The sequence below is a fragment of the Prosopis cineraria genome, unplaced genomic scaffold, assembly GCF_029017545.1.
Source record: "Prosopis cineraria cultivar Desert tree isolate PC_DT_omini unplaced genomic scaffold, ASM2901754v1 PC6, whole genome shotgun sequence".
Classification (NCBI taxonomy): domain Eukaryota; kingdom Viridiplantae; phylum Streptophyta; class Magnoliopsida; order Fabales; family Fabaceae; genus Prosopis; species Prosopis cineraria.
This window is the reverse complement of record NW_026555337.1, coordinates 28963798-29035886: the sequence shown is the minus strand read 5'-3', so window position 1 is coordinate 29035886 and position 72089 is coordinate 28963798. Positions and strand designations below refer to the sequence as shown.

Sequence of the window (72089 nt, the reverse complement as noted above, 5' to 3'; positions counted from 1 at the left end):
AACACAATTTAGATAAAAAGAGTTTTCTATATATTTATTACTAACACAAGATAAAAAATCAAAATAATTTGTGTGATCATATATGAAACAAGTTTTTATTTATATTCTTCAAATGCATAAGGTATAAAAATATATTATTCTATTATTTATATGTAAAAGTTGATTATGGTTTAAACACCTATGAAAAATATTGATGTAGTTATGTGCAAACAACCGCGCACAAATAACCGTATAGGTAAACATATAATTGGGTTAATGAGCAAATAGGACCTTGAATTTTTACTCAAAAATCACCCTGAACTTTGAACTCTTAAAATATGTAAAATAAATTCTAAAATTTTTAATTTATAGCAAAATAAACTCTGACCATTAATTTTTTAACACCATTACAGCCCATGCAGATATTGTTCAAGGTTTATTTTCTTACGAATTTAACCTTGATTGTTATAGTACCTGTGTGGACAATAAAAACATTAAAAAGTTAACAATCAGGGTTTATTTTACTATAAATTTAAAATTTAAGGTTTATTTTGAATATTTTAAGAGTTTAGGGTTCAAAGTAATTTTCGAGCAATAGTTCAGGATTCTATTTACTCATTAACCCCATATAATTTCATCATTATTATTCCACTATTAGCATAACAAGTTACGGGCCATCATTCATGACAGATATATGCAATATATGATAATATGTAAGACCTGTAACCCCCTTAATTACTCCTTCCAATCTTATACTGCTAATTAAAATCATAGGCTTATCCACCGTCTTATCCATATAACCAAAGTATTTTCAAAGCTTGAGATATACTTGGTCAAAGGATAAAGCTCAAGCCTCAGGCTATAGATCCTTTCCATAAATAACCCAATTAGGAGGTATCACTATCTCAAATTGCCCTTTATATGATTTATCAGTTTATAAACTTTGCACTTTCAATGTGCCACATTATATTTTTTATTATCTTTTCTCAAATATTACAATATTAAAATCATAATTCCTTATATTATTTTTGCAATTGTCAGACCCCACTCCTTCCAATATTTTATTTTTCACTATAATGCTATTTTTAAAATGATTTATTGATTTGTCATAATTTATATGTTTCCTCATTCCTCTCCCATTATTTCACCTACCCTTCCATTATTGTAACTTTCCATCATACTATTTTTATTTTTAATTCTAAAAATTGAGGGATCATGGCATAATATAAATAATCTATGATAAATATAAAAATAATAAATAATCTATTATTTATTATGAAAAATAGTTTAATAATATTTTAAATCCAAATCATGCTTTCGTGAAGAAAATTGTGACAAAAAGACATAATCTTCGCCCCCAATCTAATTTATAAAATTAATTTTAATTCTTAATTCTAATTGAATTGTGCAATGTGTGTATATTATTTATAATTTAAATATGTTTTATAAAAATTGATTTAATTTTTAAGTTCATTCAATGGGAAAATAGTTGTTGTATTTAACCCATTATTACTTATGAAAAACATCAATTACTTTCATTTAAATGTGATTTTTTTTACAATAATGTAATTTTATAATTTAAGTTATATCTACTTATTTATTTAAATTATTACATATCATTTTACACCTCGTGCATCACACAGGACACATATTAATTATTTACAAGAAAATTCTATTTATTCTGAAGAGTTCGTGTAGGTTTACACACATACATTAACAGAAAAAAGTTTACAAGTTAACTTAAAAAAATTCACAACATAAGATTCAAAAATAACAAAAATAGATCAATTATTTATAAGAAATAGTCCATTTGTTTACATGTATGAGTTCATATGAGTTTACATTTTAAGGTTTTTTTTTTTACTCATTAAGGGTACTGAAGTCATCCTAGGAGTTTGCAAAAAAATTAGGAGAAATCACACTGCAGGCCTTAAAAAAGACAAAAATTACACTGCAGGCCTAAGGGCCCTTGTTGCAATTTTTTTGAGAGCAAAAGTACAATTTTACCCTTATGTAATTTGAAAACTCAGATCACGTACAACACAATATCCATCAATGCACAACACAATATCCATACATTTCTAATTAATAAGTTTAGTAAGGTATACAAGTGACACACACAATATACAATATAATGTCCATAAATGTACAACATAATATTCATGCATTCTCAACTAAACTAAATATTTATGCGTGGACACACATGGATATTTTCTTAAAAATTCATGAACATTGTGTTGTGCATCTATCTACATCGTGTTGTACATATAAATAAATATAGTTAATATTGTGTTGTGCATTTATGGATATCGTGTTATACATAATTTGAATTTTCAGACCACATAAGGGCAAAATTATATTTTTAGTCTCAAGAAAATTTGAAATAAGGGCCCTTGGGCTTACAATACAATATCAGAATGTATAAGGTCTAAAGTGATATTTTATGATATTTTAGGGCTGCAATGCAATTGTCCCAAAAATTATGTTCCTTGAATAAGCTTTTTAAGAAATTATCGCTTTATTTATTGCTGTTGTGACTTGTATAGTTGCACTTAACTTTCGCACTTACTAAATTTAGGTAAAACGAACGAGAAACATGTTTTTTTTTTTTTGAAAACAAGATATACAATAATTTTTAGATGCATTAAAAGAGTTTAAATCTTAAAAACTCAATTCTATTTAAAATAATTCAAAACTAAAATTGATCTACTCATGCAAGATTTTAAAAATCAAATCAGATCAGTTGGTTTAATTAATCAAAAACTGGGTCCTATTCAAGTCTAGTACAACCCCCAACACTTGCTAGTCAGTGAGTAAAACTAATCAATGATCGACAAAATTAGCTAGCACCAGACCAATTTCAACTTAAAAAATGAGACCAAATTCTAATAAAACATAAATCTATAAACATAAAGTTATCATTTAGTTCTTATATTCTTGATTTAGTTATAATATAGTTTATGAACTTTAATTCTTATAACTCAATCCCTATAGTTTTAGTTATTTAAAATATGAGTTCTTGTATTTTTAAAAATTAAATTATAAAGATTAAAACTAATTTCAAATTTTAATTTTCATAATATTTATAAATATTAAATGTTTTAGTAATTTAAAATATTAATCCTACATTCTGAAATAATTTTAATTTTAAAATATAAGGACTACAATTTTAAATATTTAAAATTATAGAGATCAAATTGAATCGAGTTAAAGTTCATAGAGCAAGTATAATCAAGTTAAAACCATAAAAAAAAAATTATAGCAAGTCTAAATTTAGATATTGAGTTATAACTCAATCAAAATTATAGAGATGGCCTATTTAGTTTCTGTTCTCATTTTTTATTTTTAAAATATTTTTGTAATACAGTTTTTAAAATTGTTTTTAAAACAAAATAAAATTGTTTTTAAGCTACTTGTTTAGTTTGGTCCCATAACATGTTATATATATGCAAAAGCCCATTTTCTTATATTATAAGTAAGAGTTAATATCCTATGCATTATACATGTGCAAAATATAGTTAATACATGTAATTAGAGATGAGAAAAATATAACAAAAAATTTAATTATAATGAATCTTAGGGCTCACTAGTGCCATAATTTATTACCCAATTAAAAAAAAAACTTATTAGTTATCAAAATGGAACTAGTTTCAGTACTCATCATACATGCGAGTACTAAATGCTCATCGTCTCTAAACTTTTCAGATCTAATATGAATGAACCAGATTTATAGCTTTTCACTTTTTTAAAAATTATTTTAACAGATACAAAATATGAAATAAAAACAATCTCTTAACTATTAGTTTTTCAAAAAAAAAAGAACCTATTGAAAAATGTAAATTTGGACCATGAAAATGAGATATAAACAGTCCAGAGATGATAAGTTTTCAATGCTCATATATATGATGATCACTGAAAATTAAATCTCTCGTGTTTGCCTTCTCTAGACCTTCATCAAACTCCAGTGATATTATTCAGATCTCTTCTCTATTTAATTTAAGGTTTTATTTGCCAAAATTTTTATAAGCCCAATTCACCAAGAACATTTTCAAACGTCACTGGTTTTCATATTAAAAATCTGAATATTATATTGTTAATGTAAGATATGTGTTTGTAAAATTTTAAAACATTTATAATTTAATTTTAAAAAGTTGAATGGATTTGTAGTGGACACTAAAGATGATAAGTAGGTTATGGACATATACTTGTCAAGGTTAGAATTTAAAGTTGATAATGCCCTGGAGAACTTATATAAGATATTTTAAAGATATAAGAAACGAATATTTACTTGTTAATAAGTGAACACTTGCTTGTTAATATTTGAACGTTTGCTTAATTAATAATTTTCTGGGCAACTCAATATGGAGTATGAAATATATGGACTTGTTAAAATTCAAATATGTACTTGTTAATTACATGCATTTTGTTGTCAAACTTTAAAAATATAGTTTTCATTGAAAGAAAATTATCAAGTAAATATTCAGATATTGACAAATAAGTTTTCATATTTTAACAAGTAAATATCTGATTATTATATCATTTAAAATACCATAAACAATATATGATATTATCAACTGCAAATTTTGATATTGGCAAGTATATATCCAAAATTGCATATAATCTCTAGTGTTGACTCGTAATTCATTTAATTTTTTTTAAAACCAAATTATGAACATTTTATAAATTTACAACTTCACATCATACATAACAAAACAATATTCATTTTTTACAACACAAAATCCAACTATTTTCAATAGGGACTTTCAACATTCTCAAAAGGGTATCTCTAAAAAATCAGGGAGATTTTTGATTTTTTACCTCAACATAATTGCATTTGGATCTTATGAACTTGAAGAGAAATTTCAGGTTTTTCCCCCCTTCTCTGTAATTTTCTTCCTTTCAGCTTTCAAGGGCCCTAGATGAGATCTCCCTCATTTTTACTTCTCATTTATTTATATTATAATATAATTATTTATTCTATACCCAAAATGCTAAAACAAGTGATACTTTTTGGTGATATCACTTTTAAAATGCAGTCCAAACTTTTTGACACAACCATATCCATATACTGCCCAGCTGCCACTGCCAATCGGTTGAGTACCTCACTTTAAAATTTAAAAGTGATGATCTGACGTGGAAATTGGCTTACCCATGGATTCTTTTCTTTTTTGAAAGAATCATCCATCAACTTTTAAATTAAAAATAAAAAAATTTAAAATTTTCTCTCAATATTTTAATTTTAATTTTAATTGTTAAAATTTTAATACAATTCAATCTTTATAATTTTACCTACATAAAATATTAGTCTTTAACTTTCAAGAAATAATTTATAAAAATTAATCTACATATTCTTATAATTCCTTCTTGTCCCACCCCAATACTGACGATGTAACCAGCACAAAATATGAGATAAACTCATATTCTATAAATCTTATAGAATATAGAGAGAGAGAGAGGATTATACAATCACAAGTCTCTTAATCCTCTATAGCACCTTCCTTTTCTTTGCCCTATTGAGGCCTTCAAATGTAAAATGTAACCATAAGGTAAGTTGAGGACTTAGTAATTAAATAATCTAAATAAATTACTCATGTGGAAGAATAGTATGTGAGTATGTGAAGTGGCATTAAAATATGTGATTTAATTATCAATTTTACATATATACATGGTTATACAATGATGATATGCATGATTAGCACATCGCCTTATATTCTCTTTATTTCCTTTGACTAAATTCATGGGCTGACAATTTAATAGAACTAAGTTCATGTGACTGGACTGTTTCAAGCTCACCATTCATGGGAGGTAGCCCTGACTAAAAGCACCTTCTTGATTATGGACTATAGATTCCCCCTTTACTCGAATACCTGGGGTGTCGTATGCCCAATCTATCTCAAATAATATTGAGACTTTTAAACAAGAATATGACTATGCATCGAAGCCTCCACAGTACCAGTATATTATATGAATTTCATATAATGTTTCCTAACAACTTCAGGGTAAACTTCTACTTTCTCACAATGATCATGCTCAAACATTATGCTCAAACATTTCCACACATAGCCATACACATGTAATTTATTCTTGAACAATCATTTTCATAATGAATCATACATTTTTGAAAGTATATATACATATACATAGGATTTAGCATAAATCTTTCAAAACCCCATATACACAAACATATAAGTTCATTCCACTTTATATAAGGTTTCTAAATTTCAATCATTTTATACTAATAGTATACTAGTTCAAAATAATAATGGAGAAATTTTTACAATTTCACACAACCATCCAAACACACAAATAATAAATTTAGATAATTCTATTACCTCAATCTTTTTGTCACTAAAAAGATTATCGTGGTCAAATACTAGCTGCATAATTGTCCACTAGCATAATAATGCTTGGTCAATATTTAATCTACAAGATAACATTTAATCATCAATTCTCACTTTAATTAACCCCTCTTTAGTCAAATTTTGGATACCCACTATACCTAAAATCCCTTTTTAACACCATTAATACTTCTATCAAACTCCATTAATTCCATTTAATACCTAACCACATAAACAACACTAATTCTTTATCCACATTGATCTAAATATCTCAAATCTCACTTAGGGTTCATCCAAACCCTAATTAAAAACTTTAAATCGCTACAAAATTCATAAACCTAGGTTTAGAAGTTTGATTTAACTTTCCAAGGCCTTAACAAATCCAATGGGTTCGGTTACAATTCAAAAAAAACAAAATCAAAATCAAACCAAACAATACCCAAAACTGTAGAAATTTTACATATAGGGAGAGGGAGAGGTATAGAAAGTTTATCTAAAGATGAATCTTATTCAAAATGCTACCAAATCGCTCCCAAGATGATGTCCTATTAGACCTTAAGCCTTCATCATTGCCTCTCTCACGTTTTCTCTTCTCCTTTTGTTTTTCTCGCGTGCGAACAATTTGATATATTCAGATTTTTTTCCATCCACGTGGCGCATGGTGCGTCCACCACGGTGGATGGCACAGAAAAGCTTATCACATTTTAGGCCTCTTTTTGTGTCTTAGTTTGCTAGAACTCTAATTTAGCCCTCTTCCAATGTTGTTCAAGGACCTAAAAACCTCATTAGTCATTTATAAACATCATTAATTTATAAATCACTTATTTTGACCAATTTACCCTTCTTAAACACTTAAAATTTTAAAGTTCAATAACTCAGGATGTTATAAATCCATTAGCTTAAAGTGAGAAAAAAGACAAAAATACTCGTAATGTTGTTAGAGTTAGTGCAAAAGTGACAAAACCATTAACTTTATCCTAATATAATTAGTTTCCATTGTTAAATGCTAATTGTGCTTGTCACATGTCAGTCTTTGTTGATATGGACTAAAAAAGTGGCAAAAGTATCCACAAAGTTGTCAACCAAGAGCATCTAATAGCCTAAAGTGAAAAAAATGGTAAAAATACCTATAATGTTATCAAAGTAATCCATCAAATTCTTTAAATATTAATCATTTAGCTAATATATAAGTAGAAGTTGATCATTTTTCACTGATGTAGAGAAAAAATATTCCTAAGTTAATCTCTATGAAGGTTGATCGATGACGTATCCCATCAAATCTTATTTTTTCGCTAGCGTATCTTGGCCCCTCCTTCCCTCCTTCTCCACTCATTTTTTTATCTACAAAATTTAAGATTCAACACTGTAAAATAGGTTGTACACAATTAAAGATTGAGACTAAGCACACCTTTTATGTCACCTACCTTAAGAACATTATTATAACCTTAAGCGATTTTATTCATGATAGGTTTAAAGAAATTCTCAAATGATTTTCACTATCACTATAAAGAAGCGAGCAATTTAACTTGATGTTTGGTCAAAACAAAATTTTCTCACATAATATTCATATGATGACAGATTAACCTCCATAGAGTTTCACTTAAGAATTTTTTTTGTCCACATTAGTGAAAAAAGGGGTCAATTTTTGCTTAGGTGTTAATTAAATGATCAATATTTAAGAGATTTGATGAATTGGTGAATTTTACACCAACTTTGGCAACATTATGAATATTTTGCCATTTTTTTGATTTTAGACTATTAGAAACTCTTAGTTGATAATTTCGTGGATATTTTTGCCCCTTTTTTGATCCACAGTAGTAAAGATTGACACATGACAAGCATAATCAACATTTAACATCAAAAACTAATGGTGTTAGGGCAAAATTAATGGTTTGGTCACTTTTACACTAATTTTGATAATGTTATGAGTATTTTTATACTTTTTTTTCATTTTAAGCTACTAGATGTTCCTAGCCGACCACTTGATAGATATTTTTACACCTTAACCCTATTTTTAGTTATATCAAATATAATTTTTTTTGAAAATTTTACCTTTATCCTAGCCTTTTCCTAGAAACACGCACACATTCACACCCCAATATGTCAACGTTGGATTTGAACCCAAGACCTCTATCTAATGAGAGATGTGGCATGCTGCTAGAACAATTAACTATTTTTTTTTTTTTGGTGAAATAGAACAATTAACTATTGATATTATCAATTTTATTGCACATGAGATTTAATTATGAAGAAAAAAGTAAACGTATACGGTATACATGTGCGATACAATATACATATGTCATGTACTTCATAACAAGTATCACAAATTCTAATATTTATATTATGATTATTTTCAACAAAAAAGTTACTTAAAAATTTTTAAAAATGTAATATTTTGATTGAATATTTTAAATATCTTTATATATTTCAAAATAACTTATTTAAAACTTAAGATGCTCATACTTAGCAAAAAATTTGAAATATGAATTATATATTCTCGCACTCATATTTTAAATTTTTAAAAATTGTTATATTCACCGTCTTGTGCTGTATAATATTCCATATACATAATTTTCTTATATGATCTTTTAAAATAAATGACTTATATATGAATTTAATTATATATAGGTAAATGGGCAAATTGATTTCCAAACTATAGGTCCAGAAATATATGAGATCCTAAACTTATCTTTTGTGCTATATTCCCTTTTAACTTTTGAAAATAATATAATTTGACTATTGTTGTTAGCAAAAGTTAACTTTAACCATTAGTTGAATAAAAAAGGCTAAAATATGTAAAACTTTTTTAAATTTTGAAATAGTTGCATATAACTCTCCTAACCTTTAAAAATTTAAAATTAACCCCCTAGCCTTTAATTTTGCTTTTCAAAACTCCTTATTGTTAATTATGTTTTTTTTATGAAGATTAAAATGTCATTCAACTAAAAAATATTATTAAACAAAAATTATTGTATACCTATTTATAATAAATTTCTTATATTTTTTGGATAGTTGAGGCATCGATAATAAAAAAATGTTATTATCACTGTATAATATTTTAAATATTTATAATTATATTAGTTTTATCCATGTTTTTTGTCATTAATGGTGCATGATTTTATTTTTTTAAAAAAATAAATTTTTATTTATATTTTAATGTTAGATTAATATAATGTACATCGCTAAAATATTTAAAATTTTAAATATTATCATGTTATATTAATTTATTTTTTAATACTAGAAAAGTATGCACAATTGATAACAAAAAAAATATGAAAAACTAACACAAAAATAAATATTTAAAATTTTTTATGGTGATAATAACATTTATTTTGGTTATTATCAAAGTCTTAACTATCCAAAAATATAAAAAATTTATTATAAATAGTTATACAATATAATATTTTTTTTCATAACATTTTTTAGTTGAATGACATTTTGTAAAATAATAAGGAGTTTTGAAAAACAAAATTAAAGGTTAGAGGGGTTAATTTTAAACTTTTAAGTGTGAGGAAAGTTATATGCAATTGTTTCAAAGTTTAAGAAATTTTTATACATTTTAGCCAATAAAAAATGACGAAAAATGATTTAAAAAATTATAAAAAGAAATAAAAATTACAATAAAGGACCCATAAATTACAGATAATGACCTAAAAAATTATGAAAAAAACCAAAAAAAATTGTAAATTTTTTATATTTTTTTTGTCATTTGTAATCAAATAATAGTCAAAATTAATTTTTATTAATAGTAGGCATCAGATTACAATATTCTCAAAAATTAAAAAAAAATATTGTACAAAAGATAAATTTAAAGTGCTAAATACTTCTCAACCTATATATATATATATATATATATATGTAGCGTGAGTTTTATGTTTCGATAATTACCAGAGCCGTGTCGGCGGATATAAAATTAATTTGAAAGGCGGCCGAGAATTGTTTATTTGAGGAAGGAAGAAGTCTTTAAAGCGGCCAAGCCAACCACCGCAAAATGGGATTCATCTTAATTTTTGGGGAAGCAAAAAACAGCAAGTCAACCTTTTGGGGATTTCTCTGGAAATCTTGGCAAGAAACTAATGGCTTGTTTCGTTGTTGTTTTCATTTTTCATTCTCAAAAGTTTTTTTATAAAATGTTGAGAATAAATTTAAAAAAAAACTTGTTTGATAATAGTAATCCAAAAACAGTTTTATAAATTTATGAGATGGGTGATTTTTTTTTATCGAGACAAAAATATAACGTTTGCCATTAATGAAAACAATTCTCATTTCTTGTCTCCCACTTTTTCTCTATAAAACTAAAAAATAGGAATAGAAATAGCTAAAAATTGTTTTGGGGTTTCTTTGTATTTAAAAACAAAAAATTAAAAACTGTTTTTAAAACAAAAATTAAAAAATCATTAACCAAATAAGGCTTTTTGTTTTAAGAATATTAACTTGTAACCAAGTCGTTCGATGGTTTGCTTATATTGCAGTGATAGGGATGTATTCTTAGAATCGGGTTGATATGTCCCTATTTTTATTGGTTTCTCTCCTAGATCATTTACTTCATGTATTTAGAAATTTAGCTTTATTTTTCAAAATTTTTATAAGCCCAATTCACCCCTTTTTTAAACAAATTTTCAAAGATAACTAGATTTTATGTTGTAAAAATATGAATGGATATGTATTTGGAAATTTATAAAACATTTATAATTTAATTTTAAAAAGTTGACTGGACTACTAGTTGACACTAAAGATAAATTGTATGGACATATACTTGTGAATGTCATAATTGATAGTTGATAATTTTATGGATAACTTATACAAGATATTTCAAAGATATAATAGCCGAATAACTGAATACTTACTTGTTAATATTTGAACATTTGATTAATTAATAACTTTATGGGCAACTCAATATGGAGTATATATGAAATATATTGATTTGTTAAAATTTGAACATACACTTGTTAATTATAGGCATTTTGTTGTCAAACTTTAAAAATGTAGTTTTTCATTGAAAGAAAATTATCAAGTAAATATTTAGATATTGACAAATAAGTTTTCATGTTTAACAAGTAATATCTTGTTATTATATCATTTGAAATATCATATACAATCTATGATATTATCAACTGCAAATTCTAATATTGGCAAGTGCATATATATATATATATATATATCCAAAGTTACTTATCATTTCTAGTGTCAACTTGTAATCTATTTAATGTTTTTCAAAAAAACCAAATTATAAACATTTTATAAATTTACAACTAAACATCATACCTAACAAAACAATATTCATTTTTTACAGCACAAAATCCAACTATCTTTAAGAGGAACTTTCAGCTTTCAAAAGGGATTTTTGACTTTTTACTTCAAAACATAATTGCACTTGGATCCTATGAACTTGCAAAGAAATTTCAAGTTTTTTTTTTTTTACCTTCTCTGGAATTTCCTTCCTTTCAGCTTTCAAGGGTCCTATATGAGATTTTTCCTCATTTTTACTTCTTATTTATTTATATTATAATATAATTTTTTATCCAAAATGCTAAAAGTAAAAAAGTCTTATCACTTTTCTTTTTTTTTTTTCTTTTTTTGGGTAAAAGGATATCACTTTTTTCTTTGGCCAACAAAAGTGACATCACATTTAAAATGCAGTCCAAACTTTTGGACACAGCAATATATTTGCTGCCCAGTCCCAGTTGCCATGACCTACCGATTGAGCACCTTACATTAAAAGTGATTGATCCGACGTAGAAATTGCTGATCCATGGTTTGTTTCTTGATTGAATCATCCATCAACTTTTAAATTAAAAAATTAAAACAGTATAAAATAAATGATTCTTTCCCAGTAGTTTTTAATTCAATTGTTAGACTTTAATGTAGTTCTGTCTCTATAATTTTAATTCTATAAAATATTAGTCTTCAAGTTTCAAGAAATAATTTGGAAAAATTAATCTACATATTCTTATAATTTCTTTCAAATTTAAATTAAATCCATGCAATTTATTTTATTTTAATATCAAGCTCTTATAGTTTGATTCATTGAATATATTAATTCCTAAATATTCCCAAAACAAAAACATTTTGAAATATATAAAAATATTGATTTAATACTTTTGGTCAAAAAAGACAAAAATATTTAATACAATGTTTACATTTTATTAATTTTTTATAAAATTATATATATATATATATATATATTATTTCAAAAACAACATAGTTGTATAAATTTTGAGTTATAAAAATTATGTAATTAATTTTAAATTTATATAATATTTTAATAAAAATATACTTCATTTTTTAAAAGAAAAAATTTAATAATATCAACATTTAGGTATTAAAAAATCTAACAGATCAAACTATAAGGGCTGGATAAATAAAATAAACTACAAGAACTTAATTTAAAATTGGAAAAAAACTATAAGGACCTGCATTCATATTTTATCAAATAATTTTATAATTTTATTTTCTATAATGCAAAGATCAACATTTTAAATAGTTAAAATTATGTATATGGACAAATCTGCACCAAGTCAAAGTTCAAGTCCTAAATTTCAATTAAGTCAAAATTATAAAGATTAAGTTAATTTTACCAAATCATCAAAGTATTTGAAGAACAACTAATCAGTGTGGACTCCCGTTTATGGCCCGTCTGTGTGGAATACTGTTGACACTAGCTAACATGTATGTATTGCCTTTAAGTACTTCATCTACCTTGAACGGTCCTTCTCAATTAAGCAAAAACTTACTAACTATCCGTTCTTTAGAACCAGATGGTAACACAAGTTTCCATACAATCTCGCCCGCCCGAAAGTTTTTTTTGTCTTATCCTCTTATTGTATATTCTTGAAACTTCTTTCTTTTAGGTGATCATATGATCGACTGCTTGTAAGCGAATTTCATCTAACTGGATTAAGTCATTCATCATGGCTTCGTTACAATCATCAAAAGGTCTTCTTAGATTGCTTGCAATGCGTAACAAAGGGACTACTATTTCCATAGGCAAAACGGCCTCGTGCCCATATGTTAACACATACGGGCTCGTGCTCGTAGCTTCTTTTTTAGATGTCCGGTATGCCCATAGTGTCTCGGACAATCGTTCATGCCATTCTCAAGGATTCTTTTCAATTTTTTTCTTTAGAATTTCGAGGATGATCTTGTTAGAAGCTTCGACCTATCTATTTACCTGAGGTTAATATGGTGAGGATGCCAACAACTTAATCCTACTTTCCTCGGCGAAGGCCTTGAATTCACTTTTGGTGAACATTATCCCCTGGTTTATTGTAATCATTTAAGGAATCCCAAACCAAAACACTATTTTCACATACAAAGTTAATGATATCTCCCTATTCTACTTTTGTCATAAGGACAGCTTTGACCTACTTAGTGAAATAATCTATGGCCACAAAGATGAATAAGTGATCCTTGAATGAGGCCAGATAGATTTTCCCTATTATATCCATGGCCCATCCTCAAAAAGGCCATGGTTTAATGATCGAATGTATGTTTGATGCTGGCACTTGTTGTGTTGGTCCATGAGTCTGACATTTCTTACACCTTCTAGCGTATTCGATGCAATCTTTTATCATCAATGGCTAATAGTATCCATGCCTATGCACTAGCCATTGTATCTTTGGCCCCAACTGATGAGCCCTGTAGACTCCCTCATGTACTTGTCTTAAAACCTCCATATAATCAGCGAAGGCCAGACACCTAAGTAATAACCCATCAGGGCCTTTTATGTATAACTCATCTCCAATTAAAATGAAATGTTAAGTGTGTATCCTTATTCTGTAAGGGTAACGTTGATTAGGATCTTGCAAATAACTCTTAAAATTGTCTCTCCAATCTTAGGCTAACCCTTGTGAGACCGTACTGTATTGTACTGTCAAATCACCCTAAACAACTAAGGGATGTTCTTTTCATTCCACCACAATTACTTTTCTAGTAAGTTCAGGTGACAACCTTAGCCCTGATGCTATTTGAGCCAACTCATTGGCTTCCCAATTTTGAGCTCAAGGAACGTGAATTAACATCATTGTTTTGAACTCTTCTAGAATCTAAGAAGCCCCAACATAATTCATCACTAGCACCGGGCTTGTGCACTTATACTCACCAGTTAACTGTTTGATAAATAATTAAGAATCCCCCTCTATGACCACATCACGGGCCTTCATTTCTTGAAGAATCTCAAGCCCTGTGAGCAGTGCTTCGTATTCTGCCTGGTTGTTAGTACACTCAAAATTTAATTGAAGAGATAGTATCATTTTTATCCCCGAAGGAGAGGTTATCACTATACCAGCCCCAGATGCATGTTCAATGGTAGATCCATCGAACTTAAGCACCAAAGGCCTCAGATCTATTGAGAACACATGTAATTCCCGCTCATCTTCAAGGAGCCCGATTGAAGGATGATCAACCAGGAAGTCTGCTAACGCTTGGCCTTTTATTTATTTTTGAGACAAAAATATTAAAGAAAATTCTACCAAGGCCAAACTCCATTTCCCTATACGGCCCGTCATGATTAGCCGATTAAGCATGTATTTAATTAAATCAGAATGAGAAACTACATACACAAATGTGTTTATTATATAATGCCTTAACTTAATACAAGCATAATATAGCGCCAAACACGTTATTTCCACAGCTGAGTATCTAGTCTCTGTGGGAGTTAAACAACAACTTAAATAATAAATCGCTTACTCATATCCCCTATCAACATTTTGGGCTAACATACAATCTATGAACATGGCGGTAGAAGCCAAATACAATAAAAATGGGGTGTTCTCCCTCAGGGCTACTAAGACCAGAGATTTTGTCAAGTGTTCTTTAATCTTACTAAAGGCTGCCTAATGATGCCCGGTCCAGGTGAATTCCTTAATATTTTTAAGTTTCAAGAGTTCATAAAACTCTTTTGTCTTCCCTGCAAGGTTCGGGATGAAACGCCTAAGATGATTGACTTGCCCTAGGAACCTTTAAAGTTCTTTCTTGTTGCTCGACACCTTTGCCTCTAAGATAGCCTGTGCTTTGTTTCAATCTACTTTAATTCCCCTTCTGTGGATCAGGAATGCAAGGAAGTTACCTACAATTACACCAAAAGCACACTTTAGTGGATTTAACTTAAAGCCGATCTCCTTCATTCGGAGGAAACTTGTTCTTAAATGTTTGATATGATCACATGCCTTCTTAGATTTTATCATTATATCATCTATATATACTTCTAAATGCTTCCCTATCATATCATGAAAGATGGCATTCATAGCCCGCTGATAGGTAGCCCCAGTATTTTTTATCATAACTACCCATTTGAAAGTTCCAATAGAGACTAGACACTGAAAGCGGTCTTGTAAATGTCTTCTTTTATGATAAATATTTGATTGTATCCAAAGAAGCAATCCATAAATGACAATAAAGCGTTTCCGACCCTAACATCTATTAACCTGTCTGCAATAGGTATTACATACACGTCTTTAGGTGTGGCTGTGTTTATGTTTTGAAAATCTATGCAAACTCACAGTTTCCCATTCTTCTTGATTACTAGGACTATGTTTGAGAGCCATTGAGCATAATTGTAGGGCCGTATGAATTCAGCCTGTAGGAGGCATTTGATCTCCTCCTTTACTCGTAGCTCCACTTCTACTAATATTCTCCGAGTAAGTTGTTGGTGTGGTCTATAGTTTGGCTTTATAGGAAGCCTATGCTCGACCAGCTGCCTAGCCAATCCTGGCATTTCATCATAGTCCCATGTAAAGCAGTCCTTGAATTCCAGCAATGTTAGCTTGATGGCATCCTTCTGTTCTTTATCTAGTAGTAAGATAATGAATATGATCCTCGGCTCTTCTAAGGATCCAAGGTTTACTTCTTCTAGTGGATCCTAGACCTCTAGGGCTATGTCTTCAAATTTCAAAGGTATAGGGTCTAGCTCATGCAGTTGTGTTACCTTCTGGATCTCATCTTCATATATGACTTTGGTCCCATAGATCTCCGATCTGTAATCTTCTAGTTTCTCTTATATATTATGCAGCTATAGCTTTTGAATGGTTGTGGCTGCTACAGGCTTTTCTCTATTTGTTTTAGTCATCAACCAGTTCTATAATGGGCTCGCGCCTCTGTGAGGTTAAAGGCACTATAGCATCTGTTATTGTTCTGCATGAAAGGATTCCTTGAGCCTTTCAGAATGTAAATAGGCCTATGTTAGTGTCATAATACCTTGCATCCATGAAGTCAGTAGCTGCTATGAATGGCTTGTCTTCAATCCAGACCACTTCTACCTCCTCTCCTTTCCATATAAGGAGCATCTAGTGCGGTGAAGAGGGCACACATTCATTGGCATGGATCTAATCCCAACCTAAAAGGGCCTGGTATTGTGCTGTGGTGTTGATTATGAAAAAGGCTGTTAGTGACAACTTGGTCCCAACATCAACCTATAATTGTAGAACGCCGAGGACTTTAGATACGGTCCTAGTGAACCCTACAACTGATACCTTGATTGGCATCAGATCATGCTCCTCTTGTCCCATCTTGATCATCATGCAAGCTAGCAGAATGTTTACCACCAAGCCATTATCAATGAGGACCCTAGTCATTGGTCTCCCATTAAAATGTGCCTTGATGTATAAAGGCTTCAGGTGCTAAGTCATCTTCATACTAGGTTTCTCCAAGACGACCCGCTTTAGTTTTCGTTTTATTGTTTGTAAAGTGATTTGGCAGACAGGCTCTACAATCCCTTCTTTCTGTGCCTGTGTGCTTATAGGCTCATACTCTTCTTTTTCTCTTAGCTCTATTAGGCAATACTGATACGAGCTCGTCTGTGTCAGCCCCTAAGAGTTTTGTTTCTATTGGCCCTGGGTATTATCAATAGTGGACCAGAATTGAGAAGGTAGTGTTAATGAGACCATGTAGCAGAGGTTGAGTGGTATCTCTCCAACTTGAGTGATCCCATTTCTCTGATTTTTGGCCTTGCTTCCTTTGTCTTAATCTTCAATAGACTTCTTTCTAAACTTGCTAACCTCCTGTTGAATGTCGGGGCTATTCTGTACCTCAATTTTTTGCTGTTTGAGGTACCTCTATGTAGCTTACTTTCATTGAAGATGTCATTTCTAGGTTCTCGTTAAGGCAGCTGGGAACTTCTTATGCCTCACAACTCTCTACTTTAGAAGTGGCACATTGCCAGGTAACATTGTAAACTTGTTGAAGCCCTTAGTAGCTTTTGGTTTTGAAGGAAGCTCTATGTTATTTTCTGATGTCATTGATGGCAATAACGGTAGACCATTGGGGCCTACATCCCAACCCATTAGTGTCCCCGTGAATGGTTCACCTGATTCAGGGGGTGCTAAGTATTTTATAAAGAAGTTGAATCTGCCAAAGGGTTCCCCCAGGCGGTCCCAGACTACCTTAAATCCATTTAGTTCTGTCATTACTAATCCCCCCAAGCCAATATCTCGATCGTTTGCCATTTTTCTTCCTTTTCTATTGACTATCTCCAATCTAGGTTTCTCCTAAGCAGTCTCAAACTACTTTGGAGCCATCTGGGCTTTTCATGTCTTGCCCCTCCGGGCTTATGTCCTATTTAAAGGACTTATTCTTACTGGACTGGCTCATAGATTTTCCCAGGAAATCCCATATTAACTTAGAGTTTCCTTGAGTCGCTTCATCCCCTGTTCTAGAGGTTCTAAGGTCTCCCATCCTTCTACTTACTATTACTTTTCTCGGGCCGTCATTTGCTAGAGTTTATCTCCACCATGTTGACTGTAGCAAATGGGAGGAATGGGTCCTTGTCTACTACCATGGATTCTTCCTTAGGAAATTTCAAAACTCTCTTGTTGATCCAGTCCTGGATGACGTTCTTGAATCCCCAGCATGCCTTGGTGCTGTGGCTCCATGAGTGATGATACTTACAGTATTCCTTCCCTCTTTCTTCTTCATTCAAAGGAATTTTATGATTCATGGGCAGGGAGATGAAGTTCTCCTTCAGGAGGAAATCAAAAATTTCCTCTACTTTAGTAGAATCAAATGTATACTGAACTGTATTCGGTCTTTTGGGCAGTTCTCTGGCCTTCCTTACCAGAGCTGGGTATGTGTAGTTACCAGTATTCTTCAATTTTCCCACCGATACATCTAGGTCCCTAAAATAGGTCCCAACTATAGTCCGTCGGCAATAGTCCTTTTCCCTAAGTAGTTCCTCATAACCCTACACCTTGGCTGCAAGTTTATAGAAATATCAAAATTTCATCCCCTAGAATTTCTTCTAGAGCTTTATATCTAGTCTTACCTGTGTTAGTTTAATAAATTTAGTTTTTGGAAGCGACACGTGGCACCTGCTCCTCAAACGTTTGAACCTCACCAAGTATTGGTCTGCTGTCTCTCCAGCCCGTTGTGTGATCTTGCAGTGTTTTGCTATGCTGACCTCTGGCTTTGCTTTATAGAACTTGATGTGGAACTTCTACTCCATTTCCATCCAGCTGATGATTGAGTTACGAGGTAGCGACATATACCATGTGAATATCAAGCCCGTGAGAGTATTTGGGAACAATCTCAGCTTCAAGTTAGCGAAGTTCTCATAATTAGCAATCTCGCCACACTAGATTGTAAACCTCCCAATGTGTTATAGGGTTGATTGCGTCCCGTCTCTTGAGAACAATGTGAAGCCAGGGATCTTGTACCTTTGAGGGTATAGGTTATCCCTATCTATATATTTCGGATAAGGTTTTGATAAGGTGGGGCGACTAATTGGCCTCAACCCTAATCCATATATATATATATATATATTGAATGGCATCCCTCAGGGCCTTTATGTTCACCAGTTGGTTCTAAGGCTCGATCGGACGTTCTGGGATCACCATTGTGCCCTGGGGCTACTTGTGCCAGTTTCCTATAGATAATATAAATGATTAACTAAAGGATAAGTGTGTGCAAATATTTAGGAGTTAGGGATGTCTCTTACAAGTGTGCGGCCCCGATGGCTAACACCTATATCGATTCTAGCTTGCTACTCTCCAAGTGACCCTACACGTGAGCCTGCTTCCAGATGGGTACCTCTTAATGATGCAGCTATGTTCTTCATGCCTTCATGTAGAGCCTGCATCATGATCTGCTGTTGTTCTTTCTCCCTATGTTTTGACGTTTCTAAGGATATTGTAAAGAACCTTTGGTTTTCTTCCAACTACTTATCCATCCGGTCTTGAATTCCCCACAGCACTTCTACCACAGGTCTGTTGGATATGATTAGTAGGTTGGGTTGGCCACTTCCTGACTTTGAGCCAGAGCTTGTGCTATTGCTACCTGTTGTCACTGGCACTACATGCTCATGATGTTCAGCAGCTTTAGCGTTAGGCAATAAGTGTTCTAATCTTTCGTGCGCAGAGATCTCTTCCGGTTCATGAGATCCAGCACCTATTTTATCAATCCTTTTATCTTTTTGCGTCCTTGCCATCCTTGTTACATAGGTCCCACCAGGTGTACCAGAAATTATTCGTGGTTGAACAGTAAATATCAAGCATGCCAAAGACATTGAGTCTCAACAGATAATGAAAATGGTCCGGAGTTCCCTTACCACAGTTCACTCGAATGTAAAAAGATAGAAGGTTTTGGTAGAACAAGTGTATAATTTTATTAAAGTATAGAAGATTACAAACTAAAAACTAAGAACTAAAAAGGGCTAATAAGAGTCTTGATTAAGTATTGACTAGCTTTCTTTGTTTTTCTTCTTTCTATTTATAGTGTCAAATAGCGAAAGCCTTTCCCTTGGGACTTAGCACGTTCTGCCAAAGAATCATGAATTTCGTGAAACTTATGCCACGGTCTCTTCATTTTGATAACCAGCCCATTTTACCAAACTACTTGGGCATAGATTTCGACATTACTTAGAATCGTGTCTTCGTGCCAACGGTTTGATATTTGAAGCTGACGAGATTTCGGCATGTTTACTTGTTGTGGACTTTATTGAGCTTCAGGGCTGGCCCCTTTTGTTTATATTAGGCCTGACACTTTGATTACTCAGCCCAACTAGCCTTGTGACCTATTTGAGCAACGTTTCATATTTAGCCTAAACAACTTTACACTAATTATCTTCATTTGCGGTCCCTTTCTATTATTTGCCTAATTTGAGGGATTTTTGTTTCATTTTCCCTTGGATTAACCTGATATATATATATATATATATATTTATATATAGTGCTTGTTTGCAATCACATTTAGTTGGCTGAAATTGTAGTTTGTAGGCATAAAAGCTAGTTAGGGGTAAAATAATATGTTTGAGTAAGAGCAGTTGGCAAATTAGTTTTTCTAAGCCAACTATAATTTGGTTAAAAATCTAGATTTTGAAGCTTATATGTACATTAGTTATGTTGAGATTTAGTTGTTGGCAGCATTTAATGCATTTTAAAATTATTGAACAACGAATTTATCCTTTCATATTCTTTTGAAATTTTTATTATTCACCAATTTGACATTTTAATTATTTGTTATATAGATATTCTTTAAATATATAGATCTAATTAACTTTTTTAATATTTACAAATACTTTTTACAACATTATATTAACTTTTGTTTATCTTTAATTATAATTATAATTTTAATATTTTTCATGAAATTATCAAATTGCATGCTTGCATTGTGTATGAGAGAGGTAGATAATTTTAATATTTTTTGTAATTATAATCTTAATATTATATATCTAAATATATGTTTTAATTATATCATCCTAACAAGTTTTAATTTGATGAATTGACCTTTAAGAGTATCTAAACATAAATCATATTGCAATAACTGGCTTTTACCTCAATTTCAATTTGCAAATTGCAAATAGGAGTTTGTGCAAAGTTTAGTTTAACAAACATTAATCCAAACATTAAAAGATTCTTTGACCATCTACTTACACCTCATTCCAAATTCTCAATGTTTAATGCATCTTATCCAATGATGTTAATTATATTGTTTGATTCAGTCTTGGATTAATGTAATACACGCACACATTCTACATTAATTACCACATTTAATTTACTCTAAACTTTTGCTCCCACCTCGTTTCAAACCCTAAACTACAACTTATCTAATAGCATAAGAATCAATGGATTTTTTTTTTAAAAAAAAGGGGAGATTTGATAATCCAATGGACAACATTAATTATTTGAATTCTTCATTAGCTTATTTATATCTTTTATTTGCAAAATGCAACATTTAGATTTAAAATAAATCTCTACAAAATAAATCTCTTTTTATAAAATTTTTAAACTATCTAAAAATCACTTTCCCATAAATAAACACAATTTACTTTCTTAATAATTTGACTCAAATTACAATTTTATTATTTTATTTTTTTAAAAAAAAGATTGAAGCTATTTAATAGACAAGTAAATCTTATATAGATTTTTTTTTTGCTAAAGTATATATTTAATCCTTTATCTTTATACAAGATTTCATTTTAATTCCTTGACTTTATAAAATATTTTTTTAATTCTTTAACTCTAACACTATTAGTTTCATCCCAATAAATTTTTATATTAAACTTTCAAATATTGACAAAATATTCTCAAATGTTGACATATTAAGTTTAATTTTTTTAAAATAATAATAATTGATTAAAATTAATCATTTAAAATCAATGATGTTAGGGTTGAAGGACTATAAAAATACTTTATAAAATTAAGAGACTAAATAAAAATTTTATGAAAAGTTAAAGGATTAAAAGTATACTTTAATCTTTTTTTATCACCACTTTTTTTTTTCATTTTATAGAATAATAATTAGGACATCCTTTTTCTTTTTGTTTTTAATGTGAGGGAGCACAGTGCTCCTAAAAGGAAGAATCAAAGAATACATGAGAAAAACAACACACAAAGTGCCAAAATGAGGGTAGGAACTAGATAGGAAGCAAAATAAAGCCTCTTTTGAAGATTTGAACCACCACAATAATTTGAAAGGAGTAAGAAACAATAATACCCACCAAGTTTAAATCTGAAAGCTAATATATAGAGTTGAGATGGGATCTAGATCCTCTCAAGCGTCTCTTATAATATGTAGGCTCATAATGCATACACAACAATTGTAATTAATAATAAAAATTAATTAAAATAATTAATAAAAATGTGTGCACGTGCTCATGAAATTATTTTTTTAATACATCCTTAACTAAATTATTAAAAGTCATCGACGTTGATTGTTATGTTGTGAATCTAAACTTTAAAGATTTAGCTATAGATGCATAAAAAAAAAATAGCTTCATAAATACTCATGCAATTTTTTTTATTTTAGGATATTGGATGCTGGATAATTTCTTATATATTTTCTCCTTTTTATCCTCAATTATCTGTCAATCCTAGTTTTTAACTTTGTAAAATCTTTTCTCTTTTTCTTTTTGGTGTCATGTCCTCGTCATATCTTTTCTCCATGTAAAAATTCGGTTTGGTCCCCAATTGATTTCAATTTTCATTGATCGTGAGATCCATTTGGGTCAACAGTCAAGTAAACTTATTTCATATAGTAAATTATACCAATGAAGTTGAATTAAAATTATACCCGACTTTTTTTAAATTATTTGGAATTTTCTATTTAATTTATTGATAATTTTCAATTTATTTAAATTAATAAAATAAATTAATTTTTAATATTCTTTTAACGTAATATTAGTTGGAAATTGTCTTTTTTGGCCGAATATTGAAACTTGTTTTGGAAAATGTGTGTCTTTAAGAAGTATATTGTGCATATCAATTTTGAATGTTTAGATTTAATTTATATATATTATTAATTTTTTATTTTGAAGGAATAATAATAATAATATTGGATGATAATTCATTAACCTCATCACATGTTTGAAGGGAGAAGACTATATTCTATAATTTTTTCATTGAAATAAAAAAAATCTAAGCGATAATACAAATAAGATAAAATTTATTTCCCAAATCATTTGCCTGATAAAAATTTTGTGATGAGCCTAGAAGCTTCCTTCCACTGTAAGTACAAAGTACTTGAAAGCTAAGTCTGGTTTTTAAATGTATTCTGAACCGTTCAGATTTAATATTAAATTTTTATTTACAAGGCCTAGATTTAAAGTTTTTATTTTTATTTTATATTTATTAAAATAAAAACTTATTAAAAAATTTAATATTGAATCTGTCTTGTCTAGAATATATTTAAATAGTCAGTTTATAAAAATTATAATATTAAATTGAACCACTTAGAGTTTCAAATTAAATTAGTACTATTTAGATTGATGATGAATATATTTATCAAAAAAAATTATAAATTTTATTTTTATAAAATTAAAATTAAAATTAAAAAAATTTGGATCATATAGATTAAACAGATCCTTTTTAATGGTGAGCACAGCGGCACCGAAACCGGGCTCCTTGGAAGCTGGGGTGAATTTTCAATGAAACTACCTGCAACTTTCCTTGCTCAATTATCAATTTCAATTATTGAAATATTTATTCATGTCAACGTCAAAATCGCATTGAATTCCTCGTTTGGATTATGGAAATGACATAAAAATTCTTCAAAACAGGCAAATGATAGACAGTGAGATTCTTTTTTTAACATGGATAGTATGGTAAATTTTGGTTAAAAAAAAAACCGTATATGTCAAAAACAGGAATAAAGGCTTCATAATAATTATCCTAGTTCACAGTCTCTTTCTGTCATTTACCTATATTTTGAGGCAATTTTTGTTTATGCTCCCTTGGGTTAAACTCTTTTATTTATTTATTTATTTATATATGGAAAACAAATTTTTTTTCCTTAGTCCGAAAGATTCTTTTACCATCTTAAAGCTCATTCCAATTTCTCAATATTTAATTTATTTTGTAATGATATATTTGTTTGATGTAACCTTGATAAATTTTTTTCAATTATTTTAAACCTTTGAGAGATTAAAGATTTTATTGTCTAACATTTATGTTTAAATATTTATCTAAAAATTATTTAAATTACCAAAAAATTAATTTTTTATTATTTAAATCTATTTATTTTGTAAGTTGTTTAAAAAATTAAATATATAAAGTGGCCAAAAAATATTCAAAGGCACAATTTATGGACTCAATAAAGAAAAATAAAATAATTTTTAATAATTTGGGATAGTTAAACTAATCTAAACAAACACAAAAGCTAAAGGTGTTTAGAGTTGGGCTTGACTATAAATTTTTTATTTTTTAGATATTTTAAACTTGGTATGAATTAAAACTTTAAGAAAATGGAGAGAATGTAAAAATTTAATAAGCCTAATTTTTTTAAAAATAGAGTAGTGTGGTTTAAAAAAGTAGTGTGTGGAACCTAGGTATAAAATGTAACATCCTAAAATTTTAAACATGAGAATTTTAAATGTTTAGAAGGGTATATTAGTAAAAGTAAGTGATTTTTTTATTAATGGTGTTTTTGAGAGGCTAATGTAGTTAATGGATCATTGGGTAACCTTAAAAGAGTGCTAGATTGGAGTTCGAGTGGGCTGTGGCATGAAGAAAGGTTTAATTTGTGTATGGAGCTTTTTGTGCCATACGCCACGGTGGATGCGCCAATGCACCCCAGCGCATGTGCAAAATCTGCACTTATCAGACTCAAGAAACCAGACCAAAATTAGAAGTGGGAGAAAAGAAAATGTGAGAAGGCAATGAGCAATGATTGGTAGGTGCTAGGGCTTGGCCTTGTAATTAGTTTAGAAAGCATTCAGAGTAAGATTTATCTTTCGATAAGCTTCCTACAACTCTCCCTCTCCCTTTATGTGGATTTTCTAAGATTTGAATGTGAGACTTGATTTCGGTTGTTCTTGGATAATGGCTGAACCTATTGTCTTAGTTAAGGTTTTAAGGAGTTAAATTGAGCCTCTAAGCTTAGATTTATGGATTATATAGTGATTTGAAGTTTTGGGTAGGGTTTGGACAAATCGTAAGTGAAAATTGGGAGATTAAGAGTAATGTGAGTAGAGATTTGGAATTTTTTAGTGTCTTTGTATGTTAAATAGAATTAATGGAGTGTATTGGAAGAATTGATTAGATTAAATTAAGGCTTTAGGTGTAATGAGTACTCAAAATTATGTTAAAAATAGGGTAATTAGCATGTAGATTAATGATTAAAAGTTTAATCTTGTACATTAATTGTTGATCAAGTATTATGGTGTTAGTGGACACATGTGGAGGCATATTTGACCATGGTAACCCTTTTAGTGATAAAAGGATTGAGGTAATCAAATTGTCTAAACTCTCTATTTGTGTGTTTGGATGGTTGTATGATTCTTTTAAAGCTAATACTCTTGTTTTGTAATAGTATAGTATTAATATGAAATGATTATGATTTAGAAGCCTTATTTGAAATGGAATGGAAGTTGTTTTGAATATTATGGATTTGAAAGATTAAACCTTATATTCAGGCATAATTATTTACAAAATTTTATGGTTTTAGTGAAAACTTACTTGTTACGAATATGTGTGAAAATGATTAAGTTGTGAAAATTATATGTTATGCCTATGTCAAATCACTAAGCATATGCTTGGCATGATCATTATGAGAGGGTGAGGGTTCACTCTAATGTGTTGTTGGGGACATTGTTTAAAAATTCATATGGTACACTAACACTGTAGAGGCCCTGGTACTCAATATTATATTATTTGAAAGTCCTAATATTATGTGAGATAGATTGGGCATCAACACCTCTAGCATTTGAGAGTAAGGGGAGTCTGTGGTCTATAGTGGGCAAAGGCACTCTTGGCCGAGGTTGCCTTCTACTAATGTGAGCTTAAGCTAATCCAATCACATGGATTTGGTTCTATTGAGTTGTCAGCCTAAGATTTAGTCGAAATATATAAAGAGGGTATAAGGTGGTGTGTTGATCATGCATATCATTATATAACCATTTATGTGTTTGTGTAGCTTGCTATGCATTTTAAATGCCACTTCACATATACACTATCTATTCTCACACATAAATAGTTTGATTAAACTATTTGGTTATTGAGTTCTCAACTCACCTTATGGTTATATTTTATAAGTGAACGCTCCGATAAGGGCAAGGGGAAAGAAGATGTATAACATCTTGGATTTTAACTTTAGGAATTTCCACTAATTATAAGGGTATTTTAGTTAAAATTAAGTGAATTTTTAGTTAATGATATTTTTAGGAGACTGATGTAGCTAATAGATCCTTGGACAACCTTAGAAGAGAGCTCGATCGAAGTACAAGTAGGCCATGGCATGGAGAGAGGTTTAAATGTGTGATATGCAAAATTTGCATTTATCAACTCGTGAAATCAAACAGAAAATGAGAAGTGGGACAGAGAGAACGTGAGTAGATGATGAACAGTGATTGATGGGTGCTAGGACTCGAACTTGGTATCACTTTAAAAGCATTTGGAGCAAGATTTATCTTTAGGTAAGCTCGCTACCTTCTCCTTCTCCTTATATTCAAACTTTTTTTATGATTAGGGTATTTTGGGGCTTTGATTCAATTTTTCTTGGATAGTGGCCGAACCTATTGCCTTAATTAAGGTCTTGGTAGTTAAATCAAGCCTCTAAACCTATATTTATAGATTATATAATGATGTGGAGCTGTTGATTTATGTTTGGACGAACCTTAAGTAGAAATTAGATGATTAAGAGCAATGTGGGTAATATAATGGTGTTATCTATATGTTGAGATATTAAATATGATTAATGGAGTGCGTTGTAAGAATTGTCAGGGTGAATAGAGGTTTTAAGTATAATGAATACCCAAATTTATGTTATTAATGGGGTGATTGGTGTGTGAATTGACAATTTAGGGTTCAATATTATAGATTATCCTTTGATCGAGCATTGTGATGCTTATGGATGCGAGTGGAGCCATTGGTTAACTATAGTAACCCTTTTAGTGACAAAATAGTTGAGGTAACTGGATTGTCTAATCTCCTTTTTTGTGTGCTTAGATGGTGGTGTGTTAGATTTTAAAATTAATGTTTTAGTTTGGTACAAGCATAGTAATAATATGAAATTATGATTTTGAAATTATGTGAATTAGAATAAAAAGTTATTTTATTGTTTAAGTATTTGGAAAGTTAAATGCTATTTTTATGTATGACTACTTGCAAAACCATATGATTTAAGTGGAAATGAGGAAATGTTATAATTTATATGTTATGATTATGTGTTGGAGCATTAAGCATGTTTGGCATGATTATTGTGAGAGGGTGGGAGTTCACCCTAGTGTCTTATTGGGACATTATTTGGAAATTCATATGGTACACTGGCACCGTGGAGGCTCCGATGCTCAGTATCATATTGTTTGGAAATTCTAGCGCTATGAGTGGTAGATTAGGCTATGACACCTATAGTATTCATAGACAGGAGGAATCTGTGGTCTATAGTAGATGACGGTGCTCTCGACCGGTGCTACCTCCTATTAATGGTAAGTTTGGGCTAGTCCAGTCACATAAAATTTATCCTATTGAGTTGTCAGCCTACAAATTTAGTTGAAAGATATAAGAATGATATAAGGTGGTTTGTTAATTATGCATATCATATTATAACTGTATGTGTGGATTTTTATGACCTGTTACATGTTTTTGTTATGCCACTTCACATATGCACAAATTGTTCTCACACATGAGTAGTTAATTAAACTATTTGGTTATTGAGTTCTCGACTCACCCCATGATTACATGTATAGGTGAAGGCTTCGATAGGAACAAGGAAAAGGAAGGTGCAATCAAGTATCAAGGAGACTAGCCAGTGATTATATAGTTCATATTTTTTATTTTGGTTTGTAATGAATTGTTGAATGTATATACCAACTTAGGACATATATAGTTTCGTGATGCATTTGCATTATTTTTGTTGTTAACTGTAGGTGTCCCAGCCTAAATTTGTTGTATTTGTATTGTAATAGTTGTGAGAGGTTAAGATACTAGTGCAAGTGTTATTTTTGTATTGATTCATGTGTTAGATTGGCCATTGGATTGATTATGTGATATTGTTACCTCTAATGAAATTTATGTTGAAATTAGGGTTTTAATGGCTAAATCTTATTTGGATACTTGTTATTGTGGTTTGAGTATTTGTACAAGTTGTTTATGGTTCATTTGAGTTAGTTCAAGTGGTTTCATAGTTATTGACACTTGGTTTGAGAGTTTGGGCACCTTAGTAGTGATTTTTGAAACAAAATGAGCTATTTTAGATTTGGGTGTTCAAATCTTATTTGGCTTAGTGTTTGGGTGTAAGATCGGTGTCAGTAGCTAGATAGCTCTAAGAGCTATGTATAGACTCTTAAATCACTCAAATTAGACGTCGAATGGTAAAATGGCGTACTCCAAAAGTTGACCCCAAAAAGATGTTATGACAGCAACTTGTTGTCATGACAAGAGACGCGAACCGCGGCACATTGTCCATCGTGACATGGTGCTAGGCACAGAGAGGGATATTACTCTTTATGTAATTTTCCTCAGTGAATGACACACTGCATTGCAACACACTATGTCTATATGACTAAAAAATTGTTTTGCTTATTCTTTTTAAGCGTGATGAATTTCCTATGCTTCCTCTGTCTTATTTATTTGAGTTTAAACTATAGTTTAAGCTTAAACAATATTTCAAAAGGGCTTTTCTTAGGATTTCATTTTTTTAAAATATTCTTTTAACCCTTGGGTTATGATAACTATTTATGAGATTAATGTAATCTCAGTTATCATAACGTTGTTTCATGTTTAGTATTCTATGTGCTTGGTAATGTTGAGGATGACGTTACAAGGTGCGACTGAACATCGAAGGGACTAGCTAGTATTTGTATAGTCCTTTCTATTTTTTTTGGTTTTGTAATGAATGATATATGCATATGCCAACTTAGGAATCATATGTTATTATGAGAAACACTTGCAAGAATTCTGTTATGAAGTAGGGTATCTCGGCTTGGGATGTTGGGTTTATGTTATAATGGCTGTGAGTTTGAGATACTAATACAAGTGTTATTTTGTGTTGATTCACGTGGTTGTTTGGCTGTTGGAATGATTATTGTATGTTTGTTACCCCTTGTGAGATTTATGCTAAATTACGGTTCAGATGGCCAAATCTTGTCTGGGATGTTGTTGTTGTGGTTTGAATGCATGTATATGTTGTTTGTGGTTCATTTAAATTGGGTCAAGCGATTCCACTGTTATTAGCCCTTGGTATATAAGTTTGGACACCTGAGTTGTGGTTTTAAAAAGAAAATGCATCATTTTGGGTTTAGGTGTCCAAATTTTCTTTAGTGTGATGTTTAGAGGTGAAACTGGTGCCAATAGCTAAATGTCTCTAAGAGCTACATGTAAATACTTGAATTACTCAAATTGGACGTCGGACAACAAAACACCGTGCTTCGAAAGTTCGCATGAAATGTTGTCATGACAACAATTACGCACTACGGTGCATTGACAATTGTGCCATTGTGTAAGGGACAGAAAGGGACGTTTCCCTTTGTGCAATCTGCCGCAATGCAGGCCTCTGTATGATTTTTCTAGAAAGTTTTTCTAAAATTGTTTCTTTTGCATTTCTTATGTATGTTTTGGGCTCTTATGCTTCCATTATCTTATTTAATTAGTTTTAAACTATAATTTAAACTCAAATGAATTTTAAAAACGTTTTTCTTGGGATCCCAAGTTTTTGAATCTTTTTTAACCCATGCATTATGATAATTGTAAAGACCAGGGATGAATTGGGATAAATAAATTTATAAAGAAATAATGCAAGAATTAAATAAAGTTAAGAATGATATTACCAATCAACACTGAGAGAAGGGAAGCAAAGCTTTGCACTGAGTTTTTATCTTGATTTAACTCTAACCACTTGAGCCTACATCTAGTCCTCAAAGTACTCTTGAGATTTTTCACATCTCTACCAAGATTAAGATAGGCTCTTGGTTGCCACAATATAATTTAAACTCCTCCTTGAGTCTATAACCCTCCCTCTTACAAACTAATATCAACTCCCCTTAACCTCCTTAGACTTAAGTTCTTCCATTTCAAGTAAGTAAAATTGGAGTGAATAGATGAAATTCAATGATGAACTACTGCTGTTGAAAACTCTCTCTAAGAGTATATATACAATCAATGAAAGTACAGAGAAAAACAAATATACTCATCAAAAGTAGTTAGAGAATGAATACAGGTGGTTGGCCCAAATTCCCTTCTTATCTCCTTCCTTATAAATGCATCCAATTTATAATTGATTCTGGAGATTTATCCGTTAGACTTACATAACTTTCATTGATTACTTCAACTCGGGTCCTCATAGCTCTTTCATCTTTTAAGGCAATAGAACAATGCTTTTTTGCAGGTTTGCATGTTATTGGCGCCTTAAGGAAAGTAATGATTATATGCATTAATTACTCTAACAAAACTTAGAAAAGGTAAATTGTGAACACTATATTTTGTCCAGACATTTTTTAAATATAATAATAATAATAAGTTCAACCAAAAATGAAATTCTAATAATATAGATAAAATAAAAAAATTAAGTAAATAAGGATTTAGTCTAAGTAATCTCCTATTAGCTAGGATTTTATTTTTTTTAATTAGTTAAAACAACCAAAATATATATATATATATATATAAACTAATATGTTTAAGAGTTAATTTCCAAAAGAAATATTAATTCTTTTTTAAGAATTATATTTCAAAAAAAAATTAAATAAGTGACAAAAATGATGAAATTTAGTTCTTTTAAGAATTATATTCCAAAAAATCTAATAATTATAAAAAATAAAATTTAATCCTTTTTAGGATTATTTTTTAAAAAAATAATAAAAAAAGAAGATAAATAAATTTAATCTCTCTTCAAAATCAATTTTGAAAATGAGAAAAAAAAATCTTGCTTAAATCTTTAAAAAATCTCTTTTAAATTATCTTAACACTTCGAAAATCATAAGAATCAATTTTTTGAGAGTTCAATATTTTAAATTTCTTTTCTTAAATCTTGTTGTTTTTCATTTAAGAAAGAGATATTCTTTTTTAATTCAAAATCATATTTTTTCTCTCTTAATTTAATTTCTAAAATTAATTAACATAAAAACATTAAAAAGTAAAAAAAATAATGGGGTGGGTGAAATGCTGATGATTCAGTGTTTCACCATAGCCCTAAATGCTTTCCTTAGCATAAAGAGAAAAGCCAGAGATGGCTAAAAGGACGCAAAAAAAGGAAGAGTAGAAGGAAGAGGCGCACGCAAGTAGGAAGAGGAAGAGCAAAACAAAGACAACCAAGAGAGAAAGCAAGCGAGGAGACGTATGGTTGGAGCGGCATGAAGTCAGCGATGCAGAGTTTAACCTCTAGAATTTCATATTATTTCATCACATTTTTTTTAGATTCTAATCCATTTTGGCTCAATTGTATATGTTTTTATTGCCCAAATTAGGAAAATGTGCATTTTATTTTGGGTTTGTGTTCTTGGCTTTGATTTAATATCTTTTTTAGCCTAATTTTGTATTATTTTGGTTGAAGACTTGATTAGAAGCATTTCTAGAGCTTTGTGGATGTTTCTGGAAGGTTTTTGGATGAAGAAATCAAGCACAAAGTGAATAAATTTTGTTAGCTACAAAAACAATGTAAAACTGCTAAAGTCGTGACTTTTGTTTGCAACTTTCACCACTGTCAGAAAACGCTGCATTTTATTAAGTTGAAATTGATTGAGTAGGACACTTATATTCAGAGAGCTCAACCCAAAAGGCATTCTGCACACTTGAAGACACTTTAGGAGCTTTGTTGTGTTAGGGTTTGAACTTTGGATGAGTTGGGTCAAAGAGTTGAAGCTTTGAAGAGATTTGAAGTTCCATTTCTTCAATTCATTTATTTCTTCTTCATTTCTCTTCTTGTAATCTTGTAATGGCTATGAATATCTTGTGTATTTGTAGCTTTTTGATGTTTATGAGTAACTAAACTCTTTGCGATAAGATTATTTTGAACACTTGTATGGATTAACATTATGTTCCTCCTCTTTTTTATGATTAATTATATATATGTGTTTATTTTACTCTTTCTTTAATGCTTTTAAGTAATTGGGCACCATTTAGATGTTGCGTAAACTTAATTGATGCTTGAGAGGGCTAGGTTGAGTGTAGAACTTGAGAAAAATTGTGCAAGAACTTGATATTTGCATGTTGAATGAATGGTTTTGCTAGTAAGATAGAGATATACTTACTAGTCTCGTATAACCACATTAGAGTTGGTATTTAAAATTGAGTTTTATTAATTGTAATAAAAGATTGGTAATTAATTTAACTAAACACTTGTTCTTGACTTGAGAGAGCTTGTCCAAGTATTTTTAGAACCCTAGATTAGCACTTATTTTCATTAACAGCATTTATGAGAGGAGGTAATTTTGGTGTCAAGAAATACAAGGGGGATAAATAATCCTAGGTCCTAATTTGTATTTGAAGTTTGTAAATTAATTAATTTTCTTTATTTTTTAGTGTTAATTTAATTTGTAAAATCATTTTCACCTAACTATGTGTGGCTTAACTTGATTGAATTTACTTAATTTTTTATTTGATCATTGTTTTTGAACAAATCCTTGAGGAAACGATACTTTACTTTCATTATATTACTTACTACAACCCATGTACTTGTAGTGAGCAACACAAAGAAAGAAGACAAAAAATGAGTCTGAGATGCTGAAATATGGGGAATTAGAGAAGCAGAGGCGATGAGTACTCATGATGACTTTCAAAAATCCAACCTCCTTTGCCTATATAAGAACCTTTGAGTTCGACACAAGGGAGGAGGGGGGAGTGAAAGAGATTCAAGGAGCTTTCTGGAAAGATCAAGGTAGAGAGAGTTGGAGGCAAGCTCTAGAGAACAATTGATAAAAGTAAAGAGACACAGAGTTCAACGCAGAATGAGTATTTTGAGATAGAAGCATCCAGACGGGACTCAGATTTATAGTCGGAGCAAGCCAGAGGAGAACAATCAAGAAACGTCTAAAGGGGTTCAAGTATAAAGCAGAGAAGAGGTTGAAGTTCCCAGTCACTACAGTAGGTTCAATTTTTTTTTTCAAATCCCAATTCATCTAGTTCCTACTTTATTATGCATTTTATTATTTTAGTCAAATTGATGGCATTCAAATGGGTAGGATAATGAGAATATTATGACATATTTAAAATGATATGGCTAGTACTAGAGGTTATAGCCAATGGTCCCTACTAAATATGGGAGTCTTAAGTTTCAAAACTTGGTGATATGAAATTCATCTAGTGGATAAGGCATTTGATGTTTTCTTCAAAAGAGATTTAAAATTAAAAATGGTGAATTGCAAGCCTTTATTTGACTCTCAAGTAAAAAAGAAAAAACCTTGTGATCTATTGTGCCTTGAAACGCCATTTTAATGCTCTTGTGAGTTCAATACCCCCTAAGCATGATTTGTTTGAGTTTGTCTTTGATCTTCCATGGATTCTTTTTACAATCTCTCAAAATAAGCGTACTCACAGATTCGTAGTACTTTGTGTTTGCATTTATTAATTTTTTAAAATTAGTTAATGGATGATTTTTAAAAAAATAAAAAATAAATATAATTGTGGAACTCCATAAAAAAGTGGATGTGTGATCTATCATTAAAAGATGTGGGTGCAGGACCTACATTTATAAATGTTAAAAATTTAGACCATGTGTAAAAAATTTAAAGATTTTTATATTTTGAAAGATCATATAAAATTCATGATAAAAATGGGCAACGAATATAAGATTTTTTAATAAAAATAATAGGTGTTAAATATGCAAAGAATTTATCATTGATAAAAAAAATGATTGTGGGACCTATAATTTAATTAATAAAATTTATTTATGTAGGATGAAAAACATTTGCCATATAAATTTTCATTTATAAATGTTAAAATTTTATATAAGGTGCAAAAATTAATAAAAATTTTATATTTTTATGATAAATTTTTTATGGAATAACACAATTTAGATTAAAAGAATTTTCTATATATTTATTATTAACACAAACGTAACAAATCAAAATAATTTGTGTGAGCATATATGGAATAAGTTTTTGTTTATATTCTTTAAATGCATAAGGTATAAAAATCTACTATTCTATTATTTATACGTAAAAGTTGATTATGGTTTAAACACCTATGAAAAATATTGATGTAGTTATGTGCAAACAACCACGCAAAAATAACCCTATAGGTAGATATATAATTGGGTTAATAAGTAAATAAGACCTGAACTCTTATTCAAAAATTGCCTTGAACTTTGAACTCTTAAAGTATGTAAAATAAACCCTAAACTTTGACCGTTAACTTTTTAACACCATTATAGCCCATGCAGATATTGTTGAAGATTTATTTTTCTATGAATTTAACCCTGATTGTTATAGTATCTATGTGGACAATAATAATAATATTAAAAAGTTAACGATCAAGGTTTATTTTGTTATGAATTTAAAAGTTTAGAATTTATTTTGCATATTTTAAGAGTTTAGGGTCCAAAGTGATTTTCAAGTAATAGTTCAAGGTCCTATTTGCTCATTAATCCCATATAATTTCATCATTATTATTCCACTATTAGCATAACAAGTTAGGAGCTATCATTCATGACAGATATATGCAATATATGATAATATGTAAGACCTATAACCCCCTTAATTACTCCTTCCAACTTTATACTACTGACTAAAACTATAGGCTTATCCATGGTCTGATCCATATAACCAAAGTATTTTCGAAGCTCGAGATATACCCAACCAAAAGTATAAAGCTCAAACCTCAAACTATGGATCCTCTCTATAAATAATCTAATTAGAAGGTATCACTATCCCACATTGTCCTTTATATGAATTATCATTTTATAAACTCTGCAATTTCAATTTGGCACATTATATTTTTTATTATCTTTTCTCAAATATTACAATATTAAAATCATAATTCCTTATATTATTTCTACAATTGTCAGACCCCACTCCTTCCAATATTTTATTTTTTCTATCATGCTATTTTTAAAATGATTTATTGATATATTGTTTTCTCATTCCTCTCCCATTTATTTCACCTACCCTCCCATTATTGTAACTTCCCATCATACTAATTTTATTTTTAATTTTAAAAATTGAGGGATCATGGCATTAGATAAATAATCTATGATAAATATAAAAATAATAAATGATCTATTATCTATTATGAAAAATAGTTTAATAACATTTTAAATCCAAATCGTGCTTTTGTGAAGAAAATTGTGGCAAAAAGACATAATCTTTATCCCAATCTAATTTATAAAATTAATTTTAATTCTTAATTCTAATTTAATTGTGCAATGTATGTATATTATTTATAATTTAAATATGTTTTATAAAAATTGATTTAATTTTTAAGTTCATTCAATGGGAAAATAGTTATTGTATTTAACCTATTATTATTAATGAAAAACATCAATTACTTTAATTTAAATGTGATTTTTTTACAATAATGTAATTTTATAATTTAAGTTATATCTATTGATTTATTTATTTAAATTATTACATATCATTTCACACCTCGTGCATCACACGGGACACATATTAGTTATTTACAACAAGAATTCTATTTATTCTGAAGAGTTCGTATAGGTTTACACATATACTTTAATAGAAAAAAATTTACAAGTTAATTGAAAAAAATTAACAACATAAGATCCAAAAATAACAAAAAAAGATCAATTATTTATAAGAAATAGTCCATTTGTTTACATGTGTGAGTCCATATGAGCTTACATTTTAAGGGTTTTTTACTCATTAAGGGTAACGAAGTCATTTTAGGAGTTTGCAAAAAAATTAGGGGGAATCACATTGCAAGCCTGAAAAAAGACAAAAATTATATTGCAAGTCTAATAGATTCTGTTATTGCACTACATGCCTAAGGGCCTTTGTTGCAATTTTTTTTAGGAGCGAAAGTATAATTTTACCCTTATGTAATTTAAAAACTTATATCATACACAACACAATATCTATTAGGGTTGCACAAAAGACAGGACAGGACTAGACTTCAGCCTAACCCAGAGTCTGGTCCTTTTCATGAAAAGGAATGGATTAGGCAACCCGTAGTCCGGTCTGGTCCTGTGAAAACTCAGAGATTAACAGGACTGGACTTGGTCCATAGGACTGGGAGACTGGTCTTATTAGTCCAATACTCACTTGGCCTTTTTTTTCTCTATGATAAGCAATAATGCATTTCAACTTAATAAACTCAATTAAGATAATAAAAATACTTATAATTATAATAAATCCACAATAGTTTCTAACATCAAAAAAATAATATTTCAGTTACAATCCAAACTCTAAATGATTTAAATATGTAATTTCAACAAAAATACTCAATAAAGTTCAACACTACATTACATCTATCAAGTGATTATCTCCTTAGCTTCAACAGAAACAAACTCAACAAATCTTCAAATAATTATCTCCTTAGCGTCAGTAACACTTGAAGCATCTGTAAAAAAAATCATATACACATATATAAAGTGATTAGTAAGTGTAAAAATGCAATATATAAATTAAATTAAGAGACATAAAATTGAATATATTACCTGCAACATTAACCACATCATCAGTCTCTTGAAAATTGTCAACCTCATGAAATATAGAGACAAACTCTGAGAGAGATTGCCCTGTAAGTAGCCAATTCTGGGCACAAATGAGTGCTTCAGTCATCATAAGAGATAAAGAACTCCTATAATCATCAACAACACATCCTTCAGTACTAAAATCTGATTCAGAAGTAACTATAGATACTGGTATAGCCAATACATCTCGTGCTATCAAGGAAAGCACTCTGTACTTGGTAAAATTAACCTTCCACTATGTCAAGATATCGAAATCATCATCATCATCATCAATAGTGGTGTCCTCAAATGTACTAGCAGAAAGGTATCTATCCAACTCTGATTAAGTATCAACTGATGAGCTTTTTTGCTTCTGGGATGCTAACCATCTACAACCAAGGTCTTTTTTACCTTTACTTTCATTTGAAGTATTGGTGTCAAGAGCACTTAGAGAGTTGACACTACCAAAACTACTTGTATCAGGACCAACTGTCGCAGAGTATTCCTCAAACAGGCGATCCAAAGTGTCTCTTGCCTTGTTCTTTATGGACATGCAAAGGTCAAGGGCAGGAAAAAGCTTATCAAATACATGATTGATATAGGAAAGCTTATATCGAGGATCAAGAATCACAGCAATAATCAACAAAGGGTTCAAATTATCTGCTGCCCCTCAATACTTATCATACTTACTCTTCATGCTCAAAGACATCTCCCTAAGAAGAGGGTCATCACTTTCAATATTCTCATCTAACAACTCTTGAATTAAAGCAATTTGATAGAAGCATGTATGTGTAGTAACTTTCAATGTGCTAGAAAATTGCAAAGTGACATAATAAAACACCTTTAAGAACTTAAGAAAAAACCGTGCTTTATTCCAAGCTTGTTTGTTTAGAGGGCCATTACGCTTAAGAGGAGCTTGCCTAGAGTAAGCAAAAACATCCATGCTGTCATTAGGTCTAGCACTTTTCCTATAAACATAGGCATCCATGCTACTATCTAAACAAGAAACGTCATTCTGAGCATGACACTTTGAACCTTTGTTGAAGTAGCTAACAAAATCTTCATCCTCATCCTCTAATCTTTCAAATGCCTTTTGAAACTTCAAAGCCACATTCAACATTAAATATGTAGAATTCAATCTAGTACTAACATCGAGGCAAACAATGTTTTTTGTGTCCAACATTTCTAATTCATAAACATCTTTAAATCTTTGCAAGTGAGCAGGAGATGAATGAACATATCTAATAGCATTTTGAATGGACTCAAAAGTATCTTTCAACTCCTTTAAACCATCATTAACAACTAGGTTAAGAATATGTGCAGAGCATCGTAGTTGAAGATAATCACCACCATAAACAAGACCCCTCCAATTCTTTAGACACCTTTTTAAGTAGGATAATGCTATGTCATTGGAAGTTGCATTATCCATGGTTATAGTGAACACATTTTGTATGCCCCAGTCTAATAAGCACCTTTCAATTGTCTTGCCTATCGTATCACCCTTATGATTCTCAACCATGCAAAAACTGAGAATCCTCTTATGTAAGTTCCAATTATTATCAATGAAATGGGCTGTCAAACATAAATAATTGAAGTTTTGAATTGATGTCCAGTAATCTGTAGTGAGACAAAGAAGAGTAGTACACTTCTTCAACAAATTTATCAATATTCTAATTTCACCAAGATACAATTGCCAGGCATCTCTAGCCATTGTTGTTCTTGAAGGGATTTGAAATCGTGGTTCTAACTCCTTCACAAACTTTTTAAAGCCTTCCTTCTCAATAAGCCTAAATGGTATCTCATCACATATGATGAACTCAACTAGAGCCCTGCGACATCAATTTTTGATTGAACATGTGAGGTACTAAGCTTCCCTCTTGCCCACTTGGTGTCACATAATTCAACATAAATTGCTTTGTCATTTGTGTAGCTTTATGTGGATTCTTGGGACACTTTGGTACATGCCTTTTCAAGGATGTTAAACCATACTTGCTTGGATCACAAGCATAATCTAAATTACAATACTTGCATGCAACTCTAACTTCTCCATTTGTCTCCTCCAATGGTAACTTGGTAAAGTGTTGCCACACTTTTGATACCTTTTTTTCAGAATTTTTCCTCTTTCTACTACCTTCTATAGCTTCATTTTTGGTTACAGTTGTAAGAGGAGGAGGACATTCTATAGTAGTTGGGGGTTGAGGAGGAGGAGTAGGTGTCAAGGATGGTCCAAAAAGATTTGAACTCACATTTTCACCCATAAAAGGAGATGATTGAGGTTGATCAATACTGGATGTTTGCTCAATATCCATCACTTCACAATGATAAAATATAATTGAGACCTTATAATTGATGAGTTATAACAGCACAATGATAAAAAGAAAGCAAAATGGAAAAAAATCAGCAAGAACAGAGGTAATAAAAATCAGCCCACAGATATGTTAAAATTGTACATGTTCTAAATAATATATAATTGAGGGATTGAAAATAAAATCTGGTGCTTACTTTTATCTGTTATAGATAAAATTACCATGAAATCACCAGATATGCATTATTGCTCAGATCATTACTTAGATCCTTGCAAAGGAAATTACTCAGATAAAAGCACCAGATATGCATTATTGCTTTATGGTGCGTGAAGCCGTGAAATCAATGATTTACTGATGTTAAAATTTCAAGTAAAATTACAAAGGAACGTAAAGCAAACAAGTAACTAGGAACTCAGATCATTGTAAATGCATATTAAAAGGAAGATATAAAATAAAAAAAATAAAAAAGAAATTGAATTTCTGATGGTGAAACCGCTGAAACGCACTAGATCTGAGGAGTGAGGACGATGAGGAGAATGACGAAGCTGGCACCAGATTTGGTCAAGGCAAAGCTAAGAATGGAAATGGAAATCTGAGGCAAAGTTAGGCAAAGAAAGTATCTTACTTCTTCCAGTCGTGTCGCGTCGAGGCATGAAGGTGGAGAACAAGATCTGGGTCGAGTTGCAGTTGCAATTGTGTCAAGGCATGGAGGGGGAGGGCGAAGGCCGTCGACTGGTCTGAGCACTAAGATCTGTATGGTTCACTGGAGGAGAGCAAGGAGGATCAAAGGTGGAGAGCAAGGGCGGGTGATGGTGTAACATTGCCGACATGAATGACGGTGGTGGGCTCGTGATGCACTGGATGAGGGCTGCGGCTAAAGCTTCGGCGCACTAAAGAAACCAAGAATGAGAGCAAGGTTGAGTCACGCATGAGTGGTTGAGAGTTGAGAGTTGAGACGCTGAGTGTGCTGTAGCTGTATTGCTGCTGTTGAGTTATTGAGTAACAGTGTTCAGGATTTTTTTCCATCAGAGTGCATGGCATGCAAGGCTGGACCTGGACTAAAGACTATTTTTTTAAGACTTATTAATTAATAATTTATTAATTAATTTTAATTATATTAAAATAATTATGTAAGACTAGACCGGACCACTTAGTCCAGATGCTTGGTCTTTAGTATGGTCTTACCCAAAAAATTAGTCCTGTCTTTTTGGTCTTTTTGGTCCTGTAGGACTAGCATTTTATAGGACTGGACAAGATCAGGTTTTCACAAGTCGGACCAGACCGAACCAGACTACGACGCTTTTGCACAGCCCTAATTGTAACATCCCAATTTAAATTTTAATAGTTAATTTGGGTTAATAGAAATTTAAAAAAATAATATTTAGAGGTAAAAAATTTGTAAGAGATGATTATTAAATCTAACTTAGGATATAATTCTAAAAAAATTAAAAAAAATTAAAAAAAATATTAAAATTATTATTATTATAATAAAAAAAGGGAAAACGTATTAAAAAAAAGGGGAAAGAAGAAGAAGAACAAATTGCTTTCGGCACCGCGTCATGATTACATAAAATAATAAAAAAAAAAGGGAGAGAGAGGAAAGAAGAAATAATATAAAAAAAAAGATGTGGGACCCACTGAATTTTTATAAAACTCACCCGTTTCCTTTCATTTCTTCAATTCTTTTCCTGCGCGCGAGCTGAGGCAGAGAGAAGCGAGTCACCGGTGCGAAATATCTAAATTTTTAAGGTAAGAGTTTTTAATAGGATATTTAGGGTGTGATTTTAAGCTTTTCAAGACTAAGTAAGTGTTTTAAAAATTTTTCTTAGTCATCCTTCTTCTTTGGTTTCTGAGTTTGTAGTGGTAGAAAATTTAAGATCTGGAAGAGGGATGAATTTATGTTGAATAAATATGATTTTTGAGATTGTCAGTAGTATAATAAATGTTCTAGAGTATAAATTTATTGATGATCTTTGAATCTGTGGCTTATGGATCAAATTCTAAACTAGATCTGAAAATATATGTTGATTTATTGAGGTTTAGATTATTATTTGGGATGAGAAATGAATTATTATGGTTATAGGATTATGATTCTAAGCTAGAGACTCAATTTTTAATTTTTGGGTATTTTAGGTACGAATTTATGAAATAAAAAGAAAATTTTGATAATAGAAATTAGTTTAGAAGTTGATTTTTAGATTATTAATGTTTATTGATAATTAAAAGAGGAGTTAAAAATTTTACTTAATAGTATTAACTATAGATTTGTATTAAGATTGAGATTAGGAATTATGTTATATTTTTAATTCTATTATTAGAATTATTTTATTAGTTTCAAAAATTGAAACTAATATTTATAAATAATATGTTATTTGTAGGTTGTATTATGGTGAAGATTGTGGTGAGAGTTTAAGAAATAATTTATTGAAAAAGCCACAAGGTAACTATGCTTTTAATTTGTGATTAGTGTTATTTCATGTTAATTGGGTGATTATTGAGAAAATTATGAATTTTGCAATATTGTATAATTGTGCAATATTATTATGAATTTGTATGATTATTGTGGGAGGTGTTGGGAGACTTGCTATTATTGTTGTATTTATGTGCCACGTGGTACGCCCCTATTGGAGCTCAATAGGTGGCTTGTAAGGGCTCAGGCTAATCTACCTTTGGCTGGGTAATTTAGCACCGAGTGAGGGCTACGGCTCGAGGTTAATGGAGGGATATAAGGATGGTTGTTTGTGTATATTATAATATTTCTTATATTTATTGAAATTATATTATTTTTAATTCTCACTTAGTAAGCACACACTTAACTGTTTGTATACACTATCATAAATTGGCTTTGGTTACTGGGACTTTTGAGTCTCATTATGTGGTTAACAATTTTCAGGAGAAGAGCCACGAGTGACACGTGGAGGAGTCCCAGAGGCTTAGTGGTATAGATCCACTGTCTCTTTTGGGTATTTAATTTATGATTTATAATGTGTTATATTGCCAATATTAGGGCTTTTTGTTTATTGTTAATTATATGAATATATAAATGTAATCATGCCTTTCAAACTATTTCTATTTTTGGTACAATTTGGATGACTGTAATTTTAATATTTGGTTTACTTTGGATTGGTTAAAATGGCATGATTATAAGGCCAAATAACTGGCTTGTGTTGAAAATTTATTAAATTGCTTATTTTACTTGTTGGGAGTATAAGGATGGACAAATATGATTTAGTTTACTTGTTGGGAGTATAAGGATGGACAAATGTGATTTAGTCTAATGGCATGTGAGAGGTAAAAATTTATCTGAAATGTTATAGTGTGTGAGTTGAAGCCAATTATAAAATATTTTATTTTGAAATTATTGATATAAAAATGTGTTGGGTGGCTGTAATCCAACTATGGTTGAGTTAAATTATTTAAAAAAAAATTGGTGTGTTACAAATTTTGGTATCAGAGCTACATGTTTCCAATTTTTATAAATTATGAAATTGTTATACATTAATCTAGTTTATTGGCAATATACATTATTAAATCATAATGCTTTTCCATTATTTTTCTTGTCTTGAGGTTAGTGTTAACTTAATTATGTGACTTCCATCCTTTAGGAGGGGAGAGATGGTGTCCAAAACTAGGAGAGGTGGCGAAATTGCCAGTGATTCTATAGAGCCAATAGGAAATGACATACCTTCACTGCCACAACCGGAGCCCACACAGCAACAAATGGGGCAGGGCGAGCCCATACAGTCACAACTAAGGCAGGATGAGCCAACCATGAGACAAATGATGGATCTACTATATAATCTTAGTGACCGCATGAAGAGACAAGAAGAAGAGTTGGCCGTTTTAAGATAATATAAGGAGAATTCCAACCGAGAGGGAAATGGCCAACAAGAAGGAAGCCATACCAAGGTATTTAATGCGAGCCAATCTGTTGATGAAGGCTCACCTTCCTATTCTCACCATGAGACTAGTCCGAAGAATGTGAGTCTCCACTCTGAGCAACAGACATCCACGATCACAAAGATCTGGAGTACTTTCGTAAGTTTAATCCTCCTACTTTCGATGGAAATCTTAAGCCAGCAGTGGTTGAAGAATGGATAGATCAATTGGAGAGTATTTTTCGTATGGTTGTGTGCACTTCTAATCAAAAGGTGCAGCTGGCAATATTCCTACTATAGAAGAGTGTTAAGAAATGATGGGAAACATCAGGACCGAAGGATGATTCCTCTCTTACTTGGGAAGATTTTAAAGCCATATTGTTCGAGAATTATTTTCCTACTGCACTGAGAGCAGAAAAAGAGGCTGAGTTTCATGCATTCCGCCAGGGTGATCTAGATGAGGATGAATTTATTGAACAATTCTCAGAATTATCTAAATACTCCACTTACCTCCAAAAACATAAAGATACGGAGTGGATGGCTGAACGATTACTAGAGAAGGCGAGGCCTGATCTAAGGGAACAGTTAGCCTCTTTTGAGATCAAGACATTCAGTGAGATGTGCAATAAGCTTCGAATAGTTTCTCAGAGGAAGAGAGAGGCTAGATTAGAAGCTGATAGAGAGAGGAGGAAAGAACCTCATGGGAAGCCCCCTATCCACACCAAACCTATTAGTGGAGTAGAGAAGAGGAGCAGTCAAATCTTTGGAGGCTTTAGAAATCAAAAGAAGAAGGGCTACTACCATAAGGGCCAGAGCTACAGAGGGAATCAGAGTGGGAGTCAAGGGTCCTACAGGAGCCCAGCTACCTCTACTCCTACTTCTGGTACTGCTAGAAATCAAGCATGCAGTAAGTGTGGGAAGTTTCATTCTGGTGATTGTTGGGTTTGTTACATCTGCCAAAAGCCTGGTCATATTGCCCGATTCTGCTATCAAAATCAGAATAGGGGTAATGATCAGAGACCTACAGTACCAGCACGAGTGTATGCTCTCTTTGGGCTAGAGGCTGCTAACAATCCTAATGCTATCCGAGGTATAATCCGAATCCTTGATAATGATGTTTGTGCTTTGTTTGATTCAGGTGCTACACACTCTTTTGTGTTGATGAATGTATGAAAAGATGTAAATTGCCTGTGTGTACCTTACCTTTTGATGTGAAGATTTCTACTCTTGCTGGTTTGACTGTAAGGACTGCTAAGGCATGTCTAAATGTAGAGGTTGAGTATGAGGGTCGAAAGACCACCATAGACCTCATTTGTTTGTCTTTGTCTGGGATTGATGTTATTGTGGGGATGGATTGGTTGTCTGCAAATGGAGCTGTACTTAATTGTCAGAAAAAGAGTGTGTCACTTTCAGCTCTTACTGTAACTCCTGTAGAGTCCCAAAATCCTATGTTGTTGTCTGCCGCTCAAGTAGAACAGTGTATGAAAGGGCTATCAAGCTTTTATGATTTTCTTCTCAATCAAGGCAGAGATTGAAGAAGGTGTAGATCAGATTCCAGTAGTGAGAGAATTCCCTGACGTCTTTCCTACTGAAGTGATCGGTTTGCCTCCAGAACGAGAGGTTGAGTTCTCGATTGAACTCATACCTGGTACGGGGCATATTTCTAAGGCACCCTATAGGATGTCTCCATCGGAGTTATCTGAGTTGAAGAGACAAATTGAAGAGTTGTTAGAGAAGGGGTTTATCAGACCGAGTGTATCACCATGGGAGTCACCGGTACTATTTGTGAAAAAGAAAGATGGAAGCCTTAGATTATGTATTGATTATCGACAATTAATAAGGTAACTATCAAGAACAAGTACCCCTTACCTTGAATTGATGATTTATTAGACCAATTAGTCAATTCAGCGGTGTTTTCTAAGATTGATCTAAGATCAGGGTATCATCAATTGAGGGTTAGAGCAGAAGATATCCCTAAAATTGCTTTTAGGACTAGATATGGGTACTATGAGTTCCTAGTGATGCCGTTTGGGTTAACAAATGCCCCAGCTGTCTTCATGGATTATATGAATCGAATCTTCAGGCCTTATCTCGATGAATTTGTTGTAGTCTTTATTGATAACATACTTATTTATTCTCGGGATAAGGTGGACTATGCTAGACATCTTAAAATTATTTTGGAGATATTAAGAGAGCACAAGCTCTATGCCAAGTTGAGCAAATGTGATTTTTGGATTAAAGAAGTTAAATTCTTAGGCCATGTTGTTTCAAAAGAAGGGGTAGCGGTGGACTCTAGTAAGATAGATGCAGTGATGAAATGGGAACAACCTCGAAGTGTGACAGAGATTAGGAGTTTTTTGGGTCTTACAGGCTACTATCGTCGTTTCATTAAGGGTTTTTTCACAAATTGCAATGCCCTTGACTAAGTTGACCAGGAAAGATGCTCCATTTATTTGGACGAACGAGTGTGAAGTTGCCTTCCAGGAGCTAAAAAAGAGGTTGACCACCACACCGGTGCTCACCTTACCTGTTCCAACTGCTCCTTATATTTGTATACTGATGCTTCTAAGAAAGGTTTTAGGTTGTGTATTGATGCAGGAGAATCGAGTAGTTTAGGTTGTGTGTATTGATGCAGGAGAATCGAGTAGTGGCTTATGCCTCTCGACAGTTGAGACCTCATAAGGAAAATTACCCTACTCATGACTTGGAGCTTGCTGCTGTGTGTGGTATTTGCCTTGAAGATTTGGAGGCATTATCTTTATGGTTCTTTTGAGGTCTTCAGTGATCATAAAGTTTAAAATATTTGTTTGATCAAAAGGAGCTCAACATGAGACAGCACAGATGGATTAAGTTTTTGAAGGATTATGACTTCAAGTTAAAGTATCATCCAGGGAAAGCTAACGTAGTCGCCGACGCTCTGAGCAGGAAGCTTGTACATACTGCTCACATGATGGTCAGAGAACATGAATTATGGAGTAGTTCCATGCAGTAAATGTAGAAGTAGTCGAGAATCGTTTGGCTGCTCTACACATTACTGAATTTGAGAATAATTTTTGGGAAGAAATTAGAATTGCGCAACAGAAGGATGATCATTTGAATAAGATTAGGGTAGAGATTGGGGCTGGAAAAGCTGAACATTTGATGTGATCGATGATGATATCGTAAGATATAAAGGTAGAGTGTGTGTGCCTAATGATACTCGATGAAAAAATATCTTACTTGAGGAGGCTCATCAGAGTAGATATACCATTCATCCAGGAGCAACTACTAATGTATCATGACTTAAGACGTGGTTGGTGGTGGCCAAAGATGACGAGAGATGTAACTGAACATGTAACTCATTGTTTGACTTGCCAGAAAGTCAAAATTGAGCATCAAAAACCAGCCGGGATGCTACAGTCTCTTGATATTCCAGCATTTCTATGGACTTCATTACAGGATTGCCTAGAACATCTTCTGGTCATGACACTATATAGGTAATCGTAGATCGACTCACCAAATCAGCTCATTTTCTGCTACTAATATCAAGTATTCCCTTGAAAAATTAACTGAAATCTACATAAGAGAAGTGGTGAGATTGCATGGAGTGCCGACAAATATCGTATCTGATCGTGATCCGAGATTCACATCAAACTTTTAAAAGTCATTATAGGAAACCATGGGTACTCGTCTGAGTTTTAGCACCGCTTACCACCCCCAGACCGATGGGCAAACGGAACGAACCATACAAACTCTTGAAGACATGTTAAGAGCTTGTGCCATTGAGCTTAGAGGTAATTGGGATAGTCACTTGCCATTAGCTGAATTTGCTTACAATAATAGTTTTCATTCTAGCATTCAGATGGCACCTTATGAGGCATTGTATGGAAGAAAATGTAGATTGCCACTGTGTTGGACAGAATTAAGTGAGAGAACTGTTTTGGGGCCAGACATTGTTGATGAGACTACCCAAAAGATTGCTTTAATCAAGCAAAAATTACTCACAGCTCAAAGTAGACAAAAGAGTTATGCGGATAAGAGGAGAAGACCGCTTGAGTTTGAAGTAGGTGACCATGTATTTTGAAAATCTCTCCGGTAACTGGCATTTGAAGAGCTATTAAGGCTAAGAAGTTGACACCAAGGTTTATGGGGCCTTTTGAAATCTTAAAACGAGTTGGACCAGTAGCGTACCAAGTAGCATTACCACCCCAAATTGCTGGTATACACAATGTATTCCATGTGTCACAACTGAAAAAGTATCAACCAGATCCTTCCCATATAATTGAACCGAGGAGATTGAACTCAGGGAGAATTTAACATTCAGAGCTGAACCGAAAGAGATTGTGGATTATAAGGACAAGCAATTAAGAAACAAGACCATTAGATTGGTTAAGTAATCTGGAAGTGCACAACTTCAGGTGATGCTACGTGGGAGACCGAGGACAGTATGCGACGTGATTATCCTCGTCTTTTTGATTAAGTAAGTAGTTAATAGTTACTAACTTTAAATTTTGAGGACAAAATTTCTAAAAGGAGGGGAAATTGTAACATCCCAATTTAAATTTTAATAGTTAATTTGGGTTAATAGAAATTTAAAAAAATAATATTTAGAGGTAAGAAAATTTGTAAGAGATGATTATTAAATCTAACTTAGGATAAATTCTAAAAAAATTAAAAAAAAATTAAAAAAAATATTATTAAATTATTATTATAATAAAAAAAAGGGAAAACGTATTAAAAAAAAGGGGAAGAAAGAAGAAAGAACAAATTGCTTTCGGCGCCGCGTCATGATTACATAAAATAAGAAAAAAAAAAGAGAGAGAGAGAAGAGAAAGAAGAAATATATAAAAAAGATGTGGGACCCACTGAATTTTTATAAAAACTCACCCGTTTCCTTTCATTTCTTCAATTCTTTTTTCCTGCGCGCGAGCTGAGGCGGAGAGAAGCGAGTCACCGGTGCGAAATATCTAAATTTTTAAGGTAAGAGTTTTTAATAGGATATTTAGGGTGTGATTTTAAGCTTTTCAAGACTAAGTAAGTGTTCTAAAATTTTTTCTTAGTCATCCTTCTTCTTGGTTTCTGAGTTTGTAGTAGTAGAAAATTTAAGATCTGGAAGAGGGATGAATTTATGTTGAATAAATATGATTTTTGAGGTTGTCAGTAGTATAATAAATGTTCTAGAGTATAAATTTATTGATGATCTTTGAATCTGTGGCTTATGGATCAAATTCTAAACTAGATCTGAAAATATATGTTGATTTATTGAGGTTTAGATTATTATTTGGGATGAGAAATGAATTATTATGGTTATAGGATTATGATTCTAAGCTAGAGACTCAATTTTTAATTTTGGGTATTTTAGGTACGAATTTATGAAATAAAAAGAAAATTTTGATAATAGAAATTAGTTTAGAAGTTGATTTTTAGATTATTAATGTTTATTGATAATTAAAAGAGGAGTTAAAAATTTTTACTTAATAGTATTAACTATAGATTTGTATTAAGATTGAGATTAGGAATTATGTTATATTTTTAATTCTATTATTAGAATTATTTTATTAGTTTCAAAAATTGAAACTAATATTTATAAATAATATGTTATTTGTAGATTGTATTACTGGTGAAGATTGTGGTGAGAGAAAAATTTTAAGGAATAATTTATTGAAAAAGCCACAAGGTAACTATGCTTTTAATTTGTGATTAGTGTTACTTCATGTTAATTGGATGATTATTGAGAAAATTATGAATTTTGCAATATTGTATAATTGTGCAATATTATTATGAATTTGTATGATTATTGTGGGAGGTGTTGGGAGACTTGCTATTATTGTTGTATTTATGTGCCACGTGGTACGCCCCTATTGGAGCTCAATAGGTGGCTTGTAAGGGCTCAGGCTAATCTACCTTTGGTCGGGTAATTTAGCACCGAGTGAGGGCTACGGCTCGAGGTTAATGGAGGGATATAAGGATAGTGTTTGTGTATATTGTGGACTTTTGAGTCTCATTATGTGGTTAACAATTTTCAGGAGAAGAGCCACGAGTGACACGTGGAGGAGTCCCAGAGGCTTAGTGGTATAGATCCACTGTCTCTTTTGGGTATTTAATTTATGATTTATAATGTGTTATATTGCCAATATTAGGGCTTTTTGTTTATTGTCAATTATATGAATATATAAATGTAATTATGCCTTTCAAACTATTTCTATTTTTGGTACAATTTGAATGACTGTAATTTTAATATTTGGTTTACTTTGGATTGGTTAAAATGGCATGATTATAAGGCCAAATAACTGGCTTGTGTTGAAAATTTATTAAATGTTTATTTTACTTGTTGGGAGTATAAGGATGGACAAATGTGATTTAGTTTACTTGTTGGGAGTATAAGGATGGACAAATGTGATTTAGTTTACTTGTTGGGAGTATAAGGATGGACAAATGTGATTTAACCTAATGGTATGTGGGAGGTAAAAATTTATCTGAAATGTTAGAATGTGTGAGTTGAAGCCAATTATAAAATATTTTATATTAAAATTATTGATATAAAAATATGTTGGGTGGCTGTAACCCAACTATAGTTGAGTTAAATTATTTAAAAAAAAATTTGGTGTGTTACACTAATATCCATGTGTTTCTAGTTAATTAGTAAGTTTAATAAAGTATACAAGTGACACACACAATATACAATACAATATCCATAAATGTACAACATAATATTTATGTATTTTCAACTAAATATTCATGCATGGACACACATGGATATTTCTTAAGAATTCATGAATATCGTATTGTGTATCTATCGACATCTATTGTGCTTGTAAATAAATATAGTCAATATATGTTGTGTATTTATGGATATCATGATGTACATAATTTGAGTTTTTAAATCACATAAGGGCAAAATTATACTTTCGTGCCCAAGAAAATTTGAAACAAGGGCCCTTGGGCTTATAATACAATATCAGAATGTGTTGAGTCCAAAGTGATATTTATGATATTTTAGGGCCTGCAGTGTGATTCTCCCAAGAAATTATGTTCCTTGAATAAGCTTTATAAGAAATTATCCCTTTATTTATTGCTATTATGACTTGTACAGTTGTACTTAACTTTCGCACTTACTAAATTTAGGTAAAACGAATGGAAAACATGTTTTTTTTTTTGGAAAACAAGATATACAATAATTTTAGATGCATTAAAAGAATTAAATATTAAAAACTCAATTTAAAATAATTCAAAACTGAAATTGATATACTCATGCAGGATTTTAAAAATTAAATCAAATCGGTTGGTTTAATTAATCGAAAACTGGGTCCTGTTCAAGTCCAGTACAACCCCCAACACTTGCCAGTCAATGACTAAAACTAATCAATGACCGACAAAACCAGCTAGCACCAGACCAATTCTAACTTAAAAAATGGGACCAAATTCTAATAAAATATAAAATCTTTAAACATAAAATTATCATTTAGTTCTTATATTCTTGACTTAGTTATAATATAGTTTCTGAACTTTGACTCTTATAACTCAATTCCTATAATTTTAACTATTTAAAATATCAGTTCTTGTATTTTAAAAAATTAAATTATAAAGATTAAAACTAATTTCAAATTTTAATTTTCATAATCTTTATAAAGATTAAATGTTTTAGTAATTTAAATATTAATCATAAATTTTAAAATAATTTTAATTTTAAAATATAAGGACCAAAAATTTAAATAGTTAAAATTATAGGGATTAAATTGAACCGAGTTAAAGTTCATAAAGCAAGCATAATCAAGTTAAAACCATAAAAAAATTAAGTTATAACAAGTCTAAATTTAGATATTGAGTTATAACTCAATCAAAATTATAGAAATGGCCTATTTGGTTTCTGTTCTCATTTTTTATTTATAAAAATATTTTTTTAATATAGTTTTTAAAATTTTTTAAAATAAAATAAAATGAAAATCTATTTAGTTATATCAATTAAAAAACAGTTTTAAGATTAAAAAAATGAATTGATAATAATGTTTATAGGCATTTAATTATTGTAATTAATAATAGAAATTGATCAAAGTAATTATAATTTTTAATAATAAAATGTATTGTATTTTAAAAATAAAAAAATAAAACGAAAATAACTTAAAGTTTTTTATTTTTTTATTTTTAAAAATAAAAAATGAAAACAGTTTTAAAAAGAACTAAATGAAAAGTACCTATTCAAATAAATTTTTAAATTTTTCTATTTTTAAAATTATTTTTAAAATAGAAAATAAAATTTTTAAAAATAGAAAATAAACATACACCCTAAATTATTAATTTTCTCATTTTTAAAACTCTTGACTAGTAGTTGCCATGTTTTGCAACTGCAACCAAATGCAATACTATGCATAATAAAATGTCCTCAGTCGTCTACACTCTGCATCGTTCCTTTTAGGGTTCTACGCACAACTCATTCTTCACTTGTCTTCGTCTCACATGTGAGATTTCTATTTCCTTCTGTTTTATTTCTATTTTCTTCTTATCTTTGATTTTTTTTTGGGTGATCTCATGTCTTTTTTTTACAATGCAAACATATAATTCATATTTCTACCTCATAATATTAATATATTTTATATTAAAAAATTAAGTTTTGGATTTAATTTTCTTTTAACAAGTCTTTGAGAACCATCCAATGTATATATTTTACTTAGAATCATATTATTTTAATATATAAATTAAATTCATTAATTAACAATTAGCCTTACCATAATTCGACTATGACTAGTAAACTGTCAATTACCCTCTCATGTGGTTTTTAAAACCTTGCTTTTATGTATATAATATATTATAGTTTAGATATCATTTTTCTTTTGATAGACATTTCACTTTTAAGTAAAGAGTGTTATTTTGTTATCATTATTATCATTATTATTATTTAAAAAGTAAAAAGGATTTACAATATATAATTCGCTTTCCGTTTTATTATATTATATATGGCAAATCTTATGAGTTACTTTAAGTCATTTCAATGGTCACAGATCTTAAATTAAACTTTTTCTCAAAAGGCTAGCTGGTAAAAAAATAAAAAATCTTAAAAGGCTACTCTAAAAATACATTCTTTCTATTCATATCTGACAATTGATAAAGATTACAAAAATAAAAAGTAAAATGAAATAAACAGCACATAGCAACATTTAATTATTATTTTAATTATAAAAGCTTAAACCCTCGAATCCAAGACGCACCAATATTATCTCACATTAATATATAATTAACCGAAAAGTAGCATATGGCTGCTCTTCTCTTCACTATACCAAATTACCAACCAGCTTCAGTGCTTATCTACGAATTCTTTCACCTTTGCGATTAGATCTCGGGTTTGTCGACCCGTATTTGGGTCCGAATCCACCGCAACTTTGTTCAAGTAAAAGCTATGGGTCATGCCCGAACTCACAAATAGCTCCACTTCTTTGTTGGCCTTCTTCATGGCCTCATAATACTCCATCTCTGTGTCTACTATCAAGTCCATCTCCGCCACGCACAGCAGAATCGGCGGCAGTTTCAGCCCCTCCATCGGGGGCGCACCTTCGCCCATCGGGCAGGTTATCGGGTGGTCCTTGTTGCTACCCGCCGGCAACGCCAAGCTCAAGAACTTGTCTAACATGTCCACGGTTAAGAACGGTGTTTGAGGCTTCTCTAGCTCTGACCTGCTCCTCTTCGACCGGACAAAACCCGGGTGGATCGGCACCCCGCCGGCCAACCTCACCGGGCTTAGCTCTAAATTCCCAGCTCTCGCAGCCACCTCGTGGACAACATTGCCGCCAGAGCTGTCTCCGATGAGGAAGACACGGTTGAAGTCGGCATGTTTAGAGAGCCATGGATCATGGGAGTCGCCTTTAGCGACGGATTGAAGCCATAGAAGCGACGATAACCCGTCGTCCATGGCGGCAGGAAGACGGTGCTCCGGGGCTCGCCGGAGATAAGGGGAGACACAGATGACTCGGGCCGACCGGGCGAACTGGGTGTACGCATGGTAGTACATGAACCAGTCGGCTTCGCTTATGCAGAACCCACCGCCGTGGAAGTGGAGGAGCACCGGGAGCTTGCCGGTGTCTGCGGCAGCTGATGTCTCTGGAAGATAAAGCCTTACGCGGCGGCCTGACTTGCCATCGATGATGACGTCACGGGTCGCGACGCCGTCAACGAATTGCTCATGAGCAGGAACCGCTTCAGCCATGAACTTGTATTCGGGGGGCCGGTCCATATCCGGTCTACTGAACCGTCATCATATAGCCTGCGCCAACCGGACACTTCGCCCACGAGCTTCTTCTCCTGAACCATGATGATGATGATTTTGCGTTGAAAGTTTAGAGAAAAGAAACAGAATGATATAAGGATCAGTGTATTGCAAGCAAAGAAATAAGCGTTTGTTGTCATTTTTATAGTGGAAAATCTGTGTGGTGTGCGAGTATGAACAAAATAGAAATGAAGCTTCAGCTTATTAAAAAAAAAAAAGAAATGAAAAAATGAAGCTTCAAAGAAATTTACTGTGTTCCAGGTCAAACAAATAAAAAAAGGAAAAAAGAAATTCATCACTATGGAAAGCAAGCAAGAGAATGATATAAGGATCAGCGTATTACAAGCAAAGAAATAAGCGTTGTTTGTTGTTTGTTTGTTTTTTTTTTTCTTTTTTTTTTTCCAGTGGAAAATCTGTGTGGCGTGTGAGTATGAACAAAATATAAATGAAGCTTCAGCTTACCCACAAAAAAAAAAAAACAAAACAAAAACAAGAAGAAGAAATGATGCTTTGAAGAAATTCACTTGAAAGAATGGCAGTTAGGTAAAATACTGAATTAATATTAGTTAAATTTGACAAATTTTTTAAAAAATAAATTGAAAATATCAATCTAAATTATTATAAATCTATAAGTTTTAATTTTAAATAAATATTTAAATATTAAATGTAATTTGTAAATTATAACAGAAATTTCTATTTGTATAACTATCTAAGTTGATATTTATAACTCATTTTGTAAAAAATTTTATTAAAAATATAATCATTATTAATTCATTTATTTAAAACTTAACTGTCATTCGTCCAGTTCACTGTGCACCAGGTGGGGGGTGGAGAAAATAAATTTACTGTGAAAACCATGTATGATGCATCCACATCTATCTATAAAATATTTAGGGGAAAATAACATATAAGGATGTTTTAAAAAAATTATTCATAGATAGAGCTAACAACAAGTCATCATTTAGGAAAAAAACAAGTCACTATTATCATTTTAATAATAAATAATTTCATAATGATTCTTATTTGTGAATAATTTTTTTAAAAAGTTCTTGAACGTGAGTCTTGCAATATTTTAATCTATGTAGTTTATATAAATTAGATAGTAAAAATTAAACTTTATGTGAAACTATCAATTTCATTTCAAAAATATCAATAATACCAAAAAAAAAAAAAACAATAGAGGGAAGTGATTAACCAGGTCACCAAAAAGAGAAATTATTGCATGGACCAAATGCACTATGTCATTCATGGAGGGTCGCCCAACTCAAAGTCATTTTTCAAGGCTGAAGGGGCTTGCCTTTAATGCCATACTTTCTTTAAAAATTGCTAATTTTTTAATCTCCTTAATAAAAATAAACTTAAAAAAGTGACCCTCCAAGCCTGGCTTATGTTCGTGGTTTTATCTATGGTCTATCCAATAAAAATATATCATGTCAAATTTTTTATAAATATAATTAAATTAATTTTTTCATTCATGATAATAGATAAAGAAAAATCAAGGAATTAAATAGGCACTCTGTTTTAAAAATAAAATAATTAAAGATAAAGATACACAAGATTTTATTTGTTTAAATTGATGAAATATAATATATTTATTTGGACAAATCATGGATGACATAGTGTAACTAATTCAAGCAAGAATTTCTCTACCTAATAAAGATTCCTAATCTTCTATTTCAAGACCAGAAAAACATTTATTATATATACCATATATATATATATATAACAAATAAGGATAGTAGTCCTACACAATATTGCTAATTCTTGAAAACAAAAAAACTCAATAACTATTAATTAACCTTTAACTTTATAGGAAGATGTGTCTTAAAATTATCTTTAATTTCAAGACAAGACTTATATACTTAATCTTATATACTTAATATACTTATATTCAATCAAATCATGATATGTGGATCTTTATGTATTAATTTAATTAATAACAAAAATTTATTATAGAATAAATAATATGTAAAAGATCCGCATGTCTTAATTTAATTAGATACAAGTATTTTAAGTATATAAGGTTAAGTGTATAATTTTTTTCCTAATTTTAATTAACCTTTATTTTAATTTGATTGAAAAGATTGAATATCTTGAAAAATCTTGGAGCGTAATTGCTATTTATGTGTAAAATTAATAATTAAAATGGAATAATGATATTGTATGTGAAAAATTAACATTGAAATAGCTATTTAACTGAACTTGACAAATTATTGGATATTAAAATTTATAAAATTATCTCCATACCCAACTCATCTAAATTTTTTACCAAAAAAATTATAAAATCTAAACTGGATATGTAAATTTAAGGAAAAATAATAATAAAATCTCTCCAAATGATATAAATGACAATTTAGTCTCTTAAAATATTATGATACTAATGAAGTCCTTCATTGGTATTATGGCATTGTGAGCAGTCAAATTATTATTTATATAATTCACAAAGATTTTATTATAATTTTTTCTAAATTTAAATATAAAGAATTGCGTCAGGGAGTGTCTGAGAATTCTCAAGAACGGTGCCATAAAATGCACGTTTGTTAATTAAACTATATATGCTTGTGGAGATTGTGGTCTGGATTGTATGTGTAAATAGAAAGACAAGTCAATTAAGGTAATGGACAAAAATGGAGGAACCAAGGTCCGCTGAATTGAATTACTTTATTTTGAATTGTATTAAATATAATCAATTTTATTGCACATGTGGTCCCGTTTTGCATCAATATGCCATGCGAGAACGAAGAAAAATAAATGTATACATGTCTGATACGCATGATACACGTAGGTCATGTACTTCACAATAAGTATCAGAAATTTTAATATTTATGTTATCATTATTTTCAACAAAAATATAACTTAAATTTTTTTAAAAAAATAATATTTTGATTGAATATTGTAAATATCTTTATATTACTTTAGAAATACTATTCAAAACTCAAGATGCTCACACTTAGCAAAAATTTTGAAATATGAATTATTTATTCTTGTAGTCGTATTTTAAATTTTTAAAAACTGTTATAAATCATACTGTATAATTTTCCATATATATACTTTTTATATGTTTTTCTTAAAACAAATGACTTGTATTTAATTATATATATATATATATAGTATTTAATTGCCAAAAACGTGTCGGGGTATATAAAAATAATTTGAAAGGCAGCTGAGAATTTTTATTTGAGGAAGGAAAAGGCTGTAACAGGGGCCAAGCCAACCACCACAAAATTGGACTCATTTTAATTTGTGGGGAAGCAAAAGATGTAAAGAGAAATAGGGCAAGTCAACCTTTTGTGGATTCCTCTGAAAATCTTGGCAAGTTACTAAGCATTGCTACTTACTATGAAATCCAAGCACTGAGGAACCTAATTGTTGAATGGGTTGTTTGCATTGCGGCAATAGGGATGTGTTCTTAGAATCCGGCTGAAATGTCCCTATCATTATTGTTTTCTCTTCTAAATCATTGGCTTCATGTATTGGGGAATCTGGCATTTTCTTTGCCTTTGTTCTCTTTCCCTTGTTATCCTTTCTTTTGTTTCTCTTTCTGGTATTTATTGATTTTTTTTCTTGACTTTGTGTTGTTGTTTTCACTACTACTATTACAAAAAAAAAAAAAAAAGAACTAGAGCACCTATTTTTGCCCAGTGGAAGTGCTTCAAAAGCACTCTTCTATTAGGGAGTGATTTTCAAGCACTCTTGTATAGGTAATGTATATGAAAGTGCTCTTATGAAAAGTATCTCTATAGATTTTAGCTTACAGGAGCACTGTTCATAAAAGCTCTCACGCAAGTTTTGATTTTTCTTTTTAAAAATAAACACCTATAGTTATATTGGAGAGCTCTTCCAAAAAGCATTCTTGTGTGTACCTCATATCAAAACGCTACCGTTAAAAGTTTGTTTGAACCGTTTCTTTAATTTTTAATACCACAGCAAATTTGAGGAAGTAAAAGGTCGGAGGAAGGACATGGGAGCTTACTTCACTCCTATCAATTATTTTTTCTTCTACTCTTGACCTGCATCCGACTTTTCCACTCTAAGATCTCAATTTTAAATAAATATAAATAATAAATTTAAATTGTTAAAAATTAACTTGAACAGTTCAGAATATAATAAAAATTAATTGATATTTTATAAAATATTTTTAACACTTATGAAGTATTCAAGTCAAATTTAAATCATTTAAATTTATTTTTGATATATTATTTAATATTATATGATATATCTAAACTTAACTGCCTTAAAAAAAGTATTAATTACACATAAAACTATAAGGGGTATTTTTGAAAACAAGTATTAATTCTATACATATAAATTTATATTAGGAGTTATATTTTAGTGACAAAAGAAAGGTGAAAATTACTACTACTTGTAATTAGGGACGAGAAAAGTACGACAAAAATTTTAAATGAGCTGAGTATGAGGTCTCGTTAGTGCCAAAATGTGTTACCGAAGTCCAAAAGCGTTTACAAGTTACAAAGATACAAATAGAGCACTCATTAACCAAGTTTTCATATTGGCAATGAGATTTGAAGCAAATCTCTACCAATTAGACCCTTTTTTGTTGGCTGTCTGCTGTAATTTCCCGCGTATCTATTTGGATCCTTTCATAATTGGAACATGCATGATCGTTTTTTAATTTTTTTAGGAGGTTGTTAAATGTTAGGAAAACTATTAAATGTTGGAATAATTTATTTTTAAATATTTATATTTAATATGGATAAAGTTGAAAGCTTGTTAAATTTTTAAACATAATTAATAAGATTTAAGATTTTTTTTCTTTCTAGTAAAACATGCTTGAAATGACTACATATAAATAAGACTAGAAGGAATATGTTAAGAAATTTCAACCTTCTATATTATTTTTTTTTTGAAATTGAACTCTTAAAATCTTCTCTTCTCTCTATTTTCTTAGGATAAATTGGCCCAATGGTGAAAAAAAAAAATTTGTACCTAAAAAATATGAATCAAATTTTTAAAAATCTGAGAGTATAGCTGGTTCACATTGATACATAAGAAGTTTGTCATTAATATATAATAGATTTATCATTGATATGTAAGGAGTTATCATTGAAAATTTAAAAATTTACAAGGAGTTTATCATTGATATACAACAGTATATCATTGACAAATATAATAAATCAATCATAACATAAAATATAATAAATATTGAGCTGTTTGCTTAGTTTGGTCCTGTAGCATGGCATATATATGCAAAAGCTCCATTTTCTTATATTATCACCCAATTCAAAGCACTTACTAATTATCAAAATGGAACTAATTTCAGTACTCATCATACAAATGAGTACTAAAAACTCATCGTCTCTGAACTTTTCAGATCTAATATGAATGACCCAAATTTACAACTTTTCACTTTTTTTAAAATTATTTTAGTGGATATAGAATATGAAATAAAGACAATCTCTTAACTATTAATTTTCCCAAAAAATATATATATATATAAAAAGCACCTATTGAAAAATGCAAATCTAGACCATGAAAATTAGATACAAACAGTTTGAGGTGATAAGCTTTCAATGCTCATATATATGATGATTATTGAAAATTAAATCTCTCGTGTTGCCTTCTCTCCTCTCTACCTTCATCAAACTACAGTGATATTATTCTTATCTATTTTCTCTTTAATTTAAGGTTTTATTTGCCAAAATTTTTATAAGCCCAATTCACCAGCAACATTTTCAAATGTCACTGGATTTTATGTTAAAAATATGAATATTATGTTGTTAATGTAAAATATGTATTTGTAAAATTTTAAAACATTTATAATTTCATTTTAAAAAAGTCGAATGGATTACTTGTTGACACTAAAAATGTAAGTAGTTATGGACATATACTTGTCAAGGTTAGAATTTATAGTTGACAATAGCATGAAAAACTTATATAAGATATTTTAAAGATATAACAAATGGATATTTACTTGTTAATAAGTGAACACTTGCTTGTTAATATTTGAACAATTGTTTAATTAATAACTTTCTGGTCAACTCAATATGGAGCATGAAATATATGGACTTGTTAAAATTTGAACATGTACTTGTTAATTACATGCATTTTGTTGTCAAACTTTAAAAATCTAGTTTTCATTGAAAAAAAATTATCAAGTAAATATTCAAATATTGAAAAATAAGTTTTCATGTTTTAACAAACAAATATCTGATTATTATATCATTTGAAATACCATAAACAATATATGATATTATCAACTGCAAATTTTGATATTGGCAAGTATATATCCAAAATTGCATATCATCTCCAGCGTTGACTTGTAATCCATTTAATTTTTTTTAAAACCAAATTATGAACATTTTATAAATTTACAACTTCACATCATACATAACAAAACAATATTCATTTTTTACAACACAAAATCCAACTATTTTCAAGAGGGACTTTCAACATTCTCAAAAGGGTATCTTCAAAAAAAAAATCAGGGAGATTTTTTATTTTTTACCTCAAAACATAATTGCATTTGGATCTTGTGAACTTGCAGAGAAATTTCAGGTTTTTCTTTTTTTACCTTCTTTGTAATTTTCTTCCTTTCAAGGGCCCTAGATGAGATTTCCCTCATTTTTACTTCTTATTTATTTATATTATAATATAATTATTTATTCTATACCCAAAATGCTAAAAGAAAGTGATCCTCTTTGGTGATATCACTTTTAAAATGCAGTCCAAACTTTTTGACACAACAATATCCATATGCTGCCAGTTGCCACTACCTATCGGTTGAGCACCTCACATTAAAATTTAAAAGTGATGATCTGACGTGGAAATTGGCTTATCCATGGATTCTTTTTTTTTTTTGGATAGAGTCATCCATCAACTTTTAAATTAAAAATTTAAAAAAATTTAAAATTTTCTCTCAATAGTTTAATTTTAGTTGTTAAACTTTAATGCAATTCAATCTCTATGATTTTAACTACATAAAATATTAGTCTTCAGCTTTCAAGAAATAATTTATAAAAATTAATTTGCATATTCTTATAATTTCTTCTTGTCACACCCCAATACTAAAGATATAACCGCATAAAATATGAGATAAACTTATATTTTATAAACCTTAATTAACAACAAAAATTAATTCAAAATAATGATTTATTATTTATGTCTAACTTTAAAATTCATAAGGTCTTACCATTCTATATAAATTTTGGCAAAATCTTTCCTATAATTAAGACCTAGAGCCGGTAATTCGGACAGGCCGAGCTTATTTGGGTTAGGCTCAACTCGGGCCAGGCTTATTTGAACTGGACTTAAAGAATCCTACTCTTTCTAAAAAGCTCATATAGCTAAGCCTGACCCTAACATCTTCGAGCTTATTCGGGCCAATCTGAATATCCAAAAATTTTTTAAAAATATTTTTCCTTTATTTTTTAATCAATTTTAATTTTTAAATAATTTTATTAAACATAAAATATTATTTTAACATGAAAGGAATAAAAAATAATAATTTATTAACTTATAGTTAAGTACTTAAGTAGCTTTGTTACTATTTTGTTATATTATATGTAATTTATTTATGAATGTTTACTTTACTTGTAAATTAATATCTTATTTGTTTAAATATTGCTCTTATCATGGTTATATAAAAATATTTATATATTTTAATTGAATTATATTATTTTAATTATGATCAAATTAATCTCAATTCAACAACGATTAAATCAATAATTTAAAATTATTACCCTGATTAGCTCAAAGTTTTTAATAATTATTGGATAAACTGTATTTTTTATTTTTAAGAATATGAGAGAAATAGCCATCATTATATTATATAAAACAAAATCATTTAATTATGGGTAAAAAATTATTTTTTTAAATTTTTTTCTTTAACCTTTTATATTGTTTAAGCCATATATACAAAGGGTATTTACTTTAGTTTATTCTTAATTTTTAACAAAGTCTGATATGGATAATAATTAAATAATTATTCAAAAATATTATTTTATTCATTATGTTTGTTTAGTAGTAGAGCCAAGAATTCATACATGCCCAAATTTTATTTTTAAAATTATTTTAATTTAAAATTAATTATTTTATTTTATAAAAAATATAAAATATAATTTTTGGACAAGAAAATGGTGTATATGACTCAAATTTTTTTTTTGAAAAAAATTGAGTCTTAAAATATAAAATCCAATATTAAAATATATTTTAATTATTATTTTGAGATATTTTATTTTATTAAAAATAATAAAAATAAGAAAATATAAATATTTTTATTTTTTTAAAATAACTATAGTAATACACTCAAATATATAGTATTTTAGAATAAAATGATATAAAACTTTAAAAATGATTAATATTTATTACATTATATATATTTTTAAATTATTTGGGTATTTGGGCCAAGCCCGAACTCGATTGGGCTTGGCCCGAATTTTATCAAGCCTATTCGGGCCGTCCAAATAGACCCGAACAATAAAAAATTATTTTTTTGGGCTCGGGCCTAAATTTTTCTGACGGGTTCGAGTTAGCCTGTTGGATTTGGCCAAAGTTATTGACTCTATTAAGACCTCTAAAAATTTTTACAATAAAAAAGGCCTGTCAATTAAACCAGAAAGGAGTTTAACTCCACATCAGCAGATTTCACAACAATAAAATAAAACTATGACCTAACTAAGGTATATGTGGAGCATTAAATCTATAATGTTAATATAATACATAATTACATCAAAATGAACAGTCAAAAAGTGCTTCCACTATTCAAAAAGTAACACTACCCCTTAATGTTCAATAGGAGGTGCATGGTCAACAGCAATATCTAAGATCAAAGAAAGTTTTTGGTGAATAGCATCTCAAGTAAAATTTAAGAGTAAATATAATTAACAATAATAATTAAAAAGCTTAAATTGAATAAATAAAATCAATGAGATCTCAAATGTCATAGGCCACCTAATTCTATATAAATATATAATTCATACGTGTAAATATTCATTGGAAATGACTCCTTTCAAAATATAATATTCAACTATTAAATTTGTTTTTAATTTTTTTCATGCATGAATTACTGTATTAACAATTGTCATATAATTATAAATTTAAACAATAGAGATGTTTATAAAAATAAATCGATTAATAATGTATTAAATTTAAATATTCCTTCATAATAGCGTAATTCTTCATGAATATAAAGCAAATTCCGTAATAAACTAATTAATATAAAAGTAAGGTAAGTAAAAAGAATTATATAAATTATAAAAAATAGAATTGACAAGAATATTTATGCAATATATAAAGGAATAATATAAAAATTTAAATAAAGAAATTTTATAAATACTTTGTAAAAAATTATTTGAGATACTACCCACTTACTTGAGAGTTTTTCAATCATTCTAATATTTGCTTTGCATTAACTTCGAACTTAATTTCAAGGGTACATTACTTTTTTTTAATAAGTCAACCAAAATTCTAAAATCACTTATTTATTCTTTTCTTACTATAAAAACATGTGTTTAATATGCTAACCATCAACAATCAACAAGGTTTTTTCATCCTAATAAGTTCTTTACCTCCTTTAATTTCACATGTCAATTAATTTCCTCAAACAATTAGTAACATTTAAACTAATTCCAAACAACATCACAACTATACATACATAGCCAACAATTTTTTTTTAAATTCTAACTTAACAATAACCTACCAAGAGCAAAAGAAAAACCTTCCCATCTCATTTGTGCCTTCCTCAATACTTAATAAAATATCACAAACTACCAAGTCTTTTTTGCTTTAATTCCCTTTCCAAAGTTCTTTTATAACAATAATTTGAACAATTCAAACTTCCAAACAAACTACCGAGATAATGGGACATGAGCAAAGGGCATAGTGGAGCAAAAGAAAGGTGTCATTCAAGGGTTATCAAGTCAGCATTTTTAGATATGTATATAACATGCAAGAGCAAAATCCCCATAAGCGAGCGATTGGTTCATGAATTTCAAATTCCAAAAAAAATTGTCTTAGTTATAGGAAATTACATAACAAACCATACATCTAAGGAGAAAGATAAGAGAGGATGAGAAATAGGAAGTTCAATGCCATGTTCGCATAATAAAATTTTAAAGGGGAAGACAGAATTATGCATTTGCCAAGAGAAATTACAAGTGAAGAACCAATTTCATATTAATCTCCAATTGACAATGACCCAAAACAACGACATCAAAAATTACTTGATGGAAATATTCACTTCACCTTTAAGTTTCAATTTACTCAGATCCTACTCTAAATAGAGCCACAAGCGACAGCAAGGCTAGGAAGAGAAATCACAATTACAGCCTAGATACACTCTCACAGAATCAGCATGAAAGATAACTCAAAAATCCTTACCTCAAGTTAGCAATATCAGAAGCAAGATGAGTTGCTTGAGAAAAAAATGGAGAAGGAAGAAGAAGCATGTCCAACAGCCCACCACATAGAAAGCACAAAGACGAACATGAGAAATAGAGCCAAGAAAAGATTGATGGAAGTGTAGGGAACCACGAACTCGAGAATCAAACGTCAACAGTGACAAACCCACAGCAAAACTGATCGGTGACTAACTAAACAGCAGGGGAAGGAGAATGAAAAAGACAGAGAATAACAGGGGACTTGAATTCAAAGCTTCTCTCTCGATCTCCAGTTGATTCAACCAAATAGGGAAGAAGAGAGATGGGGAAGTTGGTGACTGGAAGCATAGTAGCAATAGACCACAAGAAAAAAAAAAAAAAAAATGAAGAGAAATGAAGGATCCAGAATTTTTTTCCTGGTGCATGTGTTTGACCGAGAGAGAAGAATTCACCGCCGTGGAAGTGGAGGAGCACCGGGAGCTTGCCGGTGTCTCCTGCAGCTGATGGCTCTGGAAGATAAAGCCGTGCGCAGCGGCCTGACTTGTCATCGATGATGACGTCACGAGTCGCAACGCCCTCAACGAATTGCTCATGAGCAGGAACCGCTTCAGCCATGGACTTGTATTCGGGTGGACCGGTCCATATCCGGTCCACTGAACCGTCATCATAAAGTCTGAGCCAACCGGACACTTCATCCACGAGCTTCTTCTCCTGAACCATGATGATGATGATTTTGGATTGAAAGCTTAGAGAAAAGCAAGAGAATGATACAAGGATCAGCGTATTACAGGCAAGGAAATAAGCATTTGTTGTCTTTTTTATAGTGGAAAATTTGTGTGGTGTTTGAATATTAACAAAATAGAATTCAGCTTATCCAAAGAAGAAGAAGAAGAAGAAGAAGAAGCAGCAGCAGCAGCTTCAAAGAAATTCACCGTGAAAAATGTGTGATGCATACACATCTATAAAATAATAATCTACATAGTTTATATGAATTAGGCCGTAAAAAATTGAACTTGCTGTGAAACTATCAATTTCATTTTAAAAACATCAATAATAAAAAAAATAGAGGGGAGTGGTTAATCAAATCAGAGAAATTTTTGCATGGAATGGGCACATCATGTCATTCATGGAAGGCCACGCAGGTTGGAGCTCTTTTTTTTTAGGATTTATTAGTATCAAGTTTGGAAACCCAGTTTTTCTAAATATTATCAATTTTTAAGCCCAAAACTTTATAAAAGTAAACTTAAATGAGAGGCTTAGTTGGTGTCCTCGGCTCTATTCATGGTCTATGGCTCCATGCATTAAAAAGATATAATGTCAAATGTTTATAAATATAATTACATTGATTTTGTTATTAATATTGACGACAGGGATAGAAAAGTCAAGATTAAATAGGTACTCTATTTTAAAAATAAAGTTATAAAAAATTATAATATACAAATTTTATTTGATTAAATTAATGTAACATATCATGTTTTTATTAAACAGATTGTAAGTGATATGGTGGCTTGATTCATGCAATAATTCCTCCACCTAATAAAGATTCTAACCTACCATTCTAAGACCAGCAAAACACTTATCATATATACCGTGTATGCAATAAAAAATAAGGAGTGTGGTCCTACACAATTTGGCCAACTCTTGGAAAAAAATCAAGGGGCAATCGCAGACAAATCCTTCGAAATGTAATAATCAGTAAGGTTTTAAGAAATTTATTTAAGATTAAATTTCTATGTGTAATTACTTTTGTACCCTTTTGTAATTTAAAAAGTTATGATTTTTCAAATCATTTTAGTCAATGATAAAACAAAACTTGCCAATACTTATAGTAAACTTGCAGATGATATAAAATTAATTGGACTTTGCTAATAAAATATTATAATTTTTTAAATCGTTTTAATTATTAGAAGAACCAAACTTGTAAAATATTATACCAAACTTATGAACCATATGAAATTAGTTGAACAATATTGAATAAAGAAAATTGCTAATAGAAATTTTTGATTTCTTAAATCATTATACCAAACTTGTAAATTGCATAAAATAAATTGCCTATTGGTACTAAAGTAATTTTACATATAAATTTAATTTCAAAAAAATTCTTTGGGATCTAACTATCATTATCACATTTTATAAGATTAAATTATTATTTTTCTATTTAAAAGGGATTTATCTATCGTTCAACCCAAAAATCAAATTTTATTAATTAACCTTTAACTTTATAGGAAGACATAATTTAACTTTCACTTTAATTTCAATTAATCTTTATCTTAACTTGATTGAAAAGGTTGTCTATCTTGAAAAATCTTGGGGCTTAATTACTATTTATATGTGAAATTTAATTTGATAAGTTAAATAGAATAAGGTATAGAATAACGATATTGTATATGCGAAAAATGATATTGAAATAGTTATTTAATTGAACTTGATAAATTATCAGGACATTAAAATTAATAAAAATATCATTGTCAATACACTCAACTCACCTGAACCTCTTTCACCCAAAAAAAAAAAATTTATAAAATCTAAACCGTGTATAAAAATTTAAATTTAGAGAATTGCATGAGGAAGTGTCTGGAATTCTCAAGTACGGTGCGTCGGTGCCATAAAATATATGTACTTTTGCCAGTTACTCCGTGTCCTTGTGGTTTACTCCATTGTCCCAAAACTGCAAGACACGAGTTCGAACTGGCATATATATATATATATATATATATCTTTTATTAATTAAATCATGCTTGTGGAAATTGTGGTCCGTATTGTAAATGTAAATAGAAGTCAAAGTCAATTAAAATAATAGAAAGGAATAGAAGAAACAAGTCAAGGTCCACTGAATTTAATTACTTTATTTTTAAGAGTTAAAGTGCAAAAATATCCGGTCAGTGATCAGCCAGAAACATTATTAAGACACGCGAGACACACAATACTGTTATAATAATTAAGATTAATTTAATCTCTTATACTCCTTCTGTTTAAAATGTAATTTTCTAAGTAGTTAGATGGTAAAAAATGTAAGGTTAAAAATTTTTTGATATGTAATCATTGCCTTTTTTTTAAAAAAAGTACCCTTATTGATGAATAACTTTATATTTATTGTAGAGTGTTTAATAAGGGTAAATATGAAAAGATAAGGTTAGTTTGAAAGTAGGTAACTATTTTATTGGGAGTGAGATTATGTTAAAAATAACTTATATTTTTAAATGGAGGGAGTGTAAGATTGTCATAACACAATGGTTTAAAAATTAGTTTTAAAAGATTGAAATCCCAAGAAACCTTTTTGCAAAGATGTTTAAGTTCAAACTATAATGTATAATAAGTTAAACAAAATAGCAAAAGTATAGAAATCAATTACAATCCTCAAAAACATCAAATGGAGCAATTTGGAAATTCTTTGTAAATATGCCGTTTGCTGTGGTGCGTCTGTCGTCCGCCACGGAGGATGGCATGGAGTGATCAGATTTTTCGTTATGTAATGCGCCACCACGTACCTCTACTATCATGATAGCAAACAGTTGTTATGATAGCACTCTGAGACTAAACTTTCAAAGCAAGTTGTTTTGCCATCTAACATTCAATTCGAGCAATTTAAATATCCACACATAACTTTTTGAGCCACCTAACTATTGGCACTAGTTTTACAACCAAGCACTTAACCATTCAAAAGTTGGACAACCAAACATAAAATTGACCATTTTTAATTCAAAACCATAACAAGGGTATCCAAATTCCCTAACCTAGTATACCAATGACCTTGAAACCACTTAAACTAAGTTAAACAAACCACAAACAACCTGATTAAAAAATCATACAACCACAATAGCATTCCAAATACAAATTAGCCAGTCAAAACTCCATTTTCATAATAAATCAAAAGGATAGTATTAACTACATATCTCAATCCTATTGGCCATTCTAACACATAAATAATACAAAAACAAAACTTGCGTTGATATCTCAGCCTCTTACAACAACTTTATCACTTATACATTATTTCAAGCTGAGATATCCACATATCATACAATATATAATGCAAGTGACCCCAAAATATAACATGATCCCAAGCTGGCACAAGTTTTCATAAGATATTCATTACAAAACCACAATATAGAGAGAGAGGATTATACAATCACAAGTCTCTTAATCCTCTATAGCACCTTCCTTTTCCTTGCCCTATTGAAGCCTTCAAATGTAAAATGTAACCATAAGGTAAGATGAGGACTTAGTAACCAAATAATCTAAATAAATTACTCATATGGAAGAATAGTATGTGAGTATGTGAAGTGGCATTAAAATATGTGATTTAATTATCAATTTTACATATATACATGGTTATACAATGATGATATGCATGATTAGCACATCGCCTTATATTTTTTTTATTTCCTTTGACTAAATTCATGGGCTGACAATTTAATAGAACTAAGTTCATGTGACTGGACTGTCTCAAGCTCACCACTCATGGGAGGTAGCCCCAACTAAAAGCGCCTTCTTGATTAGGGACTATAGATTCCTCCTTTACTCAAATACCTGGGGTGTTGTATACCCAATCTATCTCAAATAGTATTGAGACTTTTAAATAAGAATAGGAGTATGCATCGAAGCCTCCACAATACCAGTATATTATATGAATTTCATACAATGTTTCTTAGCAACTTCAGGGTAAACTCCTACTTTCTCACGATGACCATGCTTAAACATTAGGCTCAAACATTTCCACACATAACCATACACATGTAATGTATTCTTGAACAATCATTTTCATAATGAATCATACATTTTTGAAAGTATATACACACATACATAGGATTTAGCATAAATCTTTCAAAACCCCATATACACAAACATATAAGTTCATTCCACTTTATATAAGGTTTCTAAATTTCAATCATTTTATACTAATAGTATACTAGTTCAAAATAATAATGGAGAAATTTTTACAATTTCACACAACCATCCAAACACACAAATAATAAATTTAGATAATTTTATTACCTCAATCCTTTTATCACTAAAAAGATTATTGTGGTCAAATACTAGCTCCACAATTGTCCACTAGCATAATAACGCTTGGTCAATATTTTATCTATAAGATTAAACATTTAATCATCAATTCTCACTTTAATTAACCCCTCTTTAGTCAAATTTTGGATATCCACTATACCTAAAATTCCTTTTTAACACAATTAATACTTCTATCAAACTCCATTAATTCCATTTAATACCTAACCACATAAACAACACTAATTCTTTATCCACATTGATCCAAATATCTCAAATCTCACTTAGGGTTCATCCAAAACCTAATTAAAAACTTTAAATCACTATAAAATTCATAAACCTAGGTTTAAAAGTTTGATTTAACTTTCCAAGGCCTTAACAAATCCAATGGGTTCGGTTACAATTCAAAAAATAAAATCAAAATCAAACCCAACAATACCCAAAACTGTAGAAATTTTACATAAAGGGAGACGGGGAGGTATAAAAAGTTTATCTAAAGATGAATCTTATTCAAAATGCTACCAAATCACTCCCAAGATAATGTCCTATTAGACCTTAAGCCTTCATCGTTGCCTCTCTCACGTTTCCTCTTCTCCTTTTGTTTTTCTTGCGTGCGAACAATTTGATATATTCAGATTTTTGCCCATCCACCGTGGCACATGGTGCGTCCACCACGGTGGATGGCACAGAAAGGCTTATCACATTTTAGGCCTCTTTTTATGTCTTAGTTTGCTAGAACTCTAATTTAGCCCTCTTCCAATATTGTTCAAGGACCCAAAAACCTCATTAGTCATTTATAAACATCATTAATTCATAAATTACTTATTTTGACCAATTTATCCTTCTTAAATACTTAAAATTTTAAAGTTCAATAACTCAAGATGTTATAAATCCAGTAGCCTAAAGTGAGAAAAAAGACAAAAATACTTGTAATGTTGTTAGAGTTAGTACAAAAGTGACAAAACCATTAACTTTATCCTAACATAATTAGTTTCCAGTGTTAAATGCTAATTGTGCTTGTCACATGTCAGTATTTGTTGATATGGACTAAAAAAGTGACAAAATTATCCACAAAGTTGTCAACCAAGAGCATCTAATAGCCTAAAGTGAGAAAAATGGTAAAAATACCTATAATGTTATCAAAGTAATCCATCAAATTCTTTAAATATTAATCATTTAGCTAATATATAAGTAGAAGTTGATCATTTTTCACTGATGTAGAGAAAAAATATTCCCAAGTTAATCTCTATGAAGGTTGATCAATGATGTATCCCATCAAATCTTATTTTTTCGCTAGCGTATCTTGGCCCCTCCTTCCCTCCTTCTCCACTCATTTTTTTAATCTACAAAACCTAAGATTCAACACTGTGAAATAGGTTGTACACAATTGAACTTTTAAACTAAGCACACCTTTTATATCGCCTACCTTAAGAACATTATTATAACCTTAAGTAATTTTATTCATGATAGGTTTAAAGAAATTCTCAAATGATTTTCACCACTACTATAAAGAAGCAAGTAATTTAACTTGATGTTTGGTCAAAACAAAATTTTCTCACATAATATTCATATGATGACAGATTAACCTCCATAGAGTTTCACCTAAGAATTTTTTTTTGTCCACATTAGTGAAAAAAGGGTCAATTTTTGCTTAGGTGTTAATTAAATGATCAATATTTAAGAGATTTGATGAATTGGTGAATTTTACACCAACTTTGGCAACATTATGAATATTTTGCCATTTTTTTGATTTTAGACTATTGGAAGCTCCTGGTTGATAACTTCGTGGATATTTTTGCCTCTTTTTTAGTCCACAGCAGTAAAGATTAACACATGACAAGCATAATCAACATTTAACACCGAAAACTAATGGTGTTAGGGCAAAATTAATGGTTTGATCACTTTTGCACTAATTTTGATAATGTTATGAGTATTTTTATACTTTTTTTTTCATTTTAAACTACTAGATGTTCCTGGCTGACCACTTGGTAGATATTTTTGCACCTTAATCCTATTTTTAGTTATATCAAATATAATTTTTTTTGAAAATTTTACCCTTATCCTAGCCTTTTCCTAGAAATACTCACCCATTCACACCCCAATATGTCAACGCTGGATTTGAACCCAAGACCTCTATCTAATGAGAGATGTGGCATGCTGCTAGAACAATTAACTTTTTTTTTTTGGTGAAATAGAACCATTAACTATTGATATTATCAATTTTATTGCATATGAGATTTAATTATGAAGAAAAAAGTAAACGTATACGGTATACATGTGCGATACAATACACATATGTCATGTACTTCATAACAAGTATCACAAATTCTAATATTTATATTATGATTATTTTCAACAAAAAAGTTACTTAAAAATTTTTAAAAATGTAATATTTTGATTGAATATTTTAAATATCTTTATATACTTCAAAATAACTTATTTAAAACTTAAGATGCTCATACTTAGCAAAAAATTTGAAATATGAATTATATATTCTCGCACTCATATTTTAAATTTTTAAAAATTGTTATATGCACCGTCTTGTACTGTATAATATTCCATATACATAATTTTCTTATATCTTTTAAAATAAATGACTTATATATGAATTTAATTATATATAGGTAAATGGGCAAATTGATTTCCAAACTATAGGTCTAGAAATATATGAGATCCTAAACTTATCTTTTGTGCTATATTCTCTTTTAACTTTTGAAAACAATATAATTTGACTATTGTTGTTAGCAAAAGTTAACTTTAACCATTAGTTGAATAAAAAAGGCTAAAATACATAAAAAATTTTTAAACTTTAAAATAGTTGCATATAACTCTCCTAACCTTTAAAAATTTAAAATTAACCCCCTAGCCTTTAATTTTGCTTTTCAAAACTCCTTATTGTTAATTATGTTATTTTTTATGAGGATTAAAATGTCATTCAACTAAAAACTATTATTAAACAAAAAATATTGTATAACTATTTATAATAAATTTCTTATATTTTTTGGATAGTTGAGGCATCGATAATAAAAAAAATGTTATTATCACTGTATAACATTTTAAATATTTATAATTATATTAGTTTTATCCATATTTTTTGTCATTAATGGTGCATGATTTTATTTTTTAAAAAAATAAATTTTTATTTATATTTTCATGTTAGATTAATGTAATGTACATGGCTAAAATATTTAAAATTTTAAATATTATCATGTTATATTAATTTATTTTTTAATACTAGAAAAGTATGCACAATTGATAACAAAAAAAAATATGAAAAACTAACACAAAAGTAAATATTTAAAATTTTTTATGGTGATAATAACATTTTTTTTGGTTATTATCAAAGTCTTAACTATCCAAAAAATATAAAAAATTTATTATAAATAGTTATACAATATTATATTTTTTTTCATAACATTTTTTAGTTGAATGACATTTTGTAAAACAATAAGGGGTTTTGCAAAACAAAATTAAAGGTTAGAGGGGTTAATTTTAAACTTTTAAATGTGAGGGAAGTTATATACAATTGTTTCAAAGTT

General features: G+C 30.2%; 1 pseudogene; it reads right to left on the bottom strand.

Annotated features, from left to right (window-relative positions):
- Positions 1-52010: 52010 nt before the first annotated feature.
- Positions 52011-53274, bottom strand: LOC129313751 (probable carboxylesterase 15; annotated as a pseudogene).
- Positions 53275-72089: the final 18815 nt, after the last annotated feature.